The sequence below is a fragment of the Populus trichocarpa genome, chromosome 17 (assembly GCF_000002775.5).
Source record: "Populus trichocarpa isolate Nisqually-1 chromosome 17, P.trichocarpa_v4.1, whole genome shotgun sequence".
Taxonomy (NCBI): Eukaryota; Viridiplantae; Streptophyta; class Magnoliopsida; order Malpighiales; family Salicaceae; genus Populus; species Populus trichocarpa.
The window spans coordinates 1,494,426-1,566,514 of record NC_037301.2 but is presented as its reverse complement, the minus strand read 5'-3'; the positions used below and the strand labels follow the sequence as shown (position 1 = coordinate 1,566,514).

At 34.5% G+C, this 72,089-nt stretch overlaps 3 protein-coding genes and 1 long non-coding RNA gene across 7 annotated transcripts; all 4 read right to left on the bottom strand.

The window, feature by feature from the left end:
• Positions 1-24,523: 24,523 nt before the first annotated feature.
• LOC18110744 (cytochrome P450 81C13) lies at positions 24,524-26,514 on the bottom strand. The gene is made up of 2 exons (XM_006389011.3): positions 25,576-26,514; positions 24,524-25,364 (listed from the first exon to the last, which is right to left on the bottom strand). Exons 1-2 carry the CDS (start codon positions 26,497-26,499, stop codon positions 24,741-24,743), a joined length of 1,548 nt encoding a protein of 515 aa, XP_006389073.2. The 5' UTR covers positions 26,500-26,514; the 3' UTR covers positions 24,524-24,740.
• A 15,991-nt stretch (positions 26,515-42,505) lies between these two features.
• LOC18106851 (uncharacterized) lies at positions 42,506-54,683 on the bottom strand. Of its 3 annotated transcripts, none has more exons than XR_008057701.1 (6): positions 54,425-54,683; positions 53,866-53,967; positions 44,050-44,142; positions 43,878-43,938; positions 43,571-43,735; positions 42,506-43,349 (listed from the first exon to the last, which is right to left on the bottom strand). It is a non-coding gene; the product is annotated as an uncharacterized LOC18106851 (long non-coding RNA). The 3 variants fall into 3 exon arrangements; XR_008057702.1 differs by having other exon boundaries at positions 43,878-43,902; positions 54,425-54,682; XR_008057703.1 differs by lacking the exon at positions 43,878-43,938 and having other exon boundaries at positions 54,425-54,682.
• A 493-nt stretch (positions 54,684-55,176) lies between these two features.
• Positions 55,177-59,629, bottom strand: LOC18106850 (uncharacterized). Of its 2 annotated transcripts, none has more exons than XM_024588684.2 (11): positions 59,009-59,629; positions 58,060-58,175; positions 57,802-57,935; positions 57,473-57,675; positions 57,105-57,392; positions 56,961-57,019; positions 56,712-56,748; positions 56,521-56,592; positions 56,247-56,397; positions 56,004-56,135; positions 55,177-55,921 (listed from the first exon to the last, which is right to left on the bottom strand). In XM_024588684.2, the coding sequence occupies exons 2-11, from the start codon at positions 58,166-58,168 to the stop codon at positions 55,511-55,513; spliced, it is 1,596 nt and encodes a 531-aa protein (XP_024444452.2). In that variant the 5' UTR covers positions 58,169-58,175; positions 59,009-59,629; the 3' UTR covers positions 55,177-55,510. The 2 variants fall into 2 exon arrangements, with proteins under 2 accessions (XP_024444452.2, XP_024444453.2); XM_024588685.2 differs by lacking the exon at positions 59,009-59,629 and adding an exon at positions 58,264-58,545.
• Positions 59,630-64,368: 4,739 nt separating this feature from the next.
• LOC18106849 (uncharacterized) lies at positions 64,369-70,997 on the bottom strand. Its single transcript, XM_006372739.3, has 7 exons — positions 70,568-70,997; positions 69,211-69,310; positions 68,881-68,943; positions 68,086-68,203; positions 66,340-66,422; positions 65,892-65,953; positions 64,369-64,922 (listed from the first exon to the last, which is right to left on the bottom strand). The coding sequence occupies exons 1-7, from the start codon at positions 70,753-70,755 to the stop codon at positions 64,814-64,816; spliced, it is 723 nt and encodes a 240-aa protein (XP_006372801.1). The 5' UTR covers positions 70,756-70,997; the 3' UTR covers positions 64,369-64,813.
• Positions 70,998-72,089: the final 1,092 nt, after the last annotated feature.

The window sequence follows — 72,089 nt, the reverse complement described above, 5'->3', positions numbered from 1 at the left end:
AATCAGCCTCCATAATCAAGAAATCTTGTAACTATAGAAACAAATACAACGATGGAAATTCAATAGTTACTCTTTTTCTTATATATATAGTTACATCCTGCACAAGTTGTAATGTGTGTGCTTACGCTTTATTTTATATACCAATAAGAAGAGAATTAATTCACCACCATCCTCTACTGCTTTGTTCTCTTCCTCTGCCATATTTTTCTCTAAATTAAGTGAGTGTGAAGTGTTTACTTATTAAAGTATTTAGATTTTGATTTTGCTAAAAATTTATTATTGTTCAAGATTAATCATTTGTCTTTAAAGTTTTGTTGTTGAGTTTCTTAAAACATATACATGCAGCAGAAACGATAAATTTTAAAAAAATCAAGAGTCCTAAGATCCCATTAGACAATCTAGGGTTGTTTTAGGATTTGAACAAAGATTTTTTGAAGATTAAATCTTCTATTTAAGGTGTGATCATCTTCTTCAAAGTTGAGTTGACATAAATCACAAGTCATTTAAGTCTCCGACCTCTAACAGTAATTAATGTGAACCACCAGTGAGAAATCTCATAAACCTTTTTTTTATAAGAGAGGGATTGATATGCCTTTGAGTGGTAGCTCTATTTGTTCTATAATTTACATAATTTTTCTCCACATAAAAAATATTAGGCATAACATTCTATTTATAGAGAAAACAGAATAACTATATATATAGAAAATATCACTTTTCCCTTGAATAATATCACATATATTATTTTAGGATAATTTTAGAAATTTATTCAATCAAGTCTCTACTTAATTTTTCTAGGTCTAGAATTGTAATCACTACCAGAAATTTGCTTAATAGCAACGGATTTACCGACGGAATATTTATGTCGGCAATTTGAGGTCAAAATTACCGACGGAATTTTTCCGTCCGTAATTCAATCGGTAACTACCAACAGATATTGTCCGTCGGTAGTTACCGACCGAATTACGGACGGAAAGTTCAGAATTAAAAAAAAAAAGGCGGGTCACTGACATGGAAGTTTTGGCGGGGAGGTTTTTTCCGAAAGAATCACCGACGGACTCAAAACGACAGGCCCGTACAGTGACGTGACCGGTTCACCGTTAAAAATACCGACGGAATCACCGATGGATTTGAAATGGCTGATCCGTACGGTGACGTGTCTATTTTACCGATAGAAAGACCGACGGATACACCGACAAAAAATCCATCGGTGAAACCGTCGGAAAAGGTTAATATAATTCCCTGCTGCTGACCCTCTCCTCCCCTATTTCTCCTTCTTCTTCCTAATCCCAACTCTCCCCATCTGCAAATAACCAACACCCAAACAAAAATCTCCCTCATCTCAACACAACAAGTTATATTTCTTGAAGTTTTGTGGTCACAACATCCGTGTTTTGATTTTCCGACAGATTTTATCAATCTTTGTAAGTAATTCTATCTTTTTAAATTTTAACATTTAAATGTCAATTTAATTTGTTGTTTTTTTTAGTATATGTATGTTGTTAGTAGATGTACATGTTTTATTGTTATTTCTGAAATAAACTTGTAGTATATGAAGGTATAATTTTATACCTGTTATGGTTTGTTTTAGATTTTGTAAGATTGTATTTGTTTATAAATCGTTAAAACTTTATGGAATTACCGAATTACATGTGCTGTTTTGAAATAATGAATAGCTTGCTTAATGGGTCCGTTTTAAGTTTTATCAATGGTATTGCGGTGTGGTAATTTCCGTAAATTTATATATATTAATTTGTACGTATGGACGTTAAATAAATGATCATAATGAATATTTAATATTTATGAGAAGTTGTGATTGGTTTGTTGGATAATCTCGAGGTAAAGTAATATTTTTGCAAGTTTATTTACCTAACTTAGTTAATTAATACATGATGTCATCATAATTTTATAGAGGTTCGATATATATAAGTCATGGATGATCGTTTATGGATGTATCGAGATTCACCCCAAGGATTGCGGAGGATGGATTATTGTAACAGGGTTCAGGGTTTTATTAATTTTGCAACATCTATTCCCAGAAATTTTACTGGAGGCGGTATTAGGTGTCCATGCAGGAAGTGTCAAAATAAAAAGTATCTGCATCCAGATGCTGTAATGATGCATCTTCTACACAAAGGGTTTATGGAGAATTACCAGTGTTGGTATGCACATGGAGAAGTATTTTTTAGTAAGAGGAGAATGGGAGAAACAGTGGTTGGGTCAACTTCTAGTGCTAGCAACGTGCATGAAACGGCAAATGACAACACTAATCCTTACAGAAATATGGTTATAGATGCAATGAGAATGAATCAAGGTAATGTCAGTCAATGTCCAATCGTAGAAGAAGAACCTAATGCAGATGCTACTAGGTTTTTTGATTTGTTGAAAGATTCTGACGAACCATTATGGGATGGCTGCACAAACTACAGTAAATTATCGGTCATGGCACAGGTGTTCACCATCAAGTCAAATCACGGGCGGAGTGAGGCCGGGTATGATAAAATTATTGAATGGGCGAGAAGCATTTTACCTGAAGGGAACAAGCTGAAAGAGAACTTCTATGCTGCGAAGTCCATGATGAAACCCTTCAATTTAGGATACCAGAAAATTGACATATGCCCTAACTTCTGCATGTTATACTACCTTAAAAATACTGAGATGACCGAGTGCATGACATGCGGGCATTCCCGTTACAAACCCAGAACTGGCATGGGAAAGACTCTAGTGGCCTATAAAAAACTTAGATACTTTCTGATCACACCTAGACTGCAGAGGTTATTCATGTCACCAAGAACTGCTGAGCACATGACATGGCACCAAGCACATGACAGCGAAGCGTGGAAACGCTTTAACAGTGTACATCCTGACTTTTCAGCTAAATCAAGGAATGTGCGTCTTGGGTTGTGTACAGACGGATTCAACCCATTTAGGCCATTTGCTGCTCCCTATTCTTGTTGGCCGGTCATACTCATAATTTATAACTTGCCACCGGAATGTGTATGAGGCCGGAGTTCATGTTTTTATCTACTGTCATACCCGGTCCAAGCAGCCCGGGGCGGAATATAGATGTTTGTCTTCGGCCGTTGATTAATGAGTTGGTGCAGTTGTGGTCCTCCGGAGCTCTGACTTATGATATATCGAGGAAACAAAATTTCCTTATGAGGGCGGCTTTGATGTGGACTATCAATGATTTTCCAGCTTATGGAATGCTTTCTGGTTGGAGCACGCATGGGAAACTTGCATGTCCATACTGCATGGAAAACAACAAGGCATTCACGCTAGCAAACAGAGGTAAAGCTTCTTTGTTTGAGAACATTTTCAACACTGTCATGGATGTGAAGGGGAAGACAAAAGACAACATCAAGGCTAGATTGGATATAGCTTTATACTATAACCGTAAAAATATTGAGTTGGTTTATGATGAGTCACGGGTCGCAAAACCAAGAGCAAGCTTCGTGTTAGAGAAAAACGCACAATTGCTAGTCTACAAATGGCTTAAAAGTCTGCGTTTTCTGGATCGACATGCATCGAACATATCAAGGCTGGTTAATATAGAGGACTGCAGATTGTATAGAATGAAGAGTCATGACTGCCACGTGTTTATGCAAACACTCATCCTATTAGCTTTTCGTGATTTGTTGCCAAAGAAAATATGGGATGCACTCACGGAGATCAGTCATTTCTTCAGAGATATATGCTCCAGCAAGTTGAATGTTGATCACATTTAGAGGCTTCAAACGAATATCGTCGAGACACTATGCAAACTTGAGATGATATTCCCTCCATCATTTTTTGACTCAATGGAGCATCTCCCTATACATCTACCGTTCGAGGCAAAAGCCGGAGGACCGGTCCAATAAAGATGGATGTACCTATTCGAACGGTTAGATATTACAGTTGCAATGTAATTCATATATAAAAGTATTTATATGTTTTTCTTAATTGAAAATACTTGATTAATATTTCAATGCAGGTACTTGTTTAATCTCAAGAAAAAGGTTAAGAACAAGGCGCATGTTGAGGCTTCGATATGTGAGGCCTATATTGTTGAGGAGATCTCAACATTTATCTCGTACTATTTCGAACCTCATCTGAGAACGAGAAGCAATCGCGTTCCGCGGCATGATGATGGCGGTGAAGTGTCTTCCAGTGGGAACTTGTCAATATTCTCTAATACTGGACGACCCACACCTAAAAATGTCGTAAGAGGAAGATATTTGTCAGAAATAGAGTTCAAACAAGCACACAACTATGTTCTATTTAACTGTGATGAGCTGAGACCTTTTATTTAGTAAGTTTATACTAATTAAACTTTGTTAGTAATATATTGTTAATTATATATTGTAATATCATACACTCATTATCACTTGGAGGCAACATCGACAATATTTGCTCTCCAATAACTCACAACTGACCGAATCCCAGATCTTTCAATTACAAGATGAATAGTTTGCCACGTGGTTCAGAACACATGTAAGCACTACCATAAACTCATTATAGCTTGCAAAATTATTGTACCTATGCATGTCATTATGAGATTCTTGTTCATTTACTGTTTATTGATGTACATTACATACAAGGTTTATCAAATGGGAAGGAGTGCGCCTAAGTCATTGTCTTCACTAAGCCTGGGGCCTGAAAGAAAATGTAAGTGCTACAATGGGTATTTTGTCAATGGATATGTTTTCCATACTGAAGAATACGGGCAAGGAAGAAAGACATACAACAGCGGTGTTTGTGTTAAGGGATCCACTAGTAGTGAGTTAGAAGTTGACTACTATGGAAGATTAGAAGACATCATCGAACTGCAATATCATAACGAGCAGAATATAGTGTTTTTATTCAAATGCTATTGGTATGACACGACTGACAGAGGAATCAGAGTTGATCTGCATTATGGTCTGGTCGAAATCAACTCAAAAGTTAGACTCCGCAACATAAACGATGTCTTTGTTTTCGCAAAGCAATGTCAACAAGTTTATTACACATACACCCCTTCATTTAGAAAGGATCGATCAAGAGTGGATTGGTTGTCCGTTTTAAAAACAAAACCCCAGGGTCGTGTCGAGGTTGTTCAGGATGAGAACTGTTGTAACTCAATTTTGGATTCACCAAGATTTTCTTAAATGTTATTTTATTTCTATTATTATTTATAAAAATCCAAAAAAATTAAGAAAAAGTTTAAAAATTCAAAAAAATATATTTTTCTCGAGTCAACCGCATCTTTCCATCAAAACCGAGTCTACCGGGTCAATACGGGTCAAACCATGTCGACCAAGGTAAAAAATGAGTTTCGGGCCGTTTCGGGTCAAAACCGTTATTTTTGACCAAAACCGAGTTCACCAGGTCAATACGGGTCAAACCATGTCGACCAGGGTAAAAAATGAGTTTCGAGCTGTTTCGGGTCAAAACCGTCATTTTTGACCAAAACCGAGTTCACCAGGTCAATACGGGTCAAACCATGTCGACCAGGGTAAAAAATGAGTTTCGGGCCGTTTCGGGTCAAAACCGTCATTTTTTACCAAAACCGAGTTCACCGGTTCAATACGGGTCAAACCATGTCGACCAGGATAAAAAATGAGTTTCATGCCGTTTTGGGTCAAACCTGTTATTTTTTGGTCAAAACCCGGTCCACCGGGTTTATATCCATTGAAAGTTTTTTTTTTATGTTTCAACATAATTTTCGGTAATTAAAATTGATTTTTAGCGGTTGAATCGGGCTTTTTCTAATACTGATTTAAGTTTTAATTTTACCTGTATAAATATATATTATTATATATAATAAAACAAAATTAATAATACAGAATTGTCGCGGGGCAGTTACATTTATTGTAGGCGAGCAGTTGGATAGATACATTGTTTTATTTAAAGTAGATGATTGTTGTCCCCTCTTATTGGCTATAAATACCCAGTGAGAGAACGCGAGAGGGGGAAGAAGGAAAAAAGAAGAAAAAAAGAGAAAAAGAAAAAAAAAGAGGTTTTTTTTCACTATTTCTTCATGAGAGTAGGATATTGATTTTTATTAAAAACAATATGAAAAATACTAAATATATCCTAACCGTTAGATCTAATAGTGTTTAGATCTGAACTGTTGATTTAAGAGTATACAATAGGGCTTACCACACCAGATTAAAACCCCAACACATCTCAGCCCTTGAAAAAATCTGAGCTTTGATCCCGTTTCGCCACGTCACCCGGTGTACCGAAACTTAGGTGCACCGCGGCCCACCGGATCACTCCTCTGTTCATCCGGACCGTCCGATCAACATGCAGATCGGGCCAATCACAGCCGCACGATCTTTCCATCAGAGATCCAACGGATCACAAGCATCAACTGCACCGGTGTACCGTGCTAGTGTTCTCACCGTAGCAAAGCCCAGAGCATCTCCCTCCTCTCGCCGGCGACTCCCTCTCTCTCCTCCGATCTCCCATCTCCGGCCACTGAAAGCTTGAAAACCACCACAGAAAGGTCGCCTTCATCATATAAAGCAAAAACCGGCCGGTTTCAGCGTTTTCGCCGCTCTATTTGGCTGGAAACGGGCCGCGATTCGTCGGCTGCCACCGAAGCTTCAAGTCGTCGATTCTCGCTCATCAGCCATCAACGACAGTCAAGACCACCACCATAAGAATCCTTGACATCAGATCTACCAGGATCGACCATCGTTTGGCCAGAAATCGCGCCGGAAAATCTCCCCGCCGCCAACAGTAGCCGCGCGTGTGCCACACGCGCCGCCAGTGGCATTTTTGTAAATTTTGGAGAAATCCAAGGGTATTTCATTATTTTGCCTATACAGTGGCACTCAGGCAATTTTTCGGAGTTTCTACTGGTATTTTTGATATTTTTTATATATAAATGCTTGTAAATTTTCTTGCATGTTGTAAAAAATACAAAAACCAAAGTCGACACGTCTCTTTTTTTAAAAGGACCGATGTCAAAAATGTAAATACCAAATATGGATTATGTCCATTATTTCTTTTGGTAACCCAGACGTAATTCTCCTTTTTAGGGACAAACATCAATATTTAGACGAGTCTCCTAATTTTTAGGGACTGATGTCATTTTTAACGTGTCTCCTATTTTTAGGGACCGACGTTAACCATTTAAAAAAAAACAAATTACCAATAAACCCAAAATATAATGGATTATATCCATTATTTCTTTTGGTAACTCAGACGAGTCTCCAATTTTTAGGGACTGATGTCATTTTTAACGTGTCTCCTATTTTTAGGGACCGACGTTAATCATTTACAAAAATTTACAAATAAGCCCAAAATATAATCGCATTTGAATCAAATAAAAACACACAAGTAAGGGTAACCTTTCTTTTGAAAGGATGTTTTAAGGGTGGTGTCTACCTTCCCTTAATCATAACTAACCCCGTACCCGAATCTCTGGGACCAGTGTCTAATTTGGGATTTCTAGTTCCCTCAAATTACTAGATGGCGACTCCAATAAAATCTTTGTTTCCCCCAATTGAGAAAAAACCCTTTTTGTTAAATAAACAAAAAAAGCGGGAGCCGTCGCCCGACGTCGTGTATCGACAAGAACGAAGACACAAGTGTGCGAGATGAAGTCTTTCAAGTTAGTGAGTTGGTTGAACCATATCGAGTTGCTTCTTCGATTGAATTGGAAGAAAATTCAAATTTTCGTGTTTTTGATGATAGTCTTGTTGATGTTGATGCAGAGGAGTTGAATTATGTTTTGAGCTCTAGCGGACAAGCAAATGTCGATGAAGAAGATGATATCCATATTGAAGATTGCAATGAAGGTGATGACAATTCAATTAATGACGAAGAAGAAAAAAATTCTGACTAACTACCAAAATGAAGCCCTGTGTAAAACACTTTTTTCATGTAATTTAGATTATGGATGATATAGTTTGTAACACGAAATATTTATTACTTGAAATGCCACAATCACGAAATAATTACTTGAAATAATTATAGATCATGGATGATATATTTTGTAACACAAAATAATTACTTGAAATGCCACAATCACCGACGTCCATACTGACGTATTTAAGTTCGTCGGCATTTCACAGAGAATTCAAAAATAATTACTTGAAATGCCACAATCACCGACGTCAATACCGACGACTATAAATCCGTCGGAATTTCACAGAGAGTTCGAGAATAATTACTTGAAATGCCACAGTCACCGACGTCAATACCGACGGCTATAAGTCCATTGGTAAGTTGTCGGCAAGTCAAGTTTACCGACAAAATTACCGACAGACCGCGCGAATTCCAAAGAGTTGTGCATTAAATGCATCTCTGACCGTGTCATCTTGCCGATGGAATTACCAACGGACCACGAAAAATATGGAGGGTCATTAAAAATTTTGGTGCGAAATTCAAAATTTACCAACAGATTTTTGACACTTCACCGATGAAATAAATTAAAATAATAATTAATTTTATATCCGTCGGTGAATCCGTCTGTAAAACTGCCATATAAGTTCCCCTGACCGCCGCTTCAGTTCATTTTCTTCTCCTCAGTTTTTCACCGATTCTTTTCCTCTCCATTCTTCAAAGGTTTAACCAGCAATCTCTAGCAACTTTTCTCATGAATCTCCATCAGTTTAAAAGGTATGTGTTTCTTCTATTTCCTTTTACTTTAAGGGTTTTTTTTTGCTATTTTTTTTTTGCTATGTTTTTTGTTTTGGTGTATTTTTTATAATGTAGATAAAGTCTATAGTTTTTTTTTTTTTGCATAATTCATTGCTAAAGTCTATAGTTGTTTTTTAGAATTTATTAAATATTTTTTATTGTTGTATTGGCATAATTATTATTTGTTAATTTGTTGAATATTTATTGTTAATGTTGAATTTACCATAGAATTAGTAATTGAATATGTTGGAATAATTATTAATTTTACTCTATTATTGCATGATTTGTGTTTAATTTTTTCCATTTATTTTGATTGTTATTCTACAGTTTTTTTAAATTTATTGTTTTGTTGTATTGGCATAATTATTGAATAATTTTTTGAATTGTAATTGTTAATGTTGAATTTACCTTAGTATTATTAATTGAATGTTTTGCAATAATTGTTAATTTTACTTTATTATTGCATGATTTATGTTTATTTTTTTCCATTAATTTTAATTGTTAGTCTATAGTTTTTTTTTTAATTTATTGAATATATTTTATTGTTGTATTGGCATAAGTATTGAATAATTTGTTGAATTGTAATTCTTAATGTTGAATTTACCTTAGGATTAGTAATTGAATATGTTGGAATAATTAGTATAGATTGGGTCAATTGGTTGTAGCTTTTGTTAATATGTGCAAGTTTGTGGATTTGGGTAGTATCCAGTATAGGGAAGGTGCTATCGATTTTTTTTTTAACATTTGAATTTAATTATATAATTATTTGTATAAAATTGTGGAGATGCGCAGAATGAAAACCAGAGCTGGTCGCTCACGTACGGTCGCAGCTAGTTCGTCTAGCAGCGATGATGATATTTCCTTAGGAAATAATTTATTTCATTTATTTTCAGGTTCACAAACATTGAGGCCGCTCGAGTAATATCATCGGTGTTTAAATCGTCAATGGAGACTCCATTGGTTTCAATGGAGTCAAATATCCAAGCATTCTGAATGGATGCCTCAAATCAATGCATGGTTTGACAGATTTCACGTTGGTGTTAATTTATAATTTTCAGCTTATTTCTAATAAATTATTAATATTATTGTAAATAAATTTTTATTTTTTTTTAAACTTGTTTATTTATACACAGCACAAGTTCTGCTGGGACAGTGAGCATAACACTGTTGTGAGGAGGGTGTGGGAAAATCACGCGGCAACTAGGTAAGATCGAAAACAATACAAGATTTTTTTTAGACAAAAATTTATGTTTCGAAATATAATTTTTGGTTGCGTGAAGTAGGTTGCGTGATTTTTGGTATGAAGCACAAAAAAGGGCAAAAAACACCGCGAGGGATAGGGGTTTTCCAGGCTGGAACGATGTTGCGGTTTGGAGGGATTTCAAACCGATATACATCTCGGAAGATATATGGCCGCACTATCTTGAGCACGTGACATCTGAGCGGTTCACACGACGCTCACAATCCGGTGCTGACAACCGGAATCGGCCAATTCATAGCTCGGTGACAACGCACACCGGCGACTCTGTTCCGTTTGCTGCACATGCGAAACGGATGGTAAGATTAATTTAAATAAAATATTTTGTTCAATTAATTTGTTAATAAATTGAAAAACGTTTGTTGTTAATAAATTTTTTTCATTATAGGCTACGTCTCTTGAACGTAAGCCGAGCCCGATGGAACTGTTTGTGGAGACGCATGTGCGGAGTCAAGACCGTCAAAAGGGGGCGCAACAGTTCGTTGACAGCCGTGCTCAACATTTCATGGTATGTTTGTTCAACCATTTTATTGTGTAAGTTATTATTATGTTTATTGAATTGAATATGATGATTACTTTTTTTATTTTTAGGAGACCTATAATAATCAGTTGAAGGAGAGATACGGGGACGAGCCAACGACCCATCCGGAATTTGATCCGGATTTGTGGATGGAGGTTGGATCGTCAGGTGGACCCGATAAAAATCGGGTTTACGGGCTCTCCAACACTACGGCCGACAACTTGCGGTCGGCCCGTAGTGCTTCAACCATCAGGAGCTCCCAATCAATATCGAGCTCCCAATCTAAGGAGTTCGTGGACTTGCAGCAACACACGGCTCAGCTCACTGAAAAATATGACCACCTATCAGAGGCGTACGCACAACTCAAAGAACAACAAAGAGCGGAGTCTGAACAACAAAGAATGGCCTATGAACAGCTTCGCGAAATGGTCATAAACATGTCACAAGGTGGAACATGTGCGCCTAATCCTTTATGGTCGTATGACCAGCAGCCTCCTCCTCCTCCTCTTCCAGCTCCACCTTTATATTAATTTTTAATACACATTATTTACCTTTAACATTTCGTTTAATAATTTTTTGAAACACATTCATTTTGTAACGAATATTATTTAACTTTGATTTTTTGTTTTTGATGCTTAATATAAATTTTATTTGCATATTTGGTTTTTATAACCATTAATTTATATCATTTTATATTATGTATTCTAAATAATTTTTAAAAAAAATTTAAAAAAAAAACAATTACAAAGGGATTTACCGACAGAATTAATCTGTCGGCATTAGACAGTAGCCGCCACCATCACCGATGAATTTACAGACGGATACATTCGGTCGGTATTTTCATGCACTCACCAACAGATTTACCGACGGAATTATTCCGTCAATATTTTAACTTATCGATGAATTTACAGATGGATATATTCGATCGGTATTTCAAACATTCACCGACAAATTTACCGACGGTAACTGTCCGTCGATGAATCGTGATATCACCAACGGATTAAAATCCGATGGTATATTTCAATCGGGAAACTTTTTTTTTGGCGCGCAAATTCCATCTGTAAAACCGTCGGCAAATGATTATTTTATTTTTCCAACCGATATAGCGACAGAATGTGGAATCACCGACGAAAGGTAAGCCGACAGACTTATTCCATCGGTAATATAGTCGATAAATAATTTACCGATGTACTCTCAATCACACACCGACGGAATATTTCCGTCGGTAAAATTGTGAAATCTTGTAGTGAATTACCTATGTAAATTACATTCTGGTCCTCAATTTCTAAAACTTATTTACAATCAAGTCACACTTGATTAATTATCCCAATTTAATTTCTAACCAATGATTCTTATTGTGAGTGACCTATTAGGTTCCTAATATATTGGTCCAGGTATAAATCATAATCCTAAATTAAATACAATTAAATAAATTAAACAATTTAATTTATCTTCTATTCAATAATTAATTGATGTATATTTAAAGATCAAGTGCATTGTCTAGCAATGTGTCATGATCCTCTAAATATTAGGAATGTTATAAGTGGTTTGACTTAACCTTTCTTAGGGTGATGAATCCTCTCTTGATCACTCAAATATCTTCATATAGTTCATGTTATACCTAATATTTGCTCGTTTGTTACCTTTGATTAGAACAACATATATTTAGGATCAAAACATAACATTTTTTATATAAGATAACTTAGTGATCTAAAGTCTAAGGATTCATAAGCCTTTTCATATACACTAGTGGTCTCTCAATGTGAAATTTTCATGCGGATCAGTTCAGTATACATGTCATCAGACAAGCACCTTACATATTAGGTCCAGATATCACTCATATCCAAGTTTATAAGAACAATTGTTTTCTTTTATAAAGAAAAGAAAATAATATGTATCAATTTTAATGACTCTAATTAATGTTCAGTCCTAATAGAAAATTGACCAAAAACATTTAAGAATAATACTTCGATGCAATAAGAATCTCATAATTATAACAACTTAATAATTTTCTAGACATTAACAACTTAATAATTAATGTCATCATATTATTTATTTTATCTACTATTTATGCCTTCTCATCATATTATTTATTTTATCTAAACATATGTAAGAACTATATTCAAACACAATCTAAACATCTTGTCTTTATGCTTTCTTTTTAACTAGTTCATTTCTCTTTTAAATTGAATTTACTAATTTTTCTCAACTTTAATGCTATTTCTTCATTTAGTCTTTCTTACATATTTCAAATATCATGATTAAACATAGTTTTCTAAACATTAACATCAAAACCCATTCCTCCACTTTTCCTTCATTTGGCCGAATGTCATCTTCATTTTCTTTCCCCAATTTTTTTGTCATTTATTTGTTATATCAACTTGTTTTCATGCTATTCCATTTCAAATTCATCATTTTTCCCTCCCCTCCTAATTTCCCCAAATTCCCATAAGAACCCTAAGTTCAAGAATCAAGGATTTAAGGGAAATTAAAGTAAATCATTTTTGATAGATTTTGCATTTAAAAATCATTTTTGACATAAACACATCAAAATAATTTCAAAATACCAAAAAAATATTAATTTGAAGTAAAGAAAAAAAATTTCTTAAAAAAACTTTTTTTAAAACAAAAAAACAAACAGGATCTAAGAGTGTGGCGCTGGCATGACTGGAGCATTACCGAACTTAAAAGTATAATGATTTACATGCTGGAAAATAAAGCTTGTGGAGTAATTTCTCATACAATGATTTATCCTTCTCCTTCACATGCAGAACAGTTTGTCTTTTTGGACCACGTACATCTAGAATAATGATAAATACAAGCCTATATGCGAATTGCACGTTTTATTCCATTCAATGAATACTTCAATGTATGGGGTCAGTAAACAAAGTTTCTTGTCCTTATTGTATTGCATTATTGCACGTTTTTCTTCCAGGATGATAGATTTTTCTACCACTATCAAGAAAATATATTGAAATGGAAAAATCACAGCTACTATATGCGAATTATATGGAGTACTATATTTCTAAAGCCTATATTCCACCTTTGAAGAAATCTTTCTTCTTTCGAAAACACCTTCGAAAACACTCTCACTTCCCTTACGAGTCAAGGTTTCATATGGAATTTTTTCCATTCATCATTTTATCAAATTGACAAAAGAAACACTCGAACGCCTTGTAAAATTCTCTTATTACCATAATAATCTAAGTTTTTCTTATCGTTTTTAATACCAAATTAATCCAAATTGTGTTACATCCATCACATGTTTAACACTCTTGCAAGTCTCTTTATATCAATAATATATGTACCACTCAAGTTTTATCATCTAGTAACACGTAAGAAATCTTTTTTCCTGGCGATAAATCTTAGAAAAACTCACACGTACTATATGCGAACAGGGAATATATTTCATTCAATGAAATAATAAATGATAAATTTTGTCTGCAACCACGTAAGAAATCCTTCTTTATTTCTTACGATAAGTCTTAGACAATACTTAATAGTCACATGCTGTAGTGATCCGTGTCATCTAAATTTTTGGATTGCATTATGAAAGATTTTACTGCACGCTTTTCGCACAATAACAGATGTAATGTAATTTTTTATCAATATCAAAAAAAGTTTCTTGTCTTTATCGGATTGCAATTTTTTGCACGTTTTTCTTCCAGTATAATAACTTTTTCTTCTCATTGGTTGGATATTTGAAATAAAGAAAATGGAAGGTAAAATTAAATAGTTAATCATTCTTTTTTGTTTTTTTTTTTTTTTTTGAGGGAGTGATAATGTTTTGCACTAATTGAATTTATGATAGTTTAGGATTTAACTCCCTTATTAAGAACATTTTGACAAATAATTAAAAGCATACTTATATAATAACAAGGTTTTCCTCCAAACCCTCTAACATTGGTGTAACTTAAAGAAAAGAAGGCTTTTGAAGGATTATAAATAATAAGGTTTTCCTCCAAAACCCTATAACAAATAGAAGTTGAGGAGAGGTCACCCAGATATCTTGATCAAAGTCAAGGTAGAAATTGAAAAGTAATGGAATGCTGGCTTTCTAGAAGTAATTAAATATCCACAATGGGTATCCAACATTGTTATTGTGCTAAAAAAAGAGGGGAAGATTAGAGTTTGTAGGGATTTCAAGGACAATCTGATTAGACAAGCTAAAACAAATCCATTGAGAAGAACACTGAGCATACAATCATCAGCCTTTTACTGCAAGTTATGACATGCATGTCTGGACGACTTGAAGTTTCCATGAAGGTTAATGATAACATATACTTGAAGGATATGTTTCAATTGGAGGCAAGTTCATGGCTGATTGACAATCTAGGATGAGGTTGACACTATAAAAACTCTTGATAGGTGTTGGCACGATGCACACAACCAATCAGAGACAATTCTTGAAAGAATCCAAGAGATGAATGATTTGTTAAGCTCCTTTCTAATAAATCAAGCAACACCACACTTGGAGGCATTGTCAAGCTTGATAAACAGCGAGAGCAGTAATCGTCGCAGACAACCCACGATAGGCACTACACTTACATATGAGTGGAGGGTTAGCACGCAAATGAGCTGGTGAATTAGAAGAACAGAGAAGGCTTTGGATAAAAAACAAAGGCACCCTATGACGATAAAGCATCAAAGAGTAGGTAAGGATGCATACATGTCATCCAACCTCAAAGCATTGCAAATATTTTTAAATTGTTATAAAAAAAATTCTTAAAAATCCAACAAGATTATGATGAATCTAAGTGGACAAAGAAAGAATCATTGATTTGATAATAGCAAAAAATCACAGTTTTAACTCTAAAACGAGAAGAAGATGAGATAAACCCTACCATTTGAAAATTTCAAAGAAATGAGAAGATCAACCATGTCATTAGAAGGAATATTTAGGTCAATCTTGCAATCAAGAAACACCAAATTTTCAAACCCCGCAATCAGAAATTACCAGGTCAACCCTGTAATCAGGAAACACCAAGTTCTCAACCCTGCCATCAAGAATCCTAATTTTAAACCTTGCAATCAAGAAGACAACCAACAAAAAAAGTGAGAAGAACCTTACAATTAGAAAATTCTCAAAGAAAAAAAAAAGTTCAAACCCTGTCATTAGAAAGAATAAGAAAAGCCTTCCATAAAAAGGATGAGATAAACCCTACCATTAGGAATTTCTTAAAGAAATGAAAAGATCAACGCTGCAATCAAGAGGAGTCTTCAGGTTAGCCTTGCAATCAAGAAGCATCGAGTTTTCAAACCTTGTGATTGGGAATTATCAGCTCAACTTTGCAATCAGGAAGCACCAAGTTTTCAACCATGTCATTAGGGAATCTAGTTAAATTCAATCATCATGAAGGATAAATGTCAACCTTACAATCAGAAATGACAAATGTCAAACTTGTAATTGTTGCTACCCAATTTTTGACCCACCTATTTGATAAAATTTTTGAAAAAAATCCAAAAATAGCGAAAAACAACGAAAATCCAAAAAAATATGTTTTTTATATATTTGCATCGTTTTTAGCATTTTCAACGTCGTCTAAAAAAGAATTTAAATTTTCAAAGGTTTTTGGAACGCGTTCGACTTTTCACGCGTCATTTTTAAAATCATTGATTTTCTTCATTGAGTCGACGTTGATATTGCTCGTTTTTAAAAAACTACAAAAAAACAAGAAAAATCAAAATTTACAAAAAAAGAAAGTTGAGGGACCAATTTTGAAGCCTAAACAAAATTTTACCTATAAATATGGGTTGAAAACTCAAAGGATAGAGGGGGCAATTTTGACAAATAAAAGGGGAAGAGAAACCCTAAAACTATCTCTTTCACACCTAGCCGCCGCCGCCCACGAGAGAATTGTTTCTTCTCTACACACAGCCCCCCGGTGGCCTTCATTTTTCTGACCCGGCTGGTACCACCATTTCCTTCCCCTCTTCACCGCTTCCCCCTCTCTTTGAAACCGGCCTCCACGCCGTTCCCCCATTTTCTTCTCCTTTTCCAGCCAACAACGCAACCCCCCCTCCCATTGCAACAAACCGGAGCACCCACAAGAGACCACCCACACGCCCGACCATCTTCCTTCTCCCTCTTGACCCATCAACACCGAAGCCCCCTTTCCTCGGCAGCATCTTCTTCTTCGGTCTTCTCAACAGCAAAGAGCCAAGTCAACAGCGCCTTCTTCTTCGGGACTGTTTTGTAATTTTTAGATTATGTTATTGTAATATTATTGTAATTTTTGTTTAGTTTGTTTAGAAATTGTATTTTATATTGTGGATGTAAAAAAAAAAGAGAAAAAGAAAAGAAAAGAAAGAGAAAATAATAATAGAAAAAGAGATGTGTGTTTGTGTATTTTTTTTATGTATGTTATTGAATAAAAAAAATGAATTTAATATTTTAATTTATATGCACAAATATCTAAAGGACAGATAAAAATCATGTTGTATTTTCCATAAAAATGTAGAACATGTATCTACATATATTTTGGGAACTAATAACTGATTTATCAAAGCCTTAGAATTGGGCTAAAATTTTATTTTTTAAATCATATCAAGTCCACGAAGCTTGAAAGTGAATGTGTGATGTGTATTTTGTTTATGAATGTTTTTTTTTATGATAAAATTGCGAGAATAAATAAGAATTTAATATTCTGATTTGCTCACGGATAAAGAATTATGAACTTACATGTAAGTGTAAGTTGTATTTTCTAAAATTCGATGAATGAACCGAATTTTAAAACTTCTTTAATACATCAAGTCCACGAAGCAGCTTACCTAAGGTAGGGTGCGTTAGGGGTGCTAATACCTTCCCTAACCACAACCAGTCCCTTACCCGTGAATCTCTGACAAGACCAGTACATCAGGTTTCCTAGTAGCCCTTAATAAATTACTAGGTGGCGACTCCAACGAACCAATCAAAGCAAAACGAGAAGAACGAAAAGAATCGCCAGCCGATGCCGCGCGGATATTTTGACGTGCGACAGTAATGATAAAAAAAAATCATCAAGTGAAGAACTTGATCAAATCTTATTATCAAGAAGAGAAGTGAGAAGAACCCTACCATTAAGAAATTCTCAAAAGAAAAAAGAAAGTTCAAACCCTACCATCGAGAAGAACAAAGTTCGGTTCTAGTTAAAGGGGATTGTTAGATGGGATCTCAGGTTAACCCAACCACACAGAGATTTTATCTTTAGTTAAAGGGAATTGCTATATGGGATTTCAGGTTAACCAAGCTATACATAGATTTTGGTTTTGGTTAAAAGGGATTGCTACATAGGATCTTGGGTTAACCTAGCCGTACACAGATTTTAGCTTTAGTTAAAAGGAATCACCATATGGAATTTTAGATTGACCGAGCTACATATAAATTTTGGTTCTAGTTAAAAGAGATCATTAGATGGAATCTCAGATTGACCAAGCCTTACATAGATTTTAGCTTTGGTTAAAGGGAATCACCAAATGGAATTTCATGTTGACTGAACTACACACAAACTTTGGTTCTAGTTAAAGGGGATCGACATATGAGATCTCAGGTTGACCGAACCACATATAAATTTTAGTTTTGGTTAAAGAGAATTGTCAGATGGAATTTTAAGTTAACTAAGCTACACACAGACTTTGATTCTGGTTAAAAGAGATTGTTAAATGGGATCTTATATAGGTTAATCGAGCCGCAAACATATTTTTTTAGGTTTTGGTTAAAGGGAATTGTTAGATGGGATTTCAGGTTAACCCAACCAAATAAAAAATTTAAGGGATCGTCAGATTGGGATCTCAAAATAACCAAGTTGTATATAGTTTTGATAATTAGTTTCTAGTTGAAAGGGATTGCTGCTGTTGTAACCCATTTTTGGGTCCCCAAATAAATGAAATAAAATAAATAGCCAAAGGAGGTTAGAAAAATAACAGGAGGCAGAAGCGCTCAGCAAATGGTCAGAAAAATCGGTCAAGAAGGTTAAAAATACAAAGATTGGATTTTTAACAGTATATTCTTGAAGGATGAGAGCCATGTTGAGAAGGAAATTTGAATTTTGAGGAGAAAAGCCCAAGTTTGGATGTTTATAGACTTAATTGGATTTTTAATTGATTTTATAGGGGATTTGATTGCAAGAAAATTGATTTTTAAGTCAATTTAGGCTTTAATTGAAAGAAATTTAAGTTCTGGGGCCAAAATATAGTTTTTAGGAATTTATTGGGTCAAATCAGGGGTTTAATTGAATAAATATTGAAGTTTAATGACCAATTAGGGGTTTAATTGAAAAAACCGAAACCAGGGACCAATTTGGAAAAACCGGGTAAATAGAGGGGGCTGTTTTACTTTGGTTCAGGGGCCTAATTGAAGAAATTGGAAGTTTATTGATCAATTGAGGGCTTAATTGCATAAATCAGAGGCCAAGGACTAAAGTGAAAAACGCGGCCAACTATGGGGGTGGAGATCGAATTTGGCAGGGATACAATTGAAATGAACAAGAAATGATAGAGGACTGATTTGAAGTTTGGCTCATTTAAATGAAACGGCCAGAACGGTGTCGTTTTGAACGACACTGTTCATCTTCCTCCTTCCCCCGTTGAACAGCAACAGAAGACAAAAACCATTTTCAAAAACCGTCCCGCCTCTCTCTCCTCGTCCCCACCGAAGCCCCACACCTTTAGACCACCGAACGGGTCACTGGCCGACCAGCCGTTGCGTGATTGAAGGCGCACCTGCTCCATTTTTTCCTATAAATAGAGAGAGACCGAGAAGAGGGAGGAGAAAAAACGGACAGAAGAGAGGGGAAGAAACGAAAAAAACAGAGAAAAAACAGAGGGAAAGAAACGGGCAGAGAGGAGAGAGGAGAAAAAAAAGGAGAAGCAGAGGGGGAGAAAAGGGAGGAGATTGAAGAACGACACCAACAGAGTAGTTGAGCCACCACCGGTATTTTTTTTCTTTTCCAGAACAAAGGAAATAACCGAGGAAGCCACCACCACCACCACCATCATCAACTTCAACTTTCTTCAGAACCAGGAACCAGCCGAGGGGACCAGCATCATCATAGACTTTTCCTTCTTCAGAATTAGCTCCCCAGGCCGCCGCCGCCAGCGCCACCCTAGACCCACTGCCAGCTGCTGCCTCCCTCCCCGTAATGGATAACAGCCCTGTACCGTGAGAAGAAGCAGAAGAAGCAAAAAACAGAGACAGACAGAGGAAAAGCAGAAACAGAGGAGAAAGGAGGAGAAGCCGCCGCTTGGAACCACCGTCAGAACCACCGGAAGACATTGTTTCCGCCACCAGGTTTGTTTCTGCATCACTAGGAGTGTTCGCCATCGTCTTCAACATTGTTTCCGCCACCAGGTTTGTCCCCTTCCTCGTCGCTGTGCAGACCATTTTCTCGCATTTCACTGTTCAAGTGAAATATAATTCACTTGAACAGTGAAATGCTATTTCACTGTTCATGTCAAATATAATTCACGTGAACAGTGAAATGCTATTTCACTGTTCACGTGAAATATAATTCGCGACCTGGTAAGGCCTGCTGGGTTCAGCCCAGCCACATGGGCCGAGCTAGGTCCGGCCCAAAAAAAATAAATAAATAAAAATAAAAATAAAAATTCTTCAAAAATTATTTCAAAAAATATGTGATTTTGTTGTAATTTTATTACTGTATTTTGATCAATACCAGTTCGTACTTTTATACTATAACGATACAAATCCGGTATTAAAATACCCGGTTTTCGTCAAGACATAAAAAATAAAATAAGTTAAAAATGTTTTGTTTTCGTGCATACGGCCTAGTCTCTCCAATATATATATATAAATATTATAACATCATATTTTCACACAACAAAGGAAATTTCAAAAAAAATAATATATGTATTAGCATGCATTTTGGCTTTAATAACCAGTTTATTCAAGCCATGAGAACTAGGCCAATATTTCAAAAATTCTAAAAAAATCGTTTTGTCCTCTTTTAGTATATGGGATTACGAATTTATACGTAAAACGTATTCCTGAAATTAAAAATATGTTTTTTTTACATAGACGCTAGAACGGTTAGGTTTTACCCGATAAGATAAGGACCTCCTTATTGAGGAGGACTTTTCTTGAACCATAGACGGACCCACAACTAGAAATACAATAACACCTTAAGCTTTTTTATCAGACAATCAAGCAATGCAGCTTACCTTAGGTAGGGCGTATTTGGGGTGCTAATACCTTCTCTTTACGCAACCAGTCCCCGTGCCCGATCTCTGAGACCAGTTAGGGTTCCTAGTGACCAAAATACTAGGTGGCGACTCCCACACCTTTTTTCACCGCTAAGAGACAAAGAATTCCTTGTCTCCCCATATTGACCAGATATATATCCCCTCATTAAATTTACATTTATATTTTATGGGTGGACGATCGCCGCGACGTCGCTCACGTGCGACAGCTGCAAAGACAGAGTTTTAGATCAACCGAGTTAAAAGTTTTGACAAGATCACTTAACCAATCTTTGCTCCATAAGTATTGTAAAGAGAGGGCATTTGTTATTATCCATTTTTAGGTCCTACACAAAAAAGAGAAGATACAAAAGAATCAAAAAATTATTATTATTAGAAGAAAAAAACCAAAAAAAAAATAGTTGTGGGAAGAGGATGTTAGAGCGCCTATAAAATGGCCAAAAAAGGTTAACAAAGTTTAAAAATACAAAGATTGAAATTTGATTATATATTTTTGATTGGTGAAGGCTCTATTGACAAAAAAAAATCAATTTTAGGAAGAAAAGTTCAAACTCAGATATTTAAGGACTCAATTAGATTTTGTTGAAAGTTTAATTGAGTTTATAAAAGGTTTGATTGCAAGAAACGTTGATTTTTAAGTCAATTTAGGCTTTAATTGAAAGAAATTAAAGTTTGGGGCAATTAGGGACTCAATTGCATAAAAATTAAAGTTTGATAGGCAATTATGGACTTGATTGAAGAAATCCAAAATCAAGAACCAAACTAGAAAAGACGCGTAAATATAGGGGCTGAAATTGATCGAATCAGGGGCCAAATTGAAGAAATTAGAAGCTTGTTGATTAATTGTGGGCAAAAATGCACAAATTCAAAACCAATGATCAAAGTGAAAAGGCGGTCAACTTCAGGGTTGACATTTGAATTTGGCAGGCATCCAATTGAATTGATTCTTAAAATCAAAATCTTAATTGAGGGCTTGGTTTAACAAATTGAAAATTAAGGACTGATTTTGAAACAAAAACTTTTTGGTGCCATTTTCAAAAATTAATTGAGGGCATGTTTTGTTCAAAACAACATCGTTTCATTCAATGTTCATATAAAAAAAAGGAAAACGGTGTCGTTTTGAACGGCACCATATATCTTTTATTTCCCTTAGACGCACTACAGGTAGGGGAAGAAGAAGATTGTTCCCTGCTTCCCCTGTATCGCCTTTCTCCCTCTCACTCATAAATATCCAAAACCCGACATAACCCACACTTATGGCCTACCACCAAATTGAAAAAACAAGGGGGAGAGGCACTACGGGCAGCCGCCCACCCACCCTACCCATTCAGTATGATTAGACTAGGTAGGTTGGCTCTCTCCCCCTTTCTCTCTTATAAATACCAGAGGTTGAGACAAGAGAGGAAGGAGGAGAGAAGGACAAGCAGAAAAAAAAACAAAGAAAAAAGGGATTGAAGAGAGCAAAAAAAACAGAAGAGAAAAAAAAAGAATAAAATAAAGAGGGGGTGACGAGGAAAGAGACAAAAAGAAAAATAGAAAAAAGAGAGGAAAGAGATTGAAACAGAAATGAAAAAGAAAAGAAAGAAAAACAGGGGAGAATAAAGGAAGGGTAGGGAAGAGAAGAAGAAAAACGATGGAGAGGTCGAGGATAGACTAATAAGAAAGAAGAAAGGGAACACAGGAGAAGAGAAAAAGCAAAATAAGAAAGCACATATAGAAAAAAAGGAAGAATCACTAGCCAGCAAAGCAATTCCTAGTTTACGGCCACCTTGTTGGGAAGAATAACCACAAGCGCTACCATCAACACCACCGTGAGCCACTGTTAGGTTAACTTCCCTTTCCTTTCTTCCTCCTCCTTTTTTTCCTTATTTGGCATCATGTCCATTGGTTTGCTAGTGAAAAGTGGAGAGTGTGAATTATAATTCACTCTTCATTGTTCATAGGCCAGACCAGGGCCAACCCAAACCAAAATGCGTTAGGCTGGGTCTAGCCCAGTCTTCTTTGAAATAGTTTAGTTTGGCCAACTTTGGCCCAACCCTTGTTTTTGGTTGATATTGGCCTAAGTATTTTGGACAAACTTCGGCCAAATTTCTTTTTGGGCCGAACTCAAACCAATTCCTTTTGGGTCGGTCTTGAACCAGCCCAAATAATTAGGCCCAACCCAACCCTATAGATTATTATAATATAATAATGATATATAATGCAATATTATATATATATATATATATATATATATATATATAACAAAAAAATTTCAAAAATCCTTTAAAAAAATGTGATTTTCTTGTGATTTTTCTATCAATTTTGATTGATATTGATTTGTATTTTTATATTATAAAGATATAAATCTAGTATTAAAATACCTGATTTTCTTAAAAATATTTCAAAAAAAATTATATAGAAAAAACAACAAAAAAATGCCTTGTTTTAATGCATACAACCAAGTCTCTTAAGCTTATAAGAAATTTTCATATCGTATTTTTATACAACAAAAATGTTTTTTAAAAAATATCTATTTGCATATATTTTGAGCTTTAATAACCAGTTTATTAAAGCCATGAAAACTAGGCTAATATTTCAAAAAAACCAAAAAAATTATTTTGTTTTCTTTTAATATCTAGGATTACGAACTTGTACCTAAGATGTCTTCCTAATATTAAATAAGAGATAGTTCTTTTTTTGTTTACAATAGAACGATTAGGTTTTACCTTGATAAGATAAGGATTTCTTTATTGATGAGGACTTTTCTTAAACCTTAGACAGACCAACAATTAGAAAACACAACAATATATTAGTTTATATCAAACAATTAAACAATGTAGCTTACCTAAGGTAAGGCATATTAGGGGTGTTTATATATTTTCTTTACGCAAACAGTCACCGTGTCCAATCTCTAAGACCAGTTACGATTTCTAGTAACTAAAAGCTTGGTGGCGACTCCAATTCTCTCTTTCCTCTTATAAAAGATAAGAAATTCTTATCTTCCCCTTTTCCCAATTTTTAGATACCAAAAGTGGACTTTCGTCACGACATCGCACATGTGCGACACTAGATGTGCTGGTGATGTCTAGCTTTGGCAATACTATTATGTGTCTAATATTGAAACACCACGAATTGCCCTTATATCTCAGGCTAATGTCATAGACATACCTTAAACCCATTTATAATGTTGATTTATTTGATTCTTCATCTTAGGACAATGCTTTCATGTATTTTAATCTTGTGAATAAACTCAATTCTAGGTTAGGTGGGGAATAATGGTTTGCCTCATGACTTTCAGTCGGAGTTCAGATTCCTAAAACATCTAACTATGCCCCAACCATTTCTTGTAGACCCCTATACTGTCTTTATAAAAGGTGGGTTGATACTTTTTTCTAATATGGTCTTGTGTCATCTACCTTTTCTCCTAACTACCACCTTCCATGCCACCTTGCAAACATTACTAGATTTAATAGTTTTATCATTGATGTTTCTGTTTGTATTTGTCAATATTCTAATAGTAAAATTTGCCTTATTCTTTGGATGATGTAATAATTTGAGGAACTCTCTTAGCCATAAAAAATACCATAAAGGCTATGGTATAGATATTATCAAGAATACCCCTTAAAGAATGGAAATCCATTCACACAAGTGAGTTTGATACATTTTCTAATAAGGTCTTGCCCCCTCTATTTTTTTTTTCCTAACTACCACCTATCATGTTATCTTGCAAATATTATTATTAGATTAAATAGTTTTATTATTGATATTTATATTTATATTTATTGATTTTCTGATAGTAAAATTTAGCTTATTCTTCGAAATGATGCAATAACTTGAGCAACTCCCTTGGGCATTTGAAAGAATGTCGTTAAGGCTATCTATAGTTTATCTATAGTTTCTTTGTTTAATTTTGAGCTTTTTTCAATCTATTTATACCACAAAAAACAAACTCAAAATAATTGAACTTGTACCTCATCAAGGGTGGATTGATTTCCAAAGCAAAGTACAATTAGAACTTTATTTCGAAATAGAGATAGTTCTGGATTGCATTACAAAGCATTGTACACTTGGAACTTGTATTTCCAACTAGAGATAGTTCTGTTGACCCGGAACTTTAATTCCAAATAGAAATAGTTCAGTGTAGAGAGTCACAGTCTTAGTACATAGTTGGGATTAGGGTGGAGAGATGAGACTAGTTGTGAAAGGGCGTGGAGTACAAGTAGCCTCCAAAGGCTTAGCCTTTTGTACAGAGATAAGAGCTTTTACTATGCTCATATCTATCAGTTCCTGTCCGACTCTTTCCCATTCAAAGCACTGAATAAGTGCAGCCAATGCCAGCATCACTCTGCGCATGGCCATGTGATTTCCAGGGCAAGCCCTTCTCCCAATACCGAATGGGATGAATCCTTGTTTTTCCCCTTCATTATTAAGACCTTCAAATCTCTCCGGCTTGAAGCTCTCAGGATCTTCCCACAACTTGGGATCCCGATGTATGGCCCATACATTCACCATCACAATCGTGCCTCGTGGTATCTCGTATCCACCTATCGTGCAGTCTTCAGATGGTGCATGAGGCAGCAAAAGTGGGGCTGGAGGATACAAACGAAGGGTCTCATTAACGACACAACGGAGATATCTTAGCTTGGGAAGATCAGACTCTTGTACCAAGCGCTCATGTCCGACTTCCCTGTCAATCTCTGCTTTCACCCTCTCTAATCTCTCTGGATGGTTCAGCAGAAATGTCATTGCCCATTCTGTAGTGAAATCTACTGTATCTACTCCCGCCAAATAGAATGTCTGTGGTAGATGAAAAATTCATGCTCAGACAAAGACAATTACTTATATTAATATTGCTTAATTTTAACTAGGGATAAATCCAGACTTTGGAAAGTGGGGTGACCAAACCGTACAATTTTTACAAATTTTTTTTTTTTTTTAATTTAAGAGATCTTTAGAAAACATGTAAAACTTCGAAGGGCCAATAAGTTAGGTTTTCTAAGTTGCTTACCGCCATGGTACCCTTGACAACTTCATCCGTATACAATTCAGGGTCTGATTTTTGGAGGGCCAATAGACTTCCAATCACAGTTTTCTGATCCTTCACTCCTTCAGCAGCAGGATTACTTGTCACTGAACTTGTTTCCTTTCGTTTCACCTCTTCTATCAATCCCTGCAAGAATTCATCCCTCTCTTTAAACACCTTTATCACACTCTCCTCCTTCACCTTGTAGCCAACCCATTTCAAAATGGTCCCTGTATTTGAAGGGAATATCTTTTGGACATCCTCAAGACACTGCTTTCCTGAATCGATACAGGCAGCCTTCTCCTCTTCCACCCACTTCTTTCCAGCAATCATCTTCATAATTACATTGAGAGAGGTGATTGTGAAGAAATAATTCAAGTCCACATTCTTGGCTCCATCATCAGAGACTTTGGACAGAATTAGGCGGAGAAGGGTGCGAACTTCTTCAGTAATGGCAGTTGACCTATCGAGGCAGCTTCGAGAAAACAGTTCAGTGACTGAGAAACGTCTCAGCGTCCGCCAGAGATGGCCATACGGAGCAAATAAAAAGGCAGCGTAGTTGTAGCTCCAATAATGGAAAAATATGCTCTGAGGCCTGTTGGCAAAAACTATATCATTCTTGAGGAAACATTCTTCAGCAGCTGATAAAGAACAAACAGCAACAATGTTTTTGCTGCCTAATTTAAGAGTAAAAATTGGGCCGCATTTATTTGAAAGAATTGCTAGCACTTTATGCATTGGTGGCTTCGTGACAAGGTGGAGATGGCCTATGATCGGAAAACGGAAAGGACTTGGCGGTAAGTTGCGGGAACGTTGGAATACAAGTTTGAATACAAGAAAGCTGGAGAGGAAGAAAGCAAGGCAGTAGTACATGTAGTCCATGGTGAAGTGCAAATTATTTGTAAGCATTGTGGGTTGCTGTGGATGGAGAACAAGGTTTAAATAGATAGATATGAGATAAGGGAAGAGATTTTTATTTTTTAATAGCAGTTACTTCGATTACAAACATATCTAAATAATATTTTTTAAAAAATTATTTTTAATACAAATAAATAAAATAAAAATTGGATTGTCTGCAAGGTTCTTACGTTGGATTGCGAAGATGATTGAAAGGTTATTTCACGTGCAAAGAATTAAAAATAAAAAAAATTGATCGGATATATTGTTTCATCATTGAAAAAGGAACAAATGTGTAATAATTCGTTAATTAATAGGCCATGATTTAATGCAATAATTTTTAAATGATTAATTAATGACAATTACACTTGATAAGGTATACTAAGTTAATAAATTGTAAGAAACTTATAGTGAAACATTTATGTAGAAAACAAGGATTCTCCGAACACCAAAGCAATATATAGTTAAATAAGTAATTACAATAGATTAAAAGAAAAAATTAAATTCTAATGAAAAAGTAATCAAATTCCTTCTTTAGCCACTAGAGTTCAGAGTACTTCAAGCGAGGGGAAAAATACCATAATTAATTGAAAAATAAATCTTGATAATTAACTCGTGTTAGAAAATAAATTATAAAATAGACATAGTTTATGTTTGATCAAAGTGATAATTATATGAGTTTAACAATTAAGGACTGATTAGTATTATATTATTTAGTGATAAATATATGATTGCTTAATGTCCCATCCATCCGACAATTTAAATTATAAGAAACTGTTAAGCCACGATAGAACCTCAGAGTCCACGTCATTCTAAGAGGTGCCATAAACGAAATCTCAAATATTTAGGATGAGCTGGATGTGAGTGAATGCATGCATAATAGAAAAAGCCATTAGACATGGGCCGTGGCTATTAAAGAGTAATGGAAGGAGTGGTTATGCGAGTTACAACACTATTTATGACCATCAGTTATATTTTAATTAATTTCAAGTTATTAGTGGTTTTAAAGTTTTTTTTGTATTTTAGTTTTATCATTCCTTTTGTATTTTTTTTTTTAATGTGGGTATCCAGGTCAGCTTATGTACACCTTGACTAATTTCATGGACCCTGAAATTAACGATTATATAAGCCTCCAATAACCATCATATAAAAAACTACAGAACTCAAACATGAAATTATAAAAAAAACAAATTTTTTAATTGCAAACTCAAGTTAACGACTATGTTCCTTTGAATTTTAGTTTTACCTGTACTTAACTTTGACTATTTAAGCAGCCAAAGCTTAATAGGAGGACATACATATTTTTCAGTAAAAAAGCGTGGTACAGTTTTCACCCGACAATTTAGTACAGATAAAACTGAAACCAATTGTTTAACAATTAAGGACTGATTAGTATCATATCATTTAGTGATAAATGTATGATTGCTTAATGTCCCATCCATCCGACAATTTAAATTATAAGAAACCAAGTGCAAAAAAAAATGAATCCTCGGTTTCCAGCAATAACAAATAACACTGGATTTACTTATTAGAGATGTAAGTTTAAATTTCATAAATTTCAGGATTATTATAAGTTTATATGATCGTTAACTTTAGAATTTCTAGAATTAAATAAAATACACGCAAGTTAATTCAAATATCCACATTAATATATATAAAAAATTGACACAAACAAGCTTTGTTTCATCTCTATCAACCACTCCAACCCAGCAGTCACTATATCCATCTGTCCAACCTACAAAGTTTATGTCATGGGAAAATAACCCCACTCAATTCTCAAAAAAAACATTTATGTCATGGGAAAAAAAACTGCCCCACCCCGAAACAAAAGCAAAAGAGAAAATGATCAAAGATAATTATACGGATTGTAATGTTTATTTGATATTTATTTATCACCACGAGTTTTAACTTTCTTGTTAGTTTATCGAGGAGGGGCAAGATTGGAGGATTGAGCACCCGCCAAGTGAAAAGACAGGAAAATTAAGTGGCACCATCAAATTTGATGTGAAAAGTTAACTTTGATCTTTCTATTTTTTAATTGATATATTTATAGTCCCTTTGATTTTAAAAAAATCACTTTTAATCCAAAATTTCATTTTCTTTTCTTTTGAGCCCATCGGTTTCGAGAGATGCAAGAGGTTGAAGAGAGAAAAATTCGTTGTTGGCACTAATAAAACTGCGAAGAGTCATGCTTTGCTTCTTCACATTTCATGAATTCATCGCACCAACAAGAGAAAAGATACACTCCTACATGCATCTTAAGTGTTGTTTGTATTTATTATGGTATTCAAAATCATTTACATTATGGTTTCAACACCAACATGAGCACTGTTCCATCTATATCAACCACTCCAGCCCATAGTTATAAAACCCGGACTAGCCCGGCGGGTCGACCCGGGAGCTGGACCGGTCCGGGTTTGTCAAAAGACCGGCCGGGGCAACGACCCAGCAGGTCAACCCGTGACCCGGGTAAGACCCAGGCGAGACCTATTTTTTTTTTTTCAAATATGGGATTTGAAACTTATCAGTATATACTCTATGTTCCTACAAAAAAAGTTATGTTTTTTCAATGTGAGATTTGAAACTCATTAGTATATATGCTTTATGTTCACAAGAAAAAAGCTATGTTTTTTCAATGTGAGATTTGAAACCCATTAGTATATATGCTCTATATTCCTAAAAAAAAATTATCTTTTTTCAATGTGGAATTTAAAACTCATTAGTATTGCGTGAAAACATTAAATTCATGATTGGAGATGGATCCTCCGTTCTCTTTTGGTGTGAATAGGATCAAATGCTTTGCATAGCATTTTCCCTAGGCTTCAAATGCTTTGCTTATCAAGGGCCTCTTGGCTGGGTCAACCCTCAGGCCGGGTTTAATAACTATGTTCCAACCCAGCAGTCACTATATCCATCAGTCCAAGCTACCAGCCACAAAGTAATTATTGGTGTGTGTTTTTTTCCTTGATAAGCAATATCTAGGATTTAAAGTTGATTGCAAAGAATCCTCTTATCTCGTAAAAACATTGTTTGCTCAAGATTTGAGTGGTTTTTTTTTTAGAAATATTCTTTTTGTTTACTATTTTTAACTATTTAAATATACTGATGTTAAAATATAAATTTAAAAAATAAAAAATATTATTTTAATATATTTCTTATCAAAAAACACTTTATAACATAAACTCCACCACACTTCCAAACATATATTTTTTCTATCTTTACAAGCTTTAGTTGTACCACACTCACCTAGACTTACTAACTTTTATTTGTATTAACTAATGATGGAACTAGATGAATATATATTTTTAATTTTATTTTTATTTAAAATCTTTAAAGGATAGTTATGATTTCTTATTATCAATAACAATTTTTTTAAAAAAAAAACTATCCTAATTAATCTTAGACATATTTCTCTAGCTTGAAGCTCTCGGACCCTTCCCACGATTTGGGATCCCTATGTACGGGCCCATACACTGACCATCACAATCATGCCTCGTGGTATCTTGTATCCACCGACGATACAGTCTTCAGAAGGAGCATGAGGCAGCAAAAGTGGTGATGCGCATGTGGACTTGCCAGCTGCATCAAAGACACTTCACATTCACCCACCAGCTACAATCCCGAGTTCAGGACTTTTGAGCAGCATAAAAACTCTTCCCAGTGATCACGGTAATTGGCATCCTATGGATCGTCATAGATTGAACACTAAGAAAGAAGCTTACTGACCATCTGTTCCGGGCCATAGCTTGACGGACTGAGCTGTTAATTTCTTGGAAATAACCTACTGGTCAGATGGATAACGTTTTGAGGAGATTCCTTTCCGAGTCCTTGAACTCCCTCCGAGTGAAATCCTGTAGCCTGTAGGTTCCCCTCCTCAACCCAAAATGCCCACGCTCAAATCTTAATTAGCCAGAGACCATACATTTTCGGAAAAAGAGTTAGGGTATAATATTGCTTTTTCTTTTTAATCTTTTGTTTCTCGTGTCTTTGTCATCGGCTGGTTTCAAATGATAGGTTCTTGGTCAATGACAGGTTCTTGGTCAATGATCAGGATCATCACCCTAAGCCTTTCTAAACTTCTTCTTTTTTTTTCTTTTAGGAGCAAGGACAGGATTTCAAACTCTTATAACAACTAGAGTAATTATTTTTAATTTATTAAGAAATAAAATAGAGAGTGGGAGGGTGTTAGGGGGCATTAAAACATACAAGTTAAGTAAATGTTGAAGTCAAACATGATTTTTCGTGCAAGAACAAGCAATAGACTTCGTCTTTGGGCAAGAAAATTGAACAATTGTGCCAAAAAGAATAACTTCCTCGGTTATAAGATCATTGACATAAAAAACAGAGTGAAATTAAAAAAACACAATTTTCACAACAAAATTGTTGAATAAATAAGAGTTGTTTTTTAATTTGCGGAACATGTAAGATGTTAGACTAAGTAAAGGCTTGTTTTGGAGTATGTAAGGTAATAATAGTAATTGATGAAAATGTTTGGGTGGTAATGCTTGAGTATTGGTTATGTGAGCCAAATATGGTTTGGGATGTTGTTGTTGTTGTGTTTATAGGTATTAATACGGGACAAAATTTTAAGTAGGGCCTCATATAGAGGAATCTGTGTTGAAATTTCACAAAATTGAATAAATTCTTTGTGTTAAATGAAAAATCCCCATTATGTTGGAGATGCATTTGTATTGTACAGTTTGTGTTTTTGTATTGATTTAAAAGGACTATGTATAGGGTAAATTCTATTTAAATATAGAAAAAATTCACTCCATTTTACATATAAATGTTTAAATCAAATGTTGAAATTGCATTAAAAGGCTTGAGGAGTTACATAGCCGCCCATGCTGTCAGAACACGGTGCCTAGCCTCTATATACTGGCGTGTGTGACACATATACCAGCCAATTTGCACAATTTGAATACCCTAGCCCACCATATTTTTTTCACATTCAATTTTTTTCCTTTAACATTTAATTGCGCCAAAATTTTATTTTATTGTGTTAAACCGAGCATCAATTAAATGCCGTGATTTTTTCTTGACATTGCAAAAACCTCATATCTAGACCACCAAAACAAACTATCAATTCAAATCCAAAAAAAAATCAATGAAATATCAAATTAAAAAAAAAAGTGATCGAAAAATCATCTATTGACTGTGTAAATCAATCTATGATATTATCAAATAAAAGAGATTGAATATTTGTTTAATCTTCAATTTCAATCCTAAAATCCCTAAGTTTTTTAAATCAATGAAATTTAATTTAATTTTGTCAAACTAAGCATCGATTGAGTGACGAAATATTCCACCGACACCACAAGGTCCCCTCATATACAGGCACAAAAATAAATCACAAAGACCAATCCTAGAACAACACAATGTTAAAGGGTTAAATAAAAAAAATTAAGGAACTAAAATGAAAAAAGGAAACTCAGGGATTAAAAAAAAACATTTCATTATGCAAATTCACATTGAAATCCCTCCCATGCCACAATAAATGAATAAATGAATGATAAATCTTAGTTTTTTTAATAGTTATTGTCATATGTATTTATGTTCATATTTTTATACTTATTATCATTGTCTTATGTATGCATTTATGTTCATATTTTTATACTTATAATCATTGTCTTATGTATGCATTTATGTTCACAACAACCACTACAAGATTTAACAGTTTTACCGACGGAATTTTTCCATCGGCGTAAGACACATATTCCGTCGGTAATTAATTTACCGACAAAATCACCGACGGAAATGCTCTGTCAGTGAATCTTTCATCGGTAATTTTTTGTCCGTCGGTAAATCCGTCGGAAATAAAAAAATAAAATTACCCGCTTCATTTCGTCGGTATATCCCTCGGTAATAATTTTTTTATTACTGACGGATTTACCGACGGAAATTCCATCGGTAATTCCGTCGGTAATTATTTAAAAAAATATAAAAAAAAATCATTTTATAAAATTATAAAATAATTAAATTAACATAAATCAACACTTTATAATATATACTCAAAATGCTTGAAAAAAAAATAAGAAAATCAACTCAAACAAATTTGCAACAAATAAATAAAATAAAATAATAAATTCAACTAAAACAATTCATATGAAAAAAATGAAGTTGCAATTGCTAAAAATTTAAAAATCCTATAAATAAATCAACTAAAAATTAATCTCATATGAAAAAACAAATCTCACAACAACATTTATACAATTATTAAGAACAAAAACAATTAAAAATAAAATAAAAAACAAATATAGTGAAAAAAATCATGAAAAAAAAGAAGAAAAATCTTACCTTAATGTAGTTGCAAGTGAAGCTAAGGAGAGAAAAACATTTTCGTAAAGCATATTAATTAAAAAAAACTAAGAGGATAAAAGAAGAAAGAAGAAGAAGACATACCCAAGCATGGAGAAAAAGAGAAAGAGATGAGGAGAGAAAAGAAGAGAAAGAAATAGATATTGATGTTTTTTACATATAGTGAAGAAGAAGAAGAAGTAGAAGTAGAAGTAGAAGTAGAAGAATAAGAAGAAGAAGTAGTAGAAGAAGAAGAAGAAATAAGTCTGTCTCTTGTGAAATAAGGGATTCGGGCTTTTTATTGGAGCGAGTTAGCGACGGATTTACCGACGGATAATTGAATATTAATATTTTTTAATTATTCCATCGGTAATGCCGTCGGTAATATTTAATTTAAATTTTCAATTTCGTAAAAAGTTTGTAGAAACCGCCAACAATTACCGATGATTTTTCAGTCCGTCGGTGATTCCGTCTGTAATATTTAAATGAAAATTTTAAATCAATTGAATTTTTTCAGAAAACCGCCAAATAACACCAACGACTTTTCAATCCGTCGGTGATTTTGTCCGTAAAGAACAACAATTAACAGTGCAATTGGAAAGTGAACAGTTCTGGAGCTCTCTGGAAAATACCGATGGATTTTGACCGTCGGTGATTCCCTTTGTAATTGACATGATGAACAGTGTAAACAAGTTTACCGATGGATTTACCGACGAAAATTTACCGACGAAAATATTCCCTCGGTATTTCCGTTTGTATTTATCGGTTTTCTGGTAGTGAGCTGGAGATATGTTAGAAAAACTACATTAACTTATTTTTTAGAAATTGTATTAATATTTAAGTCTCTTGTCAAATTAGAAATAATTTCGTGTCAAATTTCTTGTCGAATCAAATTATATTAAATAGAAATCTCACATGATAAAGCTTTCAAGCTTATATGAAAATCTTGATTGATACAATCATACAACTGTTAATTAGAGGATTTGTAAATCTAAAAAGCATATAAGAGAGATTTTACCTTTTTAACGTATTTTTAATACACAAAATTTATGTATAGTGTTAACTAGCTAGTGAATACTAATCTCTTCTTAATCTAAACCGATGGCAGAATCATATTCTTTCAACAAATTCATTTTATATCAAATAATATCAAAGTCATTGTCATATGCATTTATGTTCATCGCCAGCTCATTTATAGTGTTTTCTTTTGCGATCCGTCACTTTCACATTTATATATATATATATTGACTACATGCATTTTATGTCTCATTCATTTAATGTTATAGTAAATGCCATATGCACAGAGATAATTTTTTTTTACATATTAGTATTAACATATATTTTATATATTCATATATAATAAAAATATTTTCCTTATGCAAAGTTAAGTCTATTTAAACTTGGTACCTAGAAGTTTTTAAAATAAGACAATATGTTTATATATGGATTTTAATATTTAATTTGCAATCTATGTTCATATTTATGTAGCTGACAATTTTTTTTTTTAGATTAACGTGGGTGTCTGGGCCAGCTTGCGCGCACCTCGACTAATCCCACGGGCCCTGAAGTTAACGACCATGTAAGCCTCCAGTAGTTATTATATGAACAATCACAGGGTTCGAATCTAAAATTACAAAGAGAACAAACCTCTTAATTTCAAATTCTTATCATTAGACCACCATCTAGATGGTTAATAGCTGACAATTTTTTCATCCACCTGACTGGTAGGAAAACGTAAATCTCATCAGTACATCGCCAGCTCATATGCCATTCTCACATTTATATATTCATCGCCATTGTCATTTGCATTTATGTTCATGATACCTACAGATATACTAGAAAAACTTGATTAACTTATTTTTTAAGAACTACATAAATATTTTATTCTTTTTTTAATTAGAGATATTTTTTTTAGCTATTAGTATCACGTTTTTTCTCTTCAAAGAAAATGGGATCCACTTGACTGGTGATAGGAAAACGTGTTTTCCAGTCTGTCCTCTCTATTTTTTTAGTTCCCCTGTCACCACCTGTGAGGGGGTATTTACAGTGGTTGAGAGAGTGGGAGCTACCTATCTCTGTCCAGTCACGTGGTTAGGGCAGCTTTTATGCAGCCCCTCACAGGGCTTGTCTCCCCTGCCTCTTTTATCATGGTGGTAGGGTCATGAGAAGGTGTGGGTTATGTCAGGGTTTTTGGACAAGTGAGAGGAAGAGAAAGGGAGAGACGGCGCAAAGGAGGGGAAGAAAAATCTTCTTTCCCTGTAGTTGCGCTTCCGGGGGGAAAAAAAAGATACAGTGTAGTTCAAAAGGACACTATTTTGAGATTTTTTTTTACTAAACAGTGTATAAAATAGTATCGTTTTATACAAAATCCAGTGTTTTATTTAAAGGAAATGGCTTTAAAAAATTTATTTTCAAATCAATCTTTAATTTTTTATTTGTTTAATCAAGTCCTCAATTGATTTTAAAAAATCAATTCAATTGCATCCTTGTCAAATTCAAACGTCAGCCTTGAAGTTGGTCATCTTTTTCACTTTGGTTTTTTGTTATGAATTTATGCATTTTGACCATCAATTGATCAATAAACTTCAAATTTCTTCAATTTAATCCTTGATTCAGTCAATTCCAACCCTTATATTTACGCATCTTTTCCGGTTTGGTCATTGATTTTGGATTTCTTTAATCAAGTCTTTAATTGGCTTTCAAACTTTAATATTTATGCAATTAAGCTCCTGCTTTGACCAAATTAACTCTTGAAAATTATAATTCGATCCTCAAACTTTAATTTCTTTCAAATAAAGCCTAAATTGACTTTAAAAAAAAATTTATCTTGCAATCAAACCCTTTATAAACTCAATTAATCTTTCAACAAAATTTAATTGAGTCCATAAATATCTGATTTTGTACTTTTCTTTCTCAAATTGAATTTTCTTTGTCAACAAAGCTCTCATTAGTAAAAAATATACTGTCAAATTTTAATTTTTGTATTTTTGAACTTCCTCAACCAATCTTTAGTCACTTTCTAAGCGCCCTTGTGTCTTCTTTTCACTCCTATATTTTTTTTTTGTTTTCTTTCAATAATTTTTTTGATCTTTTTGCATTTTTTTTATGGGGACCTAAAAATGGATAACAACAAATGCCTATCATTACAATTCTTGTCATAACCCAAATTTAAATTTTTACCCTTTTTATTCTTACTTTATAAAAATAATAAAAATAATAATGAAAAATGATGAAAAAATGAAAAATGAAATTAATGAAGAATAAATTGAAATTTGGGTCAAGGCAATATAAATTGAAAGATTGGGGACTTAATTAAACTTTGGATTAGTTTAACTAACCAGATCAAGAGCTTAATTATAGAATTGATAAATTTTAGAAATTGATTGAACTTGGAATTAGTTTAATTAATGAAATCAGGAGCTTGATTGAAGAAATACCAAAGTTTAGAGAATTAAAAACTGAATTGAATAATTCAAAAAAACAAGGATTGTGCTGTAAGTTGTGCTAAAATCCAGGGGTCCAATTATAATTTATCCAAGGGCTTGATTACAAAATTTCAAAACCCCAATAACCAAATTGAAAATAGCCATTTGAATTGGGAAAACAGAGTCGTTTCAGAAAAATTAGTCATTGCCTCCTTCCTCAGAAACTGTTTCAGCAGTTAAGGCACAAAATTATTTCAATTATGCGGCACGTCTCACAGCTACTATCCCTCCTGAATGTCGTTACCAAGCCGGTCGTTACCATCGCATGGCATTCTCTGACCATATAAAAAGCCAGAGAAAGGACATGAATAGAAGGGAGGAAAAAAATGGAGAGAAACAGAAGGTGAGTTCAGACTGTTGTATTCCTGCAGCAGCTCCAGAGCTCCATCTTTAATAGAAACAGAGCATTCCAGGAGACCACATAGGACGCATATAGACACAGGGGAGATAGAACAAAGAGAGACTAGGAGGAACTAAACTCAGAGAGATCGAGAGAGAGAGCGGGGGGAAAAACACAAACCAGAGAAAAACAAACGGAGGAGGAACTTTTTTTTAGTATGTAATTAATATGTGGATCCTTTTAAATAGGCTGCACATTTTTTTTTAGTATTTCAGTGTGTAATTAATATGTGGATTTTTATTGTGAAATGCAAATATGGAGTATGATATATTTTTTATAAAAAAAAAAATGCAAGCATAGATATAAATTCATCTTATTGGTTTATTTACTAATGCTAGAGTCAGGAATACTATTTTTTTTTTTTTTTTTTGCTACATAATATTTACCAAACGCCAGAGTTGGAAGTATTCGTAGTTGAATATTCACTGACGCCAAAATCAGGGATATTACAAGCAAACCATCATAGCATAACCCAATGAACTTTTAGCAATTTAAGACAAAACCAACAATGCAGTCTGCCTTAAGCAGGACATTTAAGGGGTGATAATATCTTTCATTTTACGTAATTAGTCTCGTATCATAGAATCTATGTAAACCAGTTAAGGTTTCTAGTGACCATAATATTAGGTGGCGACTATTTAAACCAGACCTTTCCCATTTTAAGAACAAGATGTCAGAAATCTATTCTTTTTATTGATTTATTTTTAAGGTCGCCGCGATGTTGGGTACAACAATACTTACGGAGCAAAGACTTGTCAAGTGCTTTGTAGAGTAAGTTTGTAATGATAAACAAAATGTTCTTCTGAAACTGATATTATCAAAACCTTTAGCTAAGTTGATCTGAAACTTTGTCTTTGCAGCAATCTCAATCAAAACTATGTACAACTTGGTTATTCTGAGATCCCGATCTAGTGATCCTCTAAATTTTGTCTTTGTCTGGGTTAATATGAAATCTCATATGGCAATTCCCTTTAATCATAACCTAAAAAATATTATTCCTGATAGAAGGGTTTAAACTTTTTTCTTTCTTTTGAGAATTTCTTAATGGTATGATTCTTCTCACTTTTTCTTCCAATGCTAAGATAATACTGGTGGCTCGGTCAACCTGAGATTCCATCTGGCGATCTCATTTAACTAGAACCAAAGTCTCTGTATAGCTCGGTCAACTTGAAATCTTATCTGGCAACTCCCTTTAACCAAAGCCAAGATAATGTTGGTGGCTCGGTCAACCTGAGATCTCATCCAGTGATCTCCTTTAACCAGAATCAAAGAAATCTGTGTTTGTGGTGGGGTTAACCTAAGTCCTATCTAACAATCCTCTTTAACCAGAACAAAAAAAATCTATGTGTGGTTAGGTTAGCCCGAGATCCCATCTGACGATCCCCTTTAACCAGAATCAAAGTTTATGTGCAGCTCAGTCAACCTAAAATCCTATTTCATAATTCCTTTCAACCAAAGTTAAAATTGGTGTTGCAACTTGGTTAACCTGAGATTCTATGTGGCTATCTCCCTTTTAATTAGAGATATTTATTTTAAATATTAGTATTGATATATATTTTATATATTCATATATACAAAAATATATGTGCACATGTACACAGTATCATAAAATGATTTTAAAAAAAATATTATTTTTATATTTTAATTCTTATAAACTGTAGCAATGTTAATTAATATGTGATGTGCCTCTATATTCATATTAAGTAGTTGACGTTTTTTCCATCTGCTTAACTTTTTTTTTTTAATTTCCCTCTTTAAAGAAAACGGGATCGACGAAAACATGCAAGTCGTCAGTTCATCGCCAGCTCAAGTGTTTTCTTGTGTGATCTGCCATTTTCACGTTCATTTTCTCTTTTATCTAGAATTGATTTACAAAGACTCATTAATCACCACCAAAAAAAAAAAAAAATTGGATACAACGGTGGACAATTAATTGGATTGAATGATTAGCTGTCTTTGGCTAGAAATAAGTAACGTTCATCATTTGTGGTGTTTTTTTTTTTCAAAAAAAAAATAAACTAAAAAATATTTTGTCAACACATTCAATTTTTACAAACATCTAAATCAGGGACGAAACCAGAAAATAAAATTAAAAAGGGTTAAAATTTCAGTTGTTTTATTATTTAAGCTAAAAATATAAATATTGTTAAGAAAAGAGCTGGAAAAACAATTTCCTTGCCTGTCTCCGCCCCTGAACTAAATGATGTAAGCAACAATCTTGATATTGAATATTGATTTTTTTTTTAATTTCATCATTAATTATTATTTATAATCTTGGCATTGAATATTGAATTTTTAATTTCACCGTTTGGTTAATTTTAATGGTTTGAATGTAGGTATGTTTGCAAGTCATAGAGAGAGAGATATTCATTGCTTATACTCTTCATGGAAAAGAAAAGGATCCATTGATTTGAATTTCAAGCAAGATGCTCAACACTTCCATGAGACAACAGGATAATATGTTGGTGAATTCATGCAATATATGGCTTGCTTTGTGTATCCGTGTAATTTAACTTCAAATTATCCTACCGTAGATTAATCTCAATTTAACTAATTTTATGGTTTTACTTTAATATCTTATATTTCAAATAACTTTTATATTAATTTCCTAAAATGCCTTTTAAATTAAAAACATTTTAGATAAACTATACTCGTATGACTATAAATAGTAAAAGAACAAAAACAAACCTACCAAAATCATAAGCTCTGCATAAATAGAGAAAAATGCTCCGTAATATTTAAAGGCAATTTAATAATTTTAATGTGTAATAAAAATATGAGCTAACCACAGTGTCTATTTGTACCCCAAAAGGAAAAGACTAAATTACCCTTCTATAACAAAGCTAAATGTTTTTTTGTGACGGTGGCAAAATGGTCAATTTACATTGTGAATTTACAGGAAATTGTGAGTGTATATACAGTATTTAACTTATCCCTTTTAGCTTTTTTTTTTAATGTAAAATAATTTTTCAAAAATAGCATCATTTTGCTGCGTAAAATGTGCCTGGAAGGACCCAGTTGTGAAATGCTTTAAATATTAGAGACCCAATCAATCTTTTTATCGTGTGGAATATAATTGAGAAATGACCTGTTGGTTAAGGACAAAAAGGTAAGGCTCTCTGTTTAATGTCTTTATTTTATTTTATTTTCTGGGCACTACTTGATGTTTCAATAATTCATGATGGTTGTAATTTTTATTTTTTTTAACAACACTAATTAAAAGATCCAATATATAAGATACCAGCAAATTGTGGGCCTTATGAAACATTTTTTATATTTCAAGGGGAGTTTGGTCTGGGTAAATATTTTGCTAATATAACATAAAATATTTTTCATCTAATAAATTTTATAATTTCTGGTAAATAAATAAGTAAAAAATTATGACGAAAGTCAAATGATGATGAATTGTTGTGGTAATATTAGCGATAGCTTTTACGGTGATGATATAAAAATGATAAAGATAATAATAATAGCAACTAGTTATTAAACTAGGCTTCGGGAGTTGACTTTGTTAAGAAATTGAGTTTTGGGTTATAGGGTTAACTTGAAAAAATTTAAAAAAAATGTTTGGAGTTTTAATATTTTACATGAAAAAATTAATAAATAATTCATATAAATATATACTTATATATGTTATAAATAATAAAATTTAAATATTTATTTTAAAAGGTTTTAAATATCAAATTAAAAAGATTCTATCTTTCATGATTTCTTTAAACCGAGGTTGCAGCTGAATTCCAATTCTGAAAGATACTATCTTTGCCAACCGTAATCCTGATTTTTTTTCTTTTTCAGAGCTGGTCAAAGCTCTAGATTACTATTGAAGCGGCAACTACATGATTGTTCGCAGTTCTGTTCGATTTGAGCTGCCGTCTTCAACAGTAATTCTACTACACATTTCTCCTTTAGATACTCCTTCAATACTACCTAGTTGCTGCATGGAACCCACGTCAGAATGCTGACTTACATCAGCTGTAATTCCACTTCCACGTCAGCACCAGCCTACTGCTAGAAACTTCCTCCTACTGTCGATTCATTGCGGTTGTTTCCTCCTGATTTCTGCTGCTGCCTTCTGCCGTGGTTTCTCTAGGCTGGTTTCATCATACTGGTGACAGAGTAGTGGCAGTTGAAATAGTCAGAAGAAGTCGTGAGTTGATTATTTTTCATCAAATATGTTAAATAACTTTATAAATTAAAAATATTTTTCTTATGAAATTTATAAATTTAAACATATTTTTTTTAAGTTTATCAGTTATTTGTACTTGAAAAAAAAAATGCAGTTAAGTTGGTCCATCATGCAGCATTTATGCGTTGATTGAACCACCAATAAATACTTAATCTTTTTTCTAATTATTTTTTTTAAATTATAGATGTTCAGACCAGTTTGTATGCACTTTGATTAATTTTTTAAAACTTTAAAGTTAATGATCATATAAATTTTTAGTGACACTGAGATTTATAGTACTTAAACTAATGTTTTTTAAAAAATAAACTCAAAATTTAACTAATTAAATTGCAAGTCACATTATTTCTTTTCTCTTAATTTAATACTGGTAGGCATGGCTATGATATTAAAATGTTACCTTATCGTGCAAACGTTAACTTGCAGATTGAATGCTGTGAGCTACAGCAGTCCTCGTTTTTTACTTATTTACTTATTTATTTTAGGAGAGTTCATTGGCAATCCTAGTTTAAAAAGTTTTAATGGAATTGATCATAATTTTCATATCCAACTTAGGATCTTGGCTTGATCCCATTTGGGATTACAGTCCATCGGCTAAAATTCAAAAAAAAAATTATGTATTTTTTATGTGTCAAAAACAAATTTTAAAAATAAAAAAATATATATTATTTTAATATATTTTTGAACAAAAAAATACTTTGAAAAACAATTACTACTACACTCACAAACACCTTCTTAAACCTAGACCATTAGATTGCTGGGTCAACTAATAGGTCATCAAATCAATTCGGATTTATCCTGAAGTATTATTTTAAATTAAAAAATAAAATAAAATAATGCTGTTTAATTTGAACAATATTTAAAAAAAAAAATTCTTAATAATGACCCAATCAAATCTCACTCAAGTTTGATCAAATCAAAATCAGACCTATGTTTAAAATGGAGGTTGATGAATTACAAATAAGGTATTGGTAACAGGGATTTGTTTAATTAATTTAGATCAATCTCCTTGATCTTGTTTCCAACAATTGAAATGGATATATGAATATAGGAGATTCAAAAACCTATCTATTTTTGTTGCTTTAAGAAGAACAAAATTGAGCTATGGCTGCTGAAGAAGTATGGTGCTGTGGAATAATCATGGATCAGGATGCATGTCTTGGAAAACTAAATTAGCATTCATTCCTTCGAAAGAAAATTAGAATCCCTAAACAAGAAATAAAACAAAAATGAATATTCAAGATTAAACAATAAAAAAACAAAAATGAATAAAACAGCATTTTCAATGCCTAATTTGAAAGCCTTCTTGAAATGAGCTAGCAAAGTGATCCTATTATCAGATAAAAAATTATGATCTTTCTTGTCAGACTGATTCTCTTGCATAACCAAATCTTTTTTTCAGTTTTGGCATGTCTATCTGATCCATAAAATTATCTATTAGACTATCTACATAGTCTAGTTGCAACAAATCCATATCTGATTGTTCAAAACCTCCTGCCATCAACTTCTTTATAAACATGGAAAGGAAAGCTACATAAGACTGGACACTGGAACTGCAATTCATGCAATAGTTCATCAATCTGAGGTTCGGTTCACTTAGAGTATCGCAACAATTTAGAGCTAGTTTTTTGCTTTCATAAGTAGACATCAACATGAACAAAATTGTAGCAATCTAGTATGACTGTTCCAATTCAGAATAAAAAAGAACAGACATAGCTGTCTACATTCAGTTATGGAAGTGTTCTGAAACCAGCTGCAGCATTTCTTTCTCATTTAAAGTTAAAATGCAAGAAATTCATAGCAAGTCATAATCATGTATTTGGCTTAGAAATCAGAGGGGTAAATGCAGATGTTGAGAAACTAGTTGATTTTGTCTGGGGAAGCATCTCTCTTAATTTACATGGAAGATGTGGCAGACCCAAAAGGCTTTCAAGACCTCCTTGACCCAACACCTTGGAACAGATGTTGAAATAATAAGGTTAGGACAAGTTCAGTGGCTTACTGAAATGTGTAACATAAACCCGACAGTAAATTTGAAGCCTATTTCACTCATCACTAAGCTATCTCAAAGAAGCTGTACCCCTTTTTAGCATATGTTTCAATGAGAAAAACTTGAGAAAAGTAATCAAGAACCAAGAATGCAAATCTCCTTTGTTCTGCTCAGTTTTGATTGTCTTTGACCGTTTCAAAATATTTCCACTACTCCCTTTGTTTATGGCCCATTGAGCAAAATATTTCCACGACTCCCTTTGTTTATGGCCCATTGAGCGAAATATTTCCACCACTCCCTTTGTTTATGGCCCATTGAGAAGAGAAAATCTTTATGCCTCGACAACTATGCATGAACATTACGGGCCAAGGAGTGAGAAGACTCACAGGGAGGATATTGTAGCTAGAGAAATGTAGGACGGGGCAGCTGATTTTGCAGCACAAATAGCAAGGACTCCATTGGATCTTTCCTTCTCTTCTGTGTAAAACTTTCAGTAAACTCTAACCCCTGAAAAGACAGCATTATTGGACTAAATATAAATTTGAACCATAAGGTATTAACATAAAATACCAAGATATAAACTTGAGGTATAAAGATATGAAAATGAGACACGGAGCTATAGACACTAAGCATAAAGGCATTTATTTTGGCCCACATATTTAAAAAAAAAAAACTATCTTAGCCCTTCCAAAACGAGTTGTTTTTTCCAGTAAAGTGAAGGTTGTTACCTTCAGCTATGGTGTTTACTCCGGGAAGGACTTTTCAAGGCGTCAAACAAGAAACCTAAATTGCACCAGAAAGAAATGTGTACCAACTACATAAAAGTAAACAGACATCAACTCTACCGATTATAGTCGCCTACAGCACACCTCCCTTCAATTGTTTTCAGCCATCTACAAAAAGTACCAAATCACCATAATTGGCCTTTAACTGAATCTAATTTTAAGTACCCCAGAAATGACAAGGATACAACATAGAAGGTGAATGTCATTCATAGTAAGGTACAGAAATTATAAGCAAGAAAACAGCCTGTACCTTTCAGTTATGTGAAGAAAGGCTCCTGAACATGAAGTTCAAAGTTTACAGTCTTTAATATCTGATAGGATTCAACAATTATTTATGATCATAAAACTTGAAACAATCAGTTAAGAATTGTGAAGATACCAATAGAAAGCAAAAACTAGCACCACAAAAAACATATATTTACCAATTCAGTTCCTTCATTCAGAACCAAATCATTCCATTCTCTTCTCTGTTTGGACTCACTGTCTTCATCCGCCAAGTCCTTTTTCTTAGATGCCTTTTGTCATAACCCAATTTTTGACCATTTTTATTTTTATTATTATTATTATTTTATTTACTGAAAAGGATAAAAAATGATGATAAAAAAAATAATGATAAAAAACAAGTAAAAACAAAATAAATGAAGAATAAATTAAAAATTTGGGTTAAGGGCAACATGATTGGAAGTTTTGGGGTTTAATTAAACTTTGAAATTAATCTAATTAAATCCAATTAAGGGTTTAATTGGAGAATTGATAAGTTTGAGACTTAATTAAGCTTGAAATTAATTTAATTAATCCAATCAAGGTTTTAATTGGAGAATTGATAAGTTTGAGACTTAATTGAGCTTTGAATTAATTTAATTAATGAAATCAAGGACTTAATTGAAGAAATATCAAAGTTTGGGTCCAAATTGCAAAAATTAAAATCCAAGGACTAGCTTGAAAATGGCGCGGAAATGCAAGGATCCAATTACATTTTAACCAGGGGCTTGATTGCAAAATTACAAGAATTCCAAGAACCAAACTGAAAGCAGCCTTTGAAATTAGAAAACGGAGTCGTTTTGGGGCAGGCGACTGTTCGCTCGTTTTCTTCCTCTGCAGCGGCTCCGCCATTAAACGCAGGGACGTTTCTCCATTGAATGGAGCGCCCCACGCCATTACTGCCGGCTGTTACAGCGCCGATCGATCTCCCAGCCCTATAAAAACCCGGGTAAAGGCAACCTCGCGAGGGGGACAAGAGGAAAGAAAAACGGAGGAGGAATCACAAGGGGGGACGGGAGAAAAAAAAAGAAACACTGGGGACACGAAAAAGCCATACGGCAGGGAAGAAAAAACTGGGGAAAACTGGGGGGAAAAAACTGAAGCTAAACCCAGACGAAAAACCAGAAACCGGAGAAAAGAACAGAGGAAAAACAGAGCATAAATCCAGAGAAAGAAATAATACACAGAGAGACAGAGAGAACAAGAGAGCAGCAATAAACAGAGACGAGTATTGGCTCTGCCATTGCCTTCGTCCCTGCAAACAACGAAAACCCAGAATCAAAACAAATTCCCAGCAGGCCAGCCTCTTCATCACCTTCTCAGCTTCAAAAGTTGCTGAGAAAACAAAAGGAACACGCAGGCAGGTGAGCGCAGAAGGAAGACAAAGGGAAGCAGCGGGCGAGGATCCATCAGCACTGTAAGCATCTTCGGTCTCCAGCACCAGGTAAGCAAACCTTTGCTTCTTTGTTAATTTAATTAGCATTGGCTCTGTGCAAGTGAATTTTAATTCACTTTCACACTGAAGCAACACGCGTGCGTTAGCGCACGCGTGTTGCTCAGCCCAGCCTGGTCACCGGCTTGGGCCAGTGACCGGCTGGGCTGGGCTGGGTCTAGCCCAGCCCATGTGGGCTGAGCTGGGCCCAGCCCAAAAAAATAAAAAATAAAAAAACAGAAAAGTAAAAAAGGTAGAAAAAATAAAAAATGTGTATGCATGGATAAAAATAATGTAAATTTATTGGTTTATTCACTGACGCCAGAGTCAGGAATAAAAATACCGGTTTAAATTTATATTATTTTTATTCGGTGTATTTTATTTTATTTAGCTAGAAAAATAAAAAAATATGGGCATGCGTAAAAATCAATTTATTTTTATTTATTTATTCACTGGCGCTAGAGTAGGGAATAAAAAATATTGATCTAATTTTTCGTAGCTACGAATTTTTACCAACGCCAGAGTTGGAATTATTCGAGTTCGAATATTCACTGGCGCCAGAGTCAGGAATATTATAAACAAATCATCATAGCATAAACGAATAAATGTTTAGCAATTTAAGACAAAACCAGCAATGCAGTCTGCCTCAGGCAGAACGTTTAAGGGGTGATAATATCTTCCCTTTTACGTAACCAATCCCGAGCTATAGAATCTCTGATGACCAGTTAGGGTTCCTAGTGACCGTAATACTAGGTGGCGACTCCTTATACAAGACCTTTTCCCCTAAAAGAACAAGATGCCAGATATCTGTTCTTTTTTCATAATCAGAGATTATTTTTTGTGGGCCGCCGCGATGTCGGGTGCGACAGAATGGCGACTCCACTGGGGACTTAGGATTAAGCTTTGTCTTTTGTCTTATTATTGCTATTTTTCTTGTTATTGTGTTTATTTGTTTATTTTTCCTGCATTTACTGCTTTAACATGCATCCTTATTTATGTTGTCATGCATCACTTTGGAAGCACACACTTTACAAACTAGGATAAGTGGGGGAGTAACGGTACCCCAATGGCTTTAGCCTGGGTAAGACTCGTGAAACCATCCAACTCTCGCTTGATTGTTTACTTGGAAGTGGTTGATATGCCAAACTGATATTACTCAGGGCCTCTATTTTCACACTACTTGTAAGCCTCATATCGACCTTTCATGGACGATCACTGAGCATGCGAGAGACCCTTTTGAAACTAGATAATGACCAACCCTTTGATGCACTCAACAATTAGGATCTTCCTATTAGGTTGTCGTCCCGTGAAGGGCGAGTCCGCATTTCATACGCATTTTTTCTAATTGCTTCAGCATTTTCGCATAATTGCATGATTTACATTTAGCAGGTTGAAATATAGGTTCCCCATTGAAACCCATTTATAACACTCGTTCGAGAAAAAGACAAATGGAAAACGAAGAAAAAGCTCAGTTGGAAGCCCAACATCAAAAAGAGGTGGACAATCTTAAAGAAGAAGTCATCAGGCTTACTAGTCTACTCGAGCAGGCCTTGAGAGATAAATCTGGAAAAACAACACTTATAGCTCAGCCTGAAGATATGCATGTAACTCATTTTGATCCACAAAATCTGGGGGCAAATAAGGTGTCATCTGAATTTCAACAAGCTATACATTTCCAGCCAACATACCCCAGGAGAATGTCGTTTACCATCGATTCTAGCGAGAAAGAATCTCAAAAGGGTAAGATGGTGAAAGAAGAGGACTTGGAAAAATGGACTGCCTTAGAAGAAAGGATAAGGGCAGTTGAGGGAGACCATTTGTGTGACCTGGTGAAAGCTGTCAATATGTGTTTGGTACCTAACATAGTCATTCCTAAGAAGTTTAGGGTGCCAGAATTCATTAAATATACGGGAACTCAATGCCCTATAACTCATCTCAAAGCATACTGCAACAAAATGGCTGAGGTGGTGGATGATGAGAAATTGCTGATTCATTTCTTCCAAGACAGCTTGAGTGACGCTGCCCTCACTTGGTATATGCGGTTGGACAATACCAAGGTTAAAAAATGGAAGGACTTAGTTGATGCCTTCATGAGGCAATATAAGTTCAATATAGACGTGGGCCCTGATCGTTTAAGCTTGCAAGCTATGGAGAAGAACAACAAGGAGTCCATAAGAGAATACGCCCGGAGATGGAGTGAGGTAGCTGCACAAGTTAATCCTCCCATGTTGGAAAAAGAGATGATCAATTTATTTTCCAACACCTTTAAATCTCCATACTTTGAATTCTTGGTTAGAAGCTCTGCACAACATTTTACTGACCTGATTATTATAGCTGAGAGGATTGAACAAGCCATTGTGTTAGGTAAAATTGCTGATCCGACTGAAAAGAACGGTTTCATCGAAAAAGGAAAGGACAATGAAGGGGGTTGCCAAGACACTTACCATTCCTATAGTTAATTTCTTCGCACCGACTCCCAGATATCAACTGTTTTGGAGATAAAGCTATGGTGATAGTAGGTCGAGAATGGTCTGCATGTGACTGCAACTAAGTGTTGAAAAGATGCCTTTGTCGAGGAGAATGAATGATTGAATGATTCCAGAAATTCCAATTAATGATTGCTAAATGTTTAGCCCCTTTATATGTTATCATGCCAGTATTCATAGCCCAAGATGTTGTCATAAGTTCTTTGTTGTTGAACTTATTTTCCAAAGTTTCAATGAAAATAATGAGTTTGTCATTCAATCGTGTTTACGATTAAGCTTTATTCATTTTTCTGAGAGAGTTTTCTTATAAAGACTCACAAACACATCTTTGAAGCCTTGCGCGATCTCATAGACGCAATTCATCTCTTTTACCAAAATCAGTTTCCCTATTGGAGTTTTGAAAAAAATTGATCTTGCATTTTGATTCCGAAAATAATTTGATGTTTATTCAAAAACTATATTTTTAACATTCTACTTGTATAATGACAAGTGAATCAAGCAACTCTATCATTGAGGTGAGTAAATAAAAAAAAAGAAAAGAAATGAATAACCCTTACCCCATGACTCTTGAATCATGTGTTTTTAAATGTATGAATAATGGTATGTAGTGAACTCGTTGCTCATGACCCATTGAAATGCATCTTTGCAAAGATCAAACCATCACACTTGACGAGGTCAAAGTTTATTGATCATAGCTGCTTGCGCTTGAAATGAGGAAAGGCCATCTTTGTTATTCCTTTCACGTTCTGAAATAAGTACATCCCTTGCGATCTTTTTTTGAGCCTGAATAATTTTTCTTTCATGAAAAAAAAATCCCGACTAGGATCACACCCCACGCTGGGGGGCAAGAGAAAATTTCAATAGGAAAAGAGAAAATGCCGTGAGAAGGCCAAAAAGGCATAAAAGCTCAAGAAACTCAAATGTTAGGGGGCATGCCCAAATCACTAGAAAAGGTGACATCCAAGATAAAGTGAGTATGCCCTAGCAAAGCAATAAAAAAAAAAAGAAGCAACAAATCAAAGAAGAGCGGCAAAAAATAAAATAAAATGAATGACATCAATAGTCAAACTGTTGATAGTGATCCTTAGTCTTTGAAACCCTGAAATACTCTTTGAGCCTTATGAATCCTTTTCTTTCATAACCAAGAACCACAGCCTACGTTACGTCCCTATAGAAGTCCTTTCTAATCAAGCAAGCAAACCTAGAACAATAAACAATGCTCTCAAAATGCAAAGAATACTTTTTCATAAGATTCATGACATCAAGAGTAAACTACTCATTATTATTCATGCTGTTAAAAATGAATGTTTAAAAAGAGACAAAATTTTACTCATACAAAACCTCGAGCTTTTTCTCGAGCCCTTCACTTTGAAACAAAATGTCACCTCATGAAGTATTTTCACCGAAGACCTCATTGCCAAACACAAGAGCACATAATCTCTTTTACAAGAAAGAAAATGACCAAGGAGTTGCAAGATTTCAAAAGCAAATTGTTTCAGATTCACATCGAAATAATTTTTGTTTTCAAAATGCAAGATCAAGATTTCAAGATTCATTCTAGACCCATATTCCTTCACCAAACTGAAAAGAAGAGAAATGAGAGAAGAGCCTTTTAAAACCATTATTTGTCTAAATAGCTGACAGAGCACACTTAGGGGCAATGACCAATACAAGGGGGCAACATTGTGTTTAGAAGGAAAAATTCTAGAAAATGAGATGGTAATTTCCTTCAACCAGACAAGGGGGCATTTTGGTTTACGAAAGACAGTTTGATCCTTTCAGCAAGTTACACCGAATGTTTCTAGCAGTGAGACAAGGAGTAAGGAACGATCCTCTACAGAAAATCTCTAGCAAGCAAGTGGGACACGATGGGCATCACAAAGGTTGAGTTATGCAAACAAATCTGGAAATAGACTTACATGGGCCAATTCGAGTGGGCTAGAAGCCAAACGACAAGGAGGACCCAAATCAGAGGTAGCAAGTCCTCATCAATCAAGCAATAAGAAGACTAATAAGAAATGGGGGCCTATATTTCAAATCAGGTAAAGATGCATGCATATCATCTTTGAGACATTGAACAATGAGTTTTGCAAATTTCATTACAGAAAATTCCAACGAAATCCATCAAGTGGAAGGCCAACTTTGAAATGGCCAAAGATTGAAATTGCTTTTGAAAATTTTTCATTTTTGAAAATTTTTCAACCTGGGCAGGCCGCCCATGAGAATTAGGCCAACTGAAAAATCTCTGTGTTTTTCCACCTTCTTTAATCGCGCCTTCGAGCCTTCGATCATCATTTTTAGGGCGCCTTCGAGCCTTCATCTCCTTTCAAGTACGCCTTTAAGCACTTGACCATCCAAGGTAGTGCGTTTCCTAACCCTACCTCTCTTTTGAGTGCGCCTTCAAGCCCTCACCTCTTTCAAGCGAGCCTTTGAGCCCTCGCTTCTTGTCGAGCGCGCCTTTGAGCCCTCGTTTCTCTTCGAGCGCGCCTTTGAGCCCTCGCATTTTCTCAAGCGCGCCTTTGAGCCCCCGCTTCCTTTCGAGCGTGCCTTTGAGCCCTCGCATTTTCTCAAGCACGCCTGTGAGCCCTCGCTTCCTGTCGAGTGCGCCTTTGAGTCCTCATTTCCCTTCGAGCGCGCCTTTGAGCCCTCGCATTTCCTCAAGCACGCCTGTGAGCCCTCGCTTCTTGTCGAGTGCGCCTTTGAGTCCTCGTTTCCCTTCGAGCGCGCCTTTGAGCCCTCGCATTTTCTCAAGCACACTTGTGAGCCCTCGCTTCCTTTCGAGCGCGCCTTCGAGCCCTCATTTTCCTTTTTCTTTTTTTACTTGGGTAGGTCACCCATTACAATGAGACCCTTTCATTTGTATTTGTCCAAAAAAAAACAATTTCCTCGTTTTATTCTTCATCGGGCAGGTCGCCTGGAACAATTTGACCACTCGCGAAACCCTTTTCGCGTTTTATTCTTCCTATCGGGCAGGTCGCCTGGAACAATTTGACCACTCGCGAAACCCTTTTCGCGTTTTATTCTTCCTATCGGGCAGGTCGCCTGGAACAATTTGACCACTCGCGAAACCCTTTTCGCATTTTATTCTTCCTATCGGGCAGGTCGCCTGGAACAATTAGACCACTCGCGAAACCCTTTTCGCGTTTTATTCTTCCTATCGGGCAGGTCGCCTGGAACAATTTGACCACTCGCGAAACCCTTTTCGCGTTTTATTCTTCATCGGGCAGGTCACCTGGAACAATTTGACCACTCGCGAAACCCTTTTCGCGTTTTATTCTTCCTATCGGGCAGGTCGCCTGGAACAATTAGACCACTCGCGAAACCCTTTTCGCGTTTTATTCTTATCGGGCAGGTCGCCTGGAACAATTTGACCACTCGCGAAACCCTTTTCGCGTTTTATTCTTTATCGGGCAGGTCGCCTGGAACAATTTGACCACTCGCGAAACCCTTTTCGCGTTTTATTCTTCCTATCGGGCAGGTCGCCTGGAACAATTTGACCACTCGCGAAACCCTTTTCGCGTTTTATTCTTCATCGGGCAGGTCGCCTGGAACAATTTGACCACTCGCGAAACCCTTTTCGCGTTTTATTCTTCATCGGGCAGGTCGCCTGGAACAATTTGACCACTCGCGAAACCCTTTTCGCGTTTTATTCTTCCTATCGGGCAGGTCGCCTGGAACAATTAGACCACTCGCGAAACCCTTTTCGCGTTCTTTTATCATCGGGCAGGTTGCCCAAAACAATTTGATCCATTTAAAAAACCAAAAAAACAAAAAAAAAACAAAAACAAAAAACAAACAAAAACAAAAAAAGTGGGTCATCGTTTGAATTACTTGTTTCTTGATTTCAACATCTCTCTGTAAAAGTCATATGTCAATCTCCTGTTTTCAAAAAAAAAAAAAAAAAAACAAAGGTTCTTTCTGTATTTACTTTTCTTTATAAATTTACTACACAAAACTAATGGAAAATGAAATTTTCCAATATCTTTGCATAGTAAATATTATAAAGAGGGGGCAACTGTCATAACCCAATTTTTGACCATTTTTATTTTTATTATTATTATTATTTTATTTACTGAAAAGGATAAAAAATGATGATAAAAAAAATAATGATAAAAAACAAGTAAAAACAAAATAAATGAAGAATAAATTAAAAATTTGGGTTAAGGGCAACATGATTGGAAGTTTTGGGGTTTAATTAAACTTTGAAATTAATCTAATTAAATCCAATTAAGGGTTTAATTGGAGAATTGATAAGTTTGAGACTTAATTAAGCTTGAAATTAATTTAATTAATCCAATCAAGGTTTTAATTGGAGAATTGATAAGTTTGAGACTTAATTGAGCTTTGAATTAATTTAATTAATGAAATCAAGGACTTAATTGAAGAAATATCAAAGTTTGGGTCCAAATTGCAAAAATTAAAATCCAAGGACTAGCTTGAAAATGGCGCGGAAATGCAAGGATCCAATTACATTTTAACCAGGGGCTTGATTGCAAAATTACAAGAATTCCAAGAACCAAACTGAAAGCAGCCTTTGAAATTAGAAAACGGAGTCGTTTTGGGGCAGGCGACTGTTCGCTCGTTTTCTTCCTCTGCAGCGGCTCCGCCATTAAACGCAGGGACGTTTCTCCATTGAATGGAGCGCCCCACGCCATTACTGCCGGCTGTTACAGCGCCGATCGATCTCCCAGCCCTATAAAAACCCGGGTAAAGGCAACCTCGCGAGGGGGACAAGAGGAAAGAAAAACGGAGGAGGAATCACAAGGGGGGACGGGAGAAAAAAAAAGAAACACTGGGGACACGAAAAAGCCATACGGCAGGGAAGAAAAAACTGGGGAAAACTGGGGGGAAAAAACTGAAGCTAAACCCAGACGAAAAACCAGAAACCGGAGAAAAGAACAGAGGAAAAACAGAGCATAAATCCAGAGAAAGAAATAATACACAGAGAGACAGAGAGAACAAGAGAGCAGCAATAAACAGAGACGAGTATTGGCTCTGCCATTGCCTTCGTCCCTGCAAACAACGAAAACCCAGAATCAAAACAAATTCCCAGCAGGCCAGCCTCTTCATCACCTTCTCAGCTTCAAAAGTTGCTGAGAAAACAAAAGGAACACGCAGGCAGGTGAGCGCAGAAGGAAGACAAAGGGAAGCAGCGGGCGAGGATCCATCAGCACTGTAAGCATCTTCGGTCTCCAGCACCAGGTAAGCAAACCTTTGCTTCTTTGTTAATTTAATTAGCATTGGCTCTGTGCAAGTGAATTTTAATTCACTTTCACACTGAAGCAACACGCGTGCGTTAGCGCACGCGTGTTGCTCAGCCCAGCCTGGTCACCGGCTTGGGCCAGTGACCGGCTGGGCTGGGCTGGGTCTAGCCCAGCCCATGTGGGCTGAGCTGGGCCCAGCCCAAAAAAATAAAAAATAAAAAAACAGAAAAGTAAAAAAGGTAGAAAAAATAAAAAATGTGTATGCATGGATAAAAATAATGTAAATTTATTGGTTTATTCACTGACGCCAGAGTCAGGAATAAAAATACCGGTTTAAATTTATATTATTTTTATTCGGTGTATTTTATTTTATTTAGCTAGAAAAATAAAAAAATATGGGCATGCGTAAAAATCAATTTATTTTTATTTATTTATTCACTGGCGCTAGAGTAGGGAATAAAAAATATTGATCTAATTTTTCGTAGCTACGAATTTTTACCAACGCCAGAGTTGGAATTATTCGAGTTCGAATATTCACTGGCGCCAGAGTCAGGAATATTATAAACAAATCATCATAGCATAAACGAATAAATGTTTAGCAATTTAAGACAAAACCAGCAATGCAGTCTGCCTCAGGCAGAACGTTTAAGGGGTGATAATATCTTCCCTTTTACGTAACCAATCCCGAGCTATAGAATCTCTGATGACCAGTTAGGGTTCCTAGTGACCGTAATACTAGGTGGCGACTCCTTATACAAGACCTTTTCCCCTAAAAGAACAAGATGCCAGATATCTGTTCTTTTTTCATAATCAGAGATTATTTTTTGTGGGCCGCCGCGATGTCGGGTGCGACACCTTTCCACAGGTTACAGAATCATACAATGCCATCGCTAGGCACTTGTATAGAGGCTGTGGAGGAACTTGTCTCAAGCAATCTGCAACAGTTTAACTCAATGACTGAAAAAAGAAAAATTAGCACATAAAGCAATATCAAATTGTCTTTTAATTAACATTAATTAAGAAAACAACAATCAAAGCACAATAAAGTCACGAACCTTCTCTCCCTCTCTATTTCCTTTTCATGTTTTTTCTTTCTATAAATTCTCAGCAACCAATCAATGGCCAAAGGAATAAATCCCAATGCAAGTATATACAACTTAAAAAAAACCCTACATTAAACCAATTAAAATTATAACTTCAAAAGGAGAAATCTGTTTTCCTTTCTCAATCCTTTTCTTATCATTGAATTTCTCAGCAACCATCAATAATATCATCAAAAACCAAAGTCAACAAACTAGCCCAAATGAGTCAAAGCATGCCACTCTCCCAGAAACCAAACACAAAAAGAAAAAGAACCAGAAACAACCAATCAAAAAAGTTCATTTCTAATGCATAAAGTTCAAAACTTTCTTACCAGAAGTAGTATGTGAAATGGGGTGGTGATCATTTTGATCTTCTTTGAGCAGGTAAGAAGAGGACTCCCTTGAGGGGCCTAAATTGAACCCCAGGAGTGAACTTTACTAACTCTTCTATACAATCTTTGAGCTCTACTGGGCTTGTTACTTTACCTGTTTCAGTCCTCTCCATGGTTAACAGGCAGTGCTTGCATTTCCAAGTTGTCTTTCGACGACAAATCGGCGATTATCCGAGCAATGGCAGACGACAGTTTGTTTATTACCAAATGGATTACGCGTGGTTTTTAAGTTGGAGCGACAAGTCGTCCACGAGCTTTACTTCCAATAAAATGATGGAATGAAATTCAATTATTTATGGCATGGGAAAATGTTTATTTAATTGTGTAAGTAAATGATTTATGTTGCTTGAGTACATTTTAGTGGCAATATTATTTTAAAAAAAAAAATTATTTGATTTAACTGATTGAATTTTCAGGTCAAATAAATCATTAAAAAACTAATCAAATTAATTAAATTTACTAAAATTCATGTTTTTACTCGTATAAATTAAAACATGAGATAAGTTAAGCTTATGGTTATGAATTTTGAGAATCAACTCATCATATTAAGTATAATTTTTTAAATTATCCTATTATTATTTTTATATCTCATTTATATTTATAAAATCTCTTATCTTTAAAAAACATAAGTAAATTTAAGGTGAATGAATAGTAAAAATAACATAACAAGTAAAAGATATGGAGGGGAAATCTGAATTAAATTGGAATTTAATATTATTGCCTTGACAAATTTTGTTACATTCTATAGTGGGGTTGGTCCCCAAGGTTTGGTCTGATATTCAATCAAATGAATGAAAAAATCTGTATGACTTTCCTCCTGAAAATTTTGTGACCATCTTCCTACCGAGACAAAATCAATCTCTGCAGCCCTCTTGATTTCTGACCTCCACTTCTTTATGGTATGTGTCTAATCTACCTGTACAGTATCGTATATCATGATTTTTGATCCTGTGTTCTTGGAAGCTGGCTTGCACCATTGATCTTCCAGAATTTAATTTAGTATCCTAGGTATAATGTTACTACATCCTAGACTGGACTAGTATGGTTTGAGCTATCTTTGGTTCCAGTGTCCGGTTCCTTTGCGACAGACGAATGTGGCTTAACAGAACCATCTAAAGAATGGTGTTCTTGCTCATGCTGAGCCAACTTTGCCCATATCAGAACCAAAAACACCATGACTAAAGAGAGAAACACCAGCGATGTCCACACCATTCGAATGTATCTCTTCAATGGTTTGCAATGGTACAAAAGGATTTCAGAAAATGCGTCCTTCACTGTTTGACATTCTACAAGATTTTCCATCTCAGGATACACATTTAGCAGGCTCTGAATGGATGTTGTGTATGCCTCGACTGTTGTATAATCATTAGGCGATATGAATTGTCCGCTGGCACATGTTCCGTTGTCGAAACTGGAACAAGTAAATACCTTCAACACCTGTGGAATAGCAATTCAGTTGGCGAACATGAACAGCAAGATCTTAGGCTACAAAATTTCTTTGATCTTCCCTTTGACATACCTGTGGGATATCGCCGATTCGGATTGCGTTAGAAGGGCACTTATCGGGCTGGAATTGGTATTCAGGTGGTGCTGAGAAGGGATTGCACACTTTATAAGGCAATCCTTGTATGGTCGATAAGTTTGCATTCACCTGTGATGTTTCAGCAGAAGAAGGTATTAGTGTAAATCACATGATAAAATGACTGAGGTTCGATCGGATAGAAACAAAATGCAAATGAAATGTAGCATCCTGCTAATCTACCTGATTGACAAGGCTGTAGATCCCTTGACTGACATCAAATAAGACTGGTTTTGCAGAGAGCAATTGATCGCAGGGAAGGATTGAACTCAAGCTGTTATTGTAAGGGTTCTGTTGAAAGCTTTCGAGAGCTGTGCATGAATCTCTTGAAAAGCTGCAGAACATGTGGATTTTCCCTCAATAAGTACTCAGAAACCTCAGCTCCTCAATCAATTTCTTATGAGCTTTTGTTTAAAAAAAGAGAAATTGAGGTAATGGAAAAAACTTAAAGACTTACTTTTGTAAGAAGAAATACAGCCCAAAAAATATCCAGCATAGAACAGTCAGGATCCAACACACTGCAATTAGTCTGCAAGAGAAACAAATCATAAGAATTTGTATAAGCCAAAGTACTTGACAGTCAATTCTCTCTTTTAGGAAGTGTGCTAGTTCGGCTTCAGCCATGTAAGGATCCTTTATTTCACTTACATGTTAAGTGGTCGCCGTAACCTCAGAGTTCCACAGACTGCAACAGAATGAATTCAAACTTTAAATGAGAAATATATTCAACATGATCATAATAATGAATGAATGTTCAGATGCTGAATCATAATAAATTTCCGGATTTTGGAGTGTTTTTTCTTTTCCATTCTGATTTCACGAGGCTCAAAAGTTGTAACAATCAACTAAATTGAAAAGGCAGTAGGACTAATGAGTTGGACACATAGGGAGAAATACCTGAAAGAGCAATTAGCGCAGCCAGGTTCAAGGAAATTGTCACTGTGGTTACTATATACCTGTAGCAAGTATCATATACTATCTTTTAGAGAAGCTCAAATGGACATGGTTACACATGATTTGCAATCGGAGAGACAAACTTACACAATCTTGAGACCCTTATCGATCAACCGCCTATTCTTCCTAGCTTGTCTTTGTATATCAGCAGCCTCAACATCAAGTTGCTCTGATGTGGAGGTAAGGAAGCTAGACGCCTGAACCGCAGCACTTTGATTAGATGCTCCTAGACTCTCTTTCATGTCCTTCATTGCTCCTGTTGTGTTGTACATGGTTTTCGTTGCATTGTTTGCCGTGTCAATGATGATGTCTACAACAGTTTTTGCTCGCGAATGGAACTTCGCATTCCCTCCAAGAACTAGCCCAGATGCAGTTCTGCAGATAGTTTTCTATTTGTTAGTCTTGCATCAGTTAATATTATTTGGATTTTGCAATGCAAAAGTGGCGTGACTTACATTGCTAAGATGGTGAAAAATATAGCCAGGAGAAGAGGCCAGAGGTAACATTGCTTATGGCAAGGTAATCTTTTCTTCAGCTTTTCATTCCTTCTATTTTTACAACAAAAGACAGTTGCAAGCAGAAAGCCTCCATATGCTATGCCACCAAGAAGCCAGATTACCCCAATGACATATCCATGAACTCCTGTGAACATGGTTGACTGCAAAAAATACAACATGAGATTACATTAATAAATGCTAAAATTATGATGGCATCACTGATTTCCTACATGAGCATCATGATTTCACATAATTATGAATTTAAAGAGAGATTAAGAGGGAATTACACTCCAATAATGTTTGTTTTTGATATCATATCCTCCTCTATATTTCTTGAGATCCTTTAGTGGATCCACCCTCACAGTATCATCTGGCTGCATCACAGTCTGTGATACATTGTTTACAGCAAGCACATTTGTACCTGATAAAACCAGAACAACACCAAGAAATCATTAGCTTAAGGGCCAAGTACTTTTCTCCATCTAAGGAAATGGGCCAGTTTGGATTTCCGGATTGAAGAGCAACTTCAATCTTCGAAAACTTACCAGGCTCAGAAGAATTTGATGAGAAGGTTTGTCCTGCAATGAGATTTGAGCCTAAAATGACCAAGAAAATCAAGGAAACAACCAAGAGGGTGGCATGTGTGGAGCCCATCTCTAACCTGTCAACCAAGCAGTAGAAAAGTAAACAAATATTGCTCATAAAATTGGATTGACCAGAATTGATGCAGCCATGATTTTCCAACTAACCCAATGCTAATCCTAATGGTACTTTTTGAACCACACCAGGAAATGGACTGACCTAACCCATCAAACTAATTTGACAGAAAAACTAAAACCCATCAAACAAGTTCTTAATACTTCAACCAGAACCTGACTAACAAGAGAGAAGAAGAAGATGGGTGGCTTAACTTTAATTTGCATGGATCATTTTAGCATTACTTGTTAAGCTTTAAGGAAGCTGGAGATTAAACTAATAATCTCCCTTGAGGAAAAAGAAAGAATTAAACAAAAAAAGTGCAATTTACTTTAAGTGTGAATGGAGAAAGATGTTTTCTGCTTCATAAATAGTTGCACAACTTTTGCAAAAGCTACTTGTTTTATGGAGCACAAACTCCTTTGCAAGTAAAGAACATTTTGTAACCTACCAAATCTGCACATGGGACCTCTTCGAAGTTACAAGATCACCAATTTGCTTTCTCAAGAATCTCAAAAAGCTTAATCAAAGATTATGTTTCCATGCATTTTTCCTAAATTTAATGTATGAAAGGTACTATCTCAACTCAGAAAAGACAAATATAAAAAGATTTTCTCTAATATTATCTCGAAACAGAGAAGACATCATCTCGAAACAGAAGAGAAGGATACAAAAAAAGGTGCAGAAGGGATAGTCTCTCCTTCCTTTTTAATGACTGGGGCAAGCAGATGCCACCAGAATTTTGGGACCAAGAAAAGATACACTGCAAACTAGATCATAGCAATTCAGTTAACTTACCAAAACAAGTAGACAGCCCTCCTTCAACAGCTAGATATCTTCAATCTGTACTTCAATATCTCAACAAAAATCTTGTAAAAGTTTTCAAATATTCTCCAAAATCCTCCAGCAGAAACTTCTCATATATGATCAAAAGCTTCAAGTATGCAATATATATCCTGCTTCAACCCCAGCTGCTTACAACGACTTGAATCAAGGAAAGACAGGAGCTAGCTTAGCCCATTCAAATCTTCCAGGAGCTGCCTTCTTATATTGATTATTAGAAGAAAAAATCTCTATCTAGAAGCTGAGACTCTTCCTATGCAACATGTCTTTTTACAGTCCACGAAATCCAAAAAAAAGGAAGAAGAAAACGTATCTCCTAGTAAGGAACCTCACCTGAAAACACACCTCTAGAATTTCAAATTTCTTAACCAAGTTCTCCTCGTAACTTTCAAAGCAGAAAAAATCTCTTAACAACAATATCAACCCACATGTCAAACACTTAAATAAGCTACCAAGTCCTCGTCAAATACTCACATGTTTGAGTGGAGGAAGTTTGGTTATTTTTCAACTTAATCCACTCATTAAATTACACCAACTCCTTCCAAGCTTTTTTCTTTGTCTACCTTATTCGGTCCTGTACACACCCAAACGGTGCTATTTGTAGATGGGACTGCATGACAATGGAGGTGGCTGCATAATGAGAATGTGGTTAAGGATTCTTATGGTCCTTGTATTTTATGTGCTAGTCAAATTGAGTCCTTTTTTCTTTCAAATCACAACAAATCAACCCTTTTACTTGCAAATAATGATGATATGATCCCTTTTATCAAACTCATACACTGACTAAAGATTATAAGTGATTGAAAAATGTTGAGGATAATTGGATGGGAGTTGTCAAATACTCTTTAATTTGAAGCAGAAGGGCTTCTTTGATAAATATAAAGTAGAGGGATTAATTTGATCAAATGTGAAAAGTGAAGGAAACGTGTCTCTCTCAGGAAGTCAAAAAAAGACCAAACTCTTGCGCATTGTGGTCAAGTTAAGAACCCATTTTGGCTCTTTGGTCATGACCACAGTCACCATTTGATTTGTACCTTGTTTATTTTATGTAAGGTGTGGATGAATCTAACTAAAACTATATTAAAAGACAAGCAGCATCCATGTTGTCTTTGCTCAATAAATGAGAAAGGAACCCTATTTCTTTTTTTTTTCTTTTTTTTACTTTATTTGTCGACGAAGGAGAGGTCAAAAAGATACAACGAACAAAATAAAGGATTTATATATATATATATATATGGTAAAAGGAAAAAAAATACTATAATTATATTGTTTGCTCGGCTTGAATTGACCACAACGAATTCAAGAAGTAACGGGCAAAATCTAGAGCCACTCTTCTGATATGGGTTTGGACCACCCATAGTTTGTAAAATTTAATTAGGGTAAGGTTGAAGTTTCGGGTTTTAAAGAAAAGAATTAAAAAAAATTAAAATAATATTGTTTTGATAAAAAAATTTAAAAAAAAGAGTTAAGGGGTTAAGAACTAAGTTTTGACCAAATTAATTAGGTTAGTGGATCAATTTAGATTTTTGATTAGATTAGTTGGGTTTTTTTTATTTCTTCTTTAACCCGAACTAATTTTAATCTCGAGTTGATTAAATTTTAGATCAATTAAGTCCTGAATTAATACAACAAGCCGGTCCGGATTTTTTCAACCATGGAACCACCCTAGTATACTCAACTTCATATGTTATTAAAGTGCCTAATAAATACAAAAGGTGTAGTATAAGATGGTCCTAGTTTGTTACTTTACGTTAATGATGACATACTCAATTTCTTAATGGAAACTGTTAGCTATTTTTGTATTGATTGCATCTATGCTAAGGAATGTTAGTAAAAGAGGAGACGTAGTCTCTCTTTATTGTTATGTTAATATTAATAGTATTATTGGATTAGTTTTTATATTTTAAGATTAGATTTTTATTAAAGAAATTTTAGATAAATCATTCAGAATCATAATAATATATTTATGAGAATTTTTTTATATATCCTATGGTAATGATTTCAAAATAAAATAATAACATAAAAACTAATTTTTTTTCAATCTTATTAAACTTTATCTGACCATACAAGTTGATATAGAACTTAGTCCAGGTTGGTTTTTAAAAAAATAGAGTAAAAGCTAACTCGAGTAATCTAACGAGTCCACTCATATCCTGATTAACTCGGTTAAAATTCAATTTAATTTTTAAAAAAAATCAAAAAAAATATCTTTATAACTTTTTAGAAAAAAACAAACAAAGAAAGAAACTAAGTTTTGATGTTATTCGAGTTATAAAATGGGTAAGGTTTAACAACTTTATGCATATCAACATTTTAATAAATTAAGAGTAAAAGGGACAAAAGATTGAGCTAAGAATACTTTTGAAAAACAATAGCAGACACCAATGGAGGATATGCATGTACACGATTTGAAAAGGTAGAGTTGGTAAGGGGACTCTTACTTCTTAAGTAACTTCAAGTGTCTTCTCTTTTTATATATGAAGAGGGACAAAAAGAAAAGGAACCTAGAGGTGCTGTAGATTTATTCTTTCTAGTGTTTTTTCTTTTTTACTTAAAAAACTTAAAACACAATCTAATAGCATTGAAGTTTTTTTTTTTTTTTTTTGCATAGTTTATTGTTATTACCAAATAGAATGAATAAGTAAATTTTTGTTTTAATTATACAATAAAATAACTCAAATTTCTTTAAAAGCAAAACAAATTTAAATCTGGTGTCAATGGATATTTTTACATTTTCACAATGATTTTTTTTGCTATTATAATTTCAGATGAGGAGAACTTTGGTATTTGCAAAAATATAAAAAAAAAATAAACAATTAAAATACACATTGAAACTAAAAAAATACCCTTAAAATAAAAAAAAAATAAGCAAAAAGTCAAGGGGCGTTTTCAACTTTTCACAATAGTTTTTTTATAATTACAAAATCAGCTCAAGAGTAATTTTATATTTGGCTAAACAAAAAAGATGGGTATGCGTTGGAGGTATCAACGCCCTTCGAGCGGCGCTTGTGACGCCTCTCAACATTCAAAAATACCTTTCTGTCATGTTATTGAAAGTGTCACCATGTCCTCTTTCTATTAGTGTGGTATGTGTCTCTGTTGGTGGTCTGATTTGAAGTCAATGAGCATTTCTTTTTCTTTTTCTTTTTCTTTCTTCTCTCTCCTCAAAAAATTACAGCTCAGCCCTCTTGGTTGTTAGCAATTCAATTTTTGTTTTTATTCTTTTGATTTCTAATTTTTTTTAATCTTGAATCTTTTGTAGAAGTTTTATTTGTTTTCAATTTTATCCTTCCATCCCAATTTACCAAATATTATATTCCTCCAATGTGGTCTTTATTCTTTAGATTTCTATTTTCTATCATTGGCTCTTTTGTAAAAAATTTGGTAGTTTTTAATTTCATCTTTTAATTTAAATTGATGGTATTATATTTTTTTTTTAATTTGATCTTCATTGTTTTGATTTCTAATTGTTTTTTTGTCCTTTTATAAAAGTTATTATTCTTTTTAATTTTCCCCTTTAATTACAACAATGTTTTTATTTTTAAAGTCAATTTTTATCCTAATTCTTTTTAAAAAAATGTCATTTTACTAAATTAATTTTTTTTTCAATTTCACCCTTCAATTAAATATAAAATTTATTTTGTATTTTAATTTTTATCCTCATTCTTTTAATTTCTATTCTTTAAAATCTTTTTGTTTAATTAAAATTTATTTTTTAATTTTATCCTTCAACATTTGATTGAATTATTGGATTATTTATATGTCATGATTTGGGCCATGTGTTTGACGAGATATCTCATGTTTGCTCGGCTCTGATTATCAGGATTACAGGTTTGTCATGACCGGATTTTTTATATTATTTTTTACCTAGTTTCAACATTTGAACATTTTTTTGCAGAAAAAAAAAATTATCCGGCCAAAAAAGAAACCAAAGCTAATATATAAGAGAAATACAATAAAACCATAATGATACTAAACGAATCCTAAATACGGTACAGCTTACTTAAAACAATAACCAGGACAGAATCGCCAAATATTTGGACAAGATTGCTTTATGCTTATATATATATATATATATATATATATATATATATATATATATATATATATTAGATTTTGCATGGAATGAAAAGTCGATACAAGTCGCTGTTCAACTCATACAGAAAGCTGAAATCTTGAGACTATATGCTATATGATTTTCTAGGCATTAAAAGAAGAAGGAATTTCTCTTCTTCTGGCTTAATCTATAAGCAAAGTAGTGTTTGGCAATCTAGCCCAGAAATAGTCCAAGAAATCAGTTCAGTCAATCTCAGATCACGGGCGGATAGAACAGCAGAATAGCTAGCACGTTGGCTGCTTTCCAGAGATGGAGAGGACAAGTTGAAGGTCTCTTTCTAGAGACGATAGAAACTTCAAATCTTGAGTGATTAATGATTTATAAAAGAGACAATGACAGGAAAAATAGCAGAGCAAGTGAAAGTCAAATGCTTGTTAGCTCTCTTTCAAATCAAACGGCTGTTGCTCTTGCATACCCAATGACGTCATTGACATGAGCTTTGTTTGGCAAGAATTTCTTGCACCAGTTTGATGAACCCTGAGGCCTAGGGTTTTGGGAGTTAGACAATTTGAATGGGAAACTGTTGACTTTTTTTTTTATCTAGATTTCTTTGCTTTTGTGCCAAAATTAGTGAAAACCTCCCAGCTAGGGTATGAAGATGTGACTCAAGGTTTGGCCAAATAATTTATAGTTGTAATTAAAAGAGTCAACCCCATAAATTAACCTAACAAACTCACAACTCAAAACCTTACCTAATAAAATTTTAATTTGAACCGATTTTAATATTAACCTAATCAAATTAGATAATCTAACAGTTTGACATGTAACCTAATTGACTCAACCAGACTCGATCCAAACTCAGTTAAGTCAAAATCATGGAATTCAAAAGAAAAATTAAAACCATATCGTTTTGAACAAAAATAATAAATCCAAGTTAACCCAATAATCTACAGGTTGACCCAGTAACCTAGCCCTTTGTCAGGTCAGATCCCGGATCAATTTCGACAACTATGCTATAATAACAACTGGGATAGCTAAATCCATGACCTAATTAACTTTATAGTTTGATATGTGACCTACTTGATCCGACTAAACTCTATCCAGACTCGGCTAAATCAAAACCATGGAATTTAAAAGAAAAAATAAAACTAAGTTAACCCAGCAACCTACAGGTGGGTCAGATTCCAGAACAGGTTGGACAACCATGCTATGATAACAACAGGGATAGCTAAATCCATGAAGCTCAAAGTTGAAAAAATAAATAAAACAGATGGGAGGGTTTTTCCTTGTGACAAAAGCTTATCTAAATACAGCACACCAAACTCCACAAACTTCCCTGAAGTTGTCATCTCAAAAGGTAATTACCTTCATATATACTTGGCACAACACTGATCAAAAGATTTAAAAAAAAAAAAAAAAAACACAAATTTTTTTCATCAAGCACTAATCATTATTATTATTACTAATTCCCTAAGTTTCTACGCAAAACCCAAGGCACAAACTACTTTGAAGAAAAACTATAATGAGGGTAAAAGTTAAAAGAAAGAAAGAACTAGAAGCCATTATACAGTTAACAGCATGCTGAGCTAGGGGCGGATTTCCGATTGGAAATTGATGGTCAGCTTGGCGGCAGTTATTTCTACAGGCAGACTGATGCTTGCATTAGAAGGTTTGATCGCATCTTGAGAACTGACTGAAGATAATTATTGCCTGGGAAGGTTTGGAGGCAGGAGGATGGTGTCTGCTAGATCATCATTCAACTTGACTGGAAGTGGTGGCATCTGCTTCATGAGTTCTGGCACATCATCCATCCTGCAAATAACCAATACAATGAATTCTATCTGGGAAAAAGAAGAAAGAGAAAGAGAAACAAATTCCTTTCATCCTAAGAAAAGAGACGCCATCCAGTACAACTGAAGACTCAATGGAGCATGAGCAGCAGAACAAATTCCTGAAAAATTAATTCTTCGACCCAAGACTAAATCAGTCTTAGACTCCAACCTCACACCTTTAATCCAATCTGTAATCAAAGTTTCAGTTGCTTTGATAGAAGACTCAATAGAGCATCAAAAAATGTGTAAGATCAGTACATCAAACAGGTGTTGTTAAAAGTGTTTTTGGAAACCCCCACAACTGTAACAAAACCAAGCTGAGTATCACACTGCTTGGACTGAGCTTGGATCAGAGATACCTGAACAGAAGCTTGATTTGAAACCAATAAATTGGGTCCAAACTTCGGTAGGCAGCAACTGGTTTTCCTCCACACATGCCCACCCCTACCCTCAATTTCTTTCCTTTTTAGATACAGGATCATTGGCCTCCAGACATGGCTTGAAATTTAGATCAAAGGTCATTGGTGTTTAACTTCAATATTTGCAAAATCATGGGAGCTTCATTATTGAGTGTGCTTTTAAAAGTTTGAGTATAGTATGATTAATAGAAATTTGCATATTAGGCATTGGTAAGCCTAAGCCCCCTCTAGTGAGGCGTGGCCTGCATTCCCCTTACATGCAAAGCCCTTCTACAGTGTAAGAACAGTCTTAAACCAGATGTGCAGTTCAGAGTGTATTTATATGTCAATCACATGATGGAAATGCATAAACACACAAAGACATACAAGAATGAATGCTGCTTGCATCTTTTATAAAAGAAATCTACTGAGAAAACAAATAGCAAATGAATGCTTATATGTAAACATGCAGCGAGAAAGAAGAAATATACAGCATTAAGCCATCATAAAATCTACTTAATAAAAAAAGCTAAGAAGAACCAAAAACATACTCATTCATAACTTTGCAGATGTTGTCACGAGTTTGGCGTAGAAGACTGAGGTTCTCTTGTATCTGAAAAGTCAAGGATAAATTAACAGCAATTTCAGTTGACAGCCACCAAGATGCACAAAGTGAGACTTGCAACAAGGGGCTCTCGTAAAAAATATCACTTGCAAACATTAAGGGATGTTATTCACATAACACATAAGTGGGGAAGAGAGTGTGAGAGACTGAAGCAAATAACGCATCGAGATATTTTAGTTAAGTCAAACCCATTCAAATCATGTGTTTCATGCATCAAGTTATTACAATTAAAAAAAAATTGCAATCATCTGTAATCATAGATGTGAAAAGGGTGTGTTCAAAGGGCCCTGGATCACTCTCAATAAATGCTTTCCGAACTCTAAATTCAGCAAAAAAATAGTGTGAAATAATGAGATCATGACAGAAGTATTCACCTGATAACTTGCAAGGTTTGCAGAAATTTGATGGAGGGTCTGTGCATTTTGATTAAGAAGCTCTCCTGTAACTCCACCAATTACTGCAAGTGGCAAATAATAGCTCTGTAATGACACATGACAATAGCAACACAGTAAAAGATATTACAAATTAACACAACTATCAAAAGATGCCTGGAAACCTAAGGCTTTGTTGCAAATCCTTCCTGAATTCTAATTCACCATCCTATGAAACCTAAATCTTACTGTACTATCATAAATGCAGGAAAATCTCAATCATCAAGCAGCACAACCAAGAAAAGCTGTTCATTGGCATAATAAAAGTCAACAATGACCCATCTCAACATTCTCCTCTTTCTTCTTCTTAAGCCCATTAATGGCACTTAGGTATTACATCCTTTAAATGTTTTCCTCACTTAAGTTGCTCAGTGTCAGGCAATAGCCAGAGGCTGGATTATCTCCATTTATGAACTCAACTAGAATCACATGCCAGGTTCTTACTCAAAATGGCATTTCTACATCGTTCTACTTACCATTTGTTGGTCTCTGCTCAACCTATGCACTAGCATGCAACATAGACGCTTGAAAAATTTCTAAAACCGAAGTAGCCAGGTTATCTTTCTTGGTCCATCAGAACTTAAGACATCTTTGTTATTAGCTAATTAAAAGAAAGTTACTGATAAGGATCTGAACACTTGAGAGTAGCTATTCCATTCACCCATCCAGTAAATTCTATTTCCATTAAACAATACAACTGAACCCTCCCTGTGGACAATATTTGTTTAAGGTAGTCTTTAAGGTAGCATTATTACAGATGTGAAAAACTGACCATCCACATAAAAGCTTCATTTTTATGGGGAAACTAAAACTATATCATACTACCAACATTCACATCTTAGCCATGCAATCAGAAATTACTATTTCTGAATAACTTAATATGAGTACCTACTGCCTGACCAATACTTTCAAGGATGAAAAATAAATACAGCAATCACATGTGTAGCACAATTGATTCTAGAGTCTACAAAATTGCTGCAGTCAAACATGTGCCAAGAAACTGCAAGGAAAAGATAAGCATATAAAACATAACATCTAACATGAATGCTTGCCATCATCATTTCCCATTGCCCAATTATGAATTGACATTTTTAAGATAACAGCTCATTCAATGCTAGTATCTAATATTAGATCTAAGGCTGTGTTTCCTGTGTTGTGACAATTTTGGAACTGAAACATTAAAGGGGGTAAAATTTAAGGGGGTGTAGAATCAGTTAAGAATGTTTGCTAGGAATTCAAAGATTTATAAGTGTGAGTGGATCCCGATGCAAGTCAAATCAAATTTGAAGTTAAATACAAGTAAAAAAAATTTAAATAATATATATTTTGAAGGCACCAAATGTGAGGTGGAAGGAAAAGAAAAAAAATGGGTGATAAATTCATAAAAGAAAGAGAAAAGCCATTAAAAACAGAAGTTTCCGCCTTGAAAAACTCTTCCTCTTAAAACATCCCCCTCTCCCATAAATTTTACCGAAGATATTTCACCCCCTTTACCCTCATAATAAACACATCATAAGCAGTAAAAATTTCACCATTAATTAGGAAGCCGCTATCAACTAAAACTTGGCCAAAAGCCAGCAACTTGAAACAATATTGATAGCAGATAAAGTTGCAGAGAAGAAAAGGAAAAGAAAATGTTTCCAAAACTGTTTGGAATACACAAAGGTTTTGTGAAGTATAGAACCTCACCATCATACGAGATTCCTTCGTCACTGTCCAGTGGCATCATTGGAGTTGCAAATGGAGTAACATTGGGGCGGGTAGCCATGAAGTTAGAAGTCTTTGCAGAAGGATCATTATGTCTTTCCTGAGAAAAAAGAAAGCAGAATATATAGCCTAAGCATCGTTCATCCAAGAAACCACTATCACTTTCAAAGATTCTCACTACACGTGTATTATAATGTACCATGTGATGCCATGAATTAATGTATCAGAAAAGGAATTGTCTTTGAAATCATTAACCGCGAATTGTTTGACAATCACCAGTTTCACCACATTAGAAATTTAGTTATGCCAATTAAATGAAACTTTAGGCAGTCCAAAGCATATTTTCCATTTAACAGGTTGAGTTGATAACACATAATATTTTCCAGCTCTTACGCCCATCCTTATCAGATTTATCATTACTAGCCTGAATTTATTGCCTGTCTAATAAATTTTGCGACTTGACAATGGACATGTCTGCGTGAGAAATTATCGCAGATTAGATTGAAAAAACTATGACCCGTACCCACAGCTGGGTTTTTAACACCTTACATGTGACACAACTATGACCTGAGAAGTAAAACTTCAGTTCGAGATCCAGGACAACTAAATTAAGCAAACCACAATCAATTTACACTATATAAACAGCACGGAGGAAACTAATGCATCTAAATCCACAGTTGAATGTGTGAGAATTCAACAGGCTGTAACATAATTTTCAACTAAAAACTAGTGCAACTCCCGCAGAAGAGATTCACGACAAAATGAAAGATATCATACCTTTTTATCTTTGCTTTTCCGTACTAGATTATCTTCCTTCCTTCGCTTGCTATTTTCCTTTTTCTGGATAAAGAAACAAATCAATTAGTAGATTTGACTCGCAACCAACAGATACATCAGATATAGAGTAACAAATGATGTAAAACTCTGAAAGGAACCACCAGGCTGTCTCTTTTGCAAAGCAGACTTGGACCGTTCAAAATATAAATCCTCCATGGGTTGATATTTATTTAACTACAGGATATGCAAGTTTTGGCAGTCTAGCAAACAAAGATGTTGAGAATTTAACAAAGGCTTCATGAATCTAGATATTAGACTAAGAGAACTTACAGTCATCCATCTGCAACGCAAAGCAACATCTCGGACTGTCTTGTTTGGTAGCTGCAAAGCTATCTTTGCATAACGTACTACGTTTGTTTCCATTGCATATCTGTGAGACATAAGGAAAACCACATTTTAGATGAATTAATTGTGAACCAGTACTCGGATAGAGAAATTGAATTTCAGAAGCCATTTTCTTTTCTTCTTTTTTTCCAGTAATTTACTGACTTTTGACTGAAAACCAAGAGGAAAAAAAACAAGATTCAATGACTTATTGAGAAAAGAAAAGTAGTTCATGATTGCTCAAAAAGAGCTCATTTCGTGAGGCTGTGGTTCCCGTAATAATCTTTTTAATACCACTTTCTTTTTGTAGCACAATAGGTATCTAAGAAGAAGTAATACTCAACAGAGACACTTACACCAGTGACCTTTTGAGAATAACAGAACACTAATTTAGTATTTAAAACCATCTACAACTCTAAACAGATTATATGATTTCAATATAATTTGGCCAATCATAATCAAATCCAGAAATTTCAAGCATTTAGCTAAAAGGATCTAAATTATTTGTTAATTGATCCAAGATGGAAATGTTTTCACTTGGTAAGATAAAACAAATGTTGAATAAAGATATCGTTTCACACATCAAGGACAGTGACACTATAGGCAAGTTCTCATTGGTAAGGCACCAACAATTAAACCCAAATTTTAGTTATTGTATTCGAGACAGCAAAGAGGGGGGTGAGGGAAAAACAAGGATTTTGGTTAATAAGTTTCACTTCAAAATATGATATAAACACACTATGCTGTTTAATACTGCAACTTGATTACCTCGCGGAGACATGTAAGATTCCTAATGTGAAAAATAGCTAAATTTGGTTTGGAAACGAAAGTGAGAGATTACCTACAACAAATCCATTGGCAATTTGAGTAGGAGCGCTTTAATTTTGAGAAAAATTACATTTCAACAAATTCCTTAGTAACAACCCATGTTCATAACTTGATTAAAAACTCATGTTAGTCTGGCTGTGCAACATGTAACTATTTCAGAATTGTTAGTGACCTCTAACAGTTCACCAATAACATAACTCAACAAACTCTACAATCACCTCAAATAATTCAAGTTTGAACTCAAGCTGCAATTTATCCAATGATAAATGAAAAAAATGCCACAGAAACCAAAAAAGAAAAAGAAAAAACAAGACGAGACTCATCAACTCCTCAAAATTCAATAAGTTTCCTAAGAAACCAATATTCAAACCAAAAAAGATGATCAAAAACATGAATTTCAAGAAACCCTCCAATAACAACCAACAGCAGCCTCAAAATTCAAAATAAGAAAAACCCAGGAAACAAAAAAACTTACTTAGCCAACCCTTCTTCAAGAATTGCCTGTTCTTCACCAGTCCAATCATTTGATATACCAGGATTATGCTTCAAAGATGAACCAGAAGAAGGGTCTTGACCCAAATTACCATTATTTGGATTACTTCCATTGAATGAAGAAGGACCCTGATTGCCTTCTTGATTATGTGTCCCGGATGGGTTTGCCATTGAAAAACAATCTCTTTCCAAAATTTATTCTCTAACTATCAGCACAAAATAAATAAATAAAAAGTTTGAATCTTGTTGTCTATATCTATAAACAGAGTGTGTTCTTGACTGAAGGGAGCTCTATTGACAATGAAATTCACTGGAGAGAGAGGGTGTGTACGGAATTCGAAGGGGGGAGAATTGTTTTTCTTTTTTCTTTTTTTTTTATGGTTTGGGAGAGAAATAAAGAAGGAGTTTTTATTAAGAAAGAAGAAATGGAGTTTTCATTTTTATAGTGTATGGAAGAAAGGTGGATGTGGTGGATTAGTTTAAGGACTAATATGCCCCTTGTGTAATTATGAAGTGATTGTGATTAATTATGGTAATCTTGCAACAGATTTTATGATTACTTCCCAAGTACCATTATGGGTTTTGATATTTTAGGAAATTTCTTGCCGTTGGATTTTGGATTTATTTTAAAAAGTATAGGAAGCATAATAAATAAATAAAAATATCATGAGCATAATTTATTTTTTCATGCAATTTATCTTATTTATGAAACTTAGCACATGATCACGAGTGGCATAGATTGATTTGCAACCTAGTCAATTTAGAAAAAAATTTTAATTTTTTACAAAAACAAAACGAAATTATTTTATTTTAAAAAGATTTAAATAATTATTTAAAAAATTTGAGTTAACTTGTCACTCGAATCATCTTCAACAATATTCAGATTGGATTTAGTACTACGCTAAATTATTATTGATTGGCTGGTTTTTTAGACTAACAAGATTTTTATTTGACTTTATAATCTAAGGTGGGTTGGATTAACGTGTGAAATTGTTGGATTATGGATTAATCTATTAAAGATTGGTCTATAATTAGCATCTCTTATTAAAATAATAACTCTCCTGCCGAACTTATTGCTCAATCATCAGGGAGTCTTCTGCATTATTAGGTTGAAATCACACATCCTCGAGTCCCTAACATTTTATCTTGAAAATGATAGAGAAGAAGAGACTTTTTTTTTAAATAAAAAAAAAAGTCAAACTGAAGTCCAGCTGTTGATATTTCATATGAATGGATAATCATGCCATGGTGTCAAGGAAAATAATGTATGATAAAATCATTGATATGGTCAAGGAACATCAAAATTAAGGTATTTTCAATTTAGATTTTATACAAACAATCTACATTTGTATTAACTCTTTATAAAAGAAATTTTTATTTTTCGGTTTGGCTTTGTTTTGGCTCGGTTTTTTCCGGTTTAGCTCAGTTTTTTTCTAGTTTTTTCGGTTTGGGTTCGGTTCGGTTTTTTCGGTTTCAGGCTTATAAAACCAAAACTGAAACTGAAC

Coding starts and splice junctions, on each gene's coding strand:
- LOC18110744 (XM_006389011.3), bottom strand. CDS start 26,499: ATGCTTACAAATAATTTGCACTTCACCATGGACTACATGTACTACTGC. Junction 25,365..25,575: donor TTGTCAAGGGTACCATGGCG/GTAAGCAACTTA, acceptor CATCTACCACAG/ACATTCTATTTGGCGGGAGT.
- LOC18106850 (XM_024588684.2), bottom strand. CDS start 58,168: ATGGGCTCCACACATGCCACCCTCTTGGTTGTTTCCTTGATTTTCTTG. Junction 56,136..56,246: donor TCTACAGCCTTGTCAATCAG/GTAGATTAGCAG, acceptor GAAACATCACAG/GTGAATGCAAACTTATCGAC. Junction 55,922..56,003: donor GAATCGGCGATATCCCACAG/GTATGTCAAAGG, acceptor GCTATTCCACAG/GTGTTGAAGGTATTTACTTG.
- LOC18106849 (XM_006372739.3), bottom strand. CDS start 70,755: ATGGCAAACCCATCCGGGACACATAATCAAGAAGGCAATCAGGGTCCT. Junction 69,311..70,567: donor CTTGAAGAAGGGTTGGCTAA/GTAAGTTTTTTT, acceptor TATGTCTCACAG/ATATGCAATGGAAACAAACG. Junction 64,923..65,891: donor ATCTGCAAAGTTATGAATGA/GTATGTTTTTGG, acceptor GGTTATTTGCAG/GATGGATGATGTGCCAGAAC.